Source organism: Rhinatrema bivittatum, unplaced genomic scaffold (genome assembly GCF_901001135.1).
Source record: "Rhinatrema bivittatum unplaced genomic scaffold, aRhiBiv1.1, whole genome shotgun sequence".
Lineage (NCBI taxonomy): Eukaryota > Metazoa > Chordata > Amphibia > Gymnophiona > Rhinatrematidae > Rhinatrema > Rhinatrema bivittatum.
The window spans coordinates 74,386-131,380 of NW_021820945.1; the positions used below are offsets into that span (position 1 = coordinate 74,386).

At 52.5% G+C, this 56,995-nt stretch overlaps 1 protein-coding gene and 1 long non-coding RNA gene across 2 annotated transcripts; one reads left to right on the forward strand and one right to left on the reverse strand.

Moving 5' to 3' along the window:
- Positions 1-21,931: 21,931 nt before the first annotated feature.
- Positions 21,932-26,590, forward strand: LOC115082317 (CCN family member 1-like). Its single transcript, XM_029586551.1, has 5 exons — positions 21,932-22,133; positions 22,935-23,154; positions 24,542-24,841; positions 25,025-25,233; positions 25,986-26,590. The coding sequence occupies exons 1-5, from the start codon at positions 22,080-22,082 to the stop codon at positions 26,274-26,276; spliced, it is 1,074 nt and encodes a 357-aa protein (XP_029442411.1). The 5' UTR covers positions 21,932-22,079; the 3' UTR covers positions 26,277-26,590.
- Positions 26,591-34,766: 8,176 nt separating this feature from the next.
- Positions 34,767-46,190, reverse strand: LOC115082318. The gene is made up of 3 exons (XR_003854133.1): positions 45,934-46,190; positions 43,712-43,851; positions 34,767-34,844 (listed from the first exon to the last, which is right to left on the reverse strand). It is a non-coding gene; the product is annotated as an uncharacterized LOC115082318 (long non-coding RNA).
- Positions 46,191-56,995: the final 10,805 nt, after the last annotated feature.

Sequence of the window (56,995 nt, forward strand, 5' to 3'; positions counted from 1 at the left end):
TGTGGGGGAGTGAGGGGTAAAGCCCTGGGATAAGCACAGAGGATCCTTAGCTGTGGGGGAGTGAGGGGTAAAGCCTGGGATAAGCACAGAGGATCCTTAACTGTGAGGGAGTGAGGGGGAAAGCCTGGGATAAGCACAGAGGATCCTTAGCTGTGGGGGAGTGAGGGGTAAAGCCTGGGATAAGCACAGAGGATCCTTAGCTGTGAGGGAGTGAGGGGTAAAGCCTGGGATAAGCACAGAGGATCCTTAGCTGTGGGGGAGTGAGAGGTAAAGCCTGGGATAAGCACAGAGGATCCTTAGCTGTGAGGGAGTGAGGGGTAAAGCCGGGATAAGCACAGAGGATCCTTAGCTGTGGGGGGAGTGAGGGGTAAAGCCCTGGGATAAGCACAGAGGATCCTTAGCTGTGGGGGAGTGAGGGTAAAGCCCTGGGATAAGCACAGAGGATCCTTAGCTGTGAGGGAGTGAGGGGTAAAGCCTGGGATAAGCACAGAGGATCCTTAGCTGTGAGGGAGTGAGAGGTAAAGCCTGGGATAAGCACAGAGGATCCTTAGCTGTGGGGGAGTGAGGGGTAAAGCCCGGGATAAGCACAGAGGATCCTTAACTGTGAGGGAGTGAGGGGTAAAGCCTGGGATAAGCACAGAGGATCCTTAGCTGTGGGGGAGTGAAGGGGTAAAGCCTGGGATAAGCACAGAGGATCCTTAGCTGTGAGGGAGTGAGAGGTAAAGCCTGGGATAAGCACAGAGGATCCTTAGCTGTGGGGGAGTGAGGGGTAAAGCCTGGGATAAGCACAGAGGATCCTTAGCTGTGAGGGAGTGAGGGGTAAAGCCTGGGATAAGCACAGAGGATCCTTAGCTGTGAGGGAGTGAGAGGTAAAGCCTGGGATAAGCACAGAGGATCCTTAGCTGTGAGGGAGTGAGAGGTAAAGCCTGGGATAAGCACAGAGGATCCTTAGCTGTGGGGGGAGTGAGGGGTAAAGTCTGGGATAAGCACAGAGGATCCTTAGCTGTGAGGGAGTGAGGGGTAAAGCCTGGGATAAGCACAGAGGATCCTTAGCTGTGAGGGAGTGAGGGGTAAAGCCTGGGATAAGCACAGAGGATCCTTAGCTGTGAGGGAGTGAGGAGGGTAAAGCCTGGGATAAGCACAGAGGATCCTTAGCTGTGAGGGAGTGAGGGGTAAAGCCTGGGATAAGCACAGAGGATCCTTAGCTGTGGGGGAGTGAGAGGTAAAGCCTGGGATAAGCACAGAGGATCTTTAGCTGTGGGGGGAGTGAGGGGTAAAGCCTGGGATAAGCACAGAGGATCCTTAGCTGTGAGGGAGTGAGAGGTAAAGCCTGGGATAAGCACAGAGGATCTTTAGCTGTGGGGGGGGAGTGAGGGGTAAAGCCTGGGATAAGCACAGAGGATCCTTAGCTGTGAGGGAGTGAGGGGTAAAGCCTGGGATAAGCACAGAGGATCCTTAGCTGTGAATTGAAATACAGGAAAGCGGTTGGGGGGCGGGAGTGCCAGAAAAGAAGAACCAGGGGATCTTTATCAAAATTAAAAAGCAGAACAAAATCCCGCCCGGAGCTTCCTCTTTCTGTGCTCCCCCACCTCCCTCTCTGATCCGTTTCCACAGAAAGGGCTTTTACCTCCTCTCATCCCCTGCTTCCCTAAGGATCCCCAAAAGCAGGACCGGGAGCTGGGAGCAAAAAATAGAGCCCCCCCCCCCCCCCCCAAGTCAAGCAAAGCTGCGCCCGCAGGCTCTAGCGCAGGATGTACTGCAGATCCCCCCCCCTTGCCAGGATCCCCGGGGGCTGCTGCTTCCTTCGCTTCCCTTCCCCGGGGCCGGAGAGAGGAAGCTGGAAATGGATGGGGGGGGGGGGGGGGCTTGCTGCTTTGTTATTTTTTTGGCTGAAGCGCGGAAGGGCTCCCCCCTCCCCTCCTCACCTGCAGAAAAAGTGCTGGCAGCGGGGCAGCTCCAGGGGCTCCGCGAAGGTCAGGGAGCAGAGGGGGCACCTCAGGCCGCTGGCCAGAGGCCCTGGCTCCTGTTCCGCCTCCATTGCAGTGGGGGGGGGGGTGGGGGGCGGTGGAGGAAGAGTCCCCCCCCGACGCCACCGTCGCTCCCTTCTGGGTTTCCTGCCTCTCGGATCCTCCGCGTCCTCGCTATTCCGCTTCCGGGTCCAGCTGCGCCAGCCTCTCACCAGCAGGGGGCACCCGCGACCTCTCCCTCTCCCGTCCGCTGCCGGGCCACGAGTCCTTTAATTCATTCCCCCTCCAAATCAAGCTCCAGGTCCTGACGGAGGTTTCAAGCGAAAAAACAAAACACAAAAAAACACAACATCAGCACCAGGGCCGGCTCCTATTTCCCTTCAGCGCAGGCTAATCCGGGCCTGGCTTTGCAGTTCCTGCTTTTCATTTCGTTTCTCGATGCAATGAGCCGGGGGCTCAAGGCGGGTTTAGGATGACAAAGGAAAAACCGGTTAATGCAGCAGAATCGGGCAGAAACCCACGTCAGTAAGGAGAACCCCTAGCCCGGACTCCTGAAGATTAATAAATCTGGAGTCCAGCCAGGCCCTATCGGGGGCCCCTAGATCATAGACCAGAACAGCTTTTGTGCCCAGGAAATGCCCCTGAGCCAAAAAAGAAAAGGCCGCTCCAGTCCTTGTACCTTAATAAATGAGGAGGGAAGCTCTTTACAGCCCGTCCCATGGAACTGGTTTCATTCCAACGCTTCCCAAAATGAGGTCTGCTTTCCAGTGTCGCCTACACCTAAGACAGACCATCCCCCCATGATCGGGCACCTGAAGGCAACCCGCCTGGTCCCAACCCGCTCGGCCTTCTGGCTGGCACAGCCTCCCGGGAAGCCCACGGAAGGAGCGCAGCCGTGGCAGCTTCAGCCACTTTAGTGAGATAAATCGATCCTTCCCTGGGGAAATAGCTTGGAAGAGTGCCCGCAGAATGGGAAAAGGAAAGAAAGACTTACACAGCCAAGAAGAGAAAGAAAGACAGTTTCCAGGTTCTGGTGCCGCTCCGGATCGTCTCGGGCTGGCATAGCTCTGGGTAGCTCACGGAAAGGGCACCGCTGTGGCAGCTTAAGGTGCTTTACCCAGACAAATTGATCCTTCCCTGGGGAAATAGCTTGGAAATTAAAGACTTACACAGCGAAGAAAGGAAAGAAAGACAGTTTCCAGGTTCTGTGCTGCTCCGAATCGTCTCTGGCTGGCATAGCTCCCTCCCCCCCCACCGGGGTAGCTCATGGAAAGGGCACCGCTGTGGCAGCTTAAGGTGCTTTACCCAGACAAATTGATCCTTCCCTGGGGAAATAGCTTGGAAATGAAAGACTTACACAGCGAAGAAGAGAAAGAAAGACTGGGTTTTTTTTGGGTTGTGGTGCCGCTCCGGATCGTCTCTGGCCTGGCAGCAGCTTCCCATAAACTCTGTGGCTCTGGCCACAGGTTTCTCTCTTGCCCCCAGGATAATCCGTAGTTTTCCCTTCGGGAAAGTCTTGGATTTTCCCTCTGATCTCTTTGGACTTTGCTCAGCATTTCTGGTTCTCTCTCTCTCTGTGTGGTGTGGGGCTTCTTGGGGTTTCCAGTTCTGTCTTTCTAATGTGTGCTTCCATGTTCTGTATGTGCCCTGGGCCTGTCTGTGCCTTTCTTCCTCTCTCTCTTTCTCTTCTGATTTGGATCCTGCCCACTGGAATTCCTAATTCAATAAAAACCTTTTGCCTTCCATGCTTTCCCCCTGTCCCCCTGTCTGTGGTCTGCTATTTTATTCAGACTAGAAATGTCCCATGAAAGGGGTCTGGAGGGGTCATTGGGGGAGGGGGAGATTTAAACCCGGGTAGGATTTTGAGGCCTGACACTTTCCGAGGATGCTAGGAGAGGTCAGAGTCGGGGGGGTTAAAGAGCTGGCAGTGCGTAGGGGAGATTTTTTTTTTTGGCTGTAATTGTGGGTCGGGTGGGGGAGGGGGGGGGTCGGTAGAGCATCCGCTTGCCCTGAAACCCTGGATCCTGGTCGCCCTGAAGTCTCTCTCTGAGTGGCAGATGGTGGTGGGGAGGGGGCGGCCAGGGAAAGCCATCGCCACAGAGAGGTGCAAAGAATCTGCAACCACAACAACGCAGCCAATTGTCCCCCCCCCCCCCCGCCAGCAGGAATTCTGATTTTAATTAACAAGAAAAAAGGGGGGGATTAAAACCAAGGAGGAGGAGGAGGAGGAGGAAGGGGCGGGGGGGGGGGGACCCACAGCACTCCACCCCCCCCCCCATTACACCCCTCTCAGTCTCCAGCCCCCCCTTCCCGATCTGCATTCCTCACCGCCCCAGAAAAAACTCTGCAGGAGAGCTGGGGCCCCCCTCAGACCCAGCCAAGCAGCTCCCCCCCCCCCCCCCCCCCCCGGGGACCCTGCCTCCAGTGAAACCAGGGCTGGGGGCGGCAAGGCCCTCCCCCTCCCCCAGTCTTGCTGGCATTTACCCACCATGAAATGCCCTCCCCATACAGGGAGGAGGATGGGGAGACCCGAATGTAGGGGGCTCCAGGCTCCCTTATGGTCACTGGAGGGGGGGGGGGCTTTATAAGAGCCTCAGGCCTTGCAGAAGGAGGCGGGGGGGGGGGGGGAGAAGAAGAGACACAGCTATTCCAGCCCAGATGTTACCACCTCTGGATTGCATCAAGGGCTTTCACTCCAGGATCCCTCGGAAGGGGGTGGGTGCAGGGGAAATACGTCAAGGAGAGGCTGCCCCCCTCCCCCATAACCCAAATTCTTTAACAACTTCATTCCCCCCCCCCCCCTCTGGTATTTTCAGCCCCTGCGCTCTCTCTGCGTTTCTCAGGAGTCTCCTCTGGTATTTCCAGCCCCTGCGCTCTCTCTGCATTTCTCAGGAGTCTCCTCTGGTATTTCCATTCCCTGCGCTCTCTGCATTTCTCAGGAGCCTCCTCTGGTATTTCCAGCCCCTGCGCTCTCTCTGCATTTCTCAGGAGTCTCCTCTGGTATTTTCAGCCCCTGCGCTCTCTGCATTTCTCAGGAGTCTCCTCTGGTATTTCCAGCCCCTGCGCTCTCTGCATTTCTCAGGAGCCTCCTCTGGTATTTTCAGCCCCTGTGCTCTCTGCATTTCTCAGGAGTCTCCTCTGGTATTTCCAGCCCCTGCGCTCTCTCTGCATTTCTCAGGAGTCTCCTCTGGTATTTTCAGCCCCTGCGCTCTCTGCATTTCTCAGGAGTCTCCTCTGGTATTTCCAGCCCCTGCGCTCTCTGCATTTCTCAGGAGCCTCCTCTGGTATTTTCAGCCCCTGCGCTCTCTGCATTTCTCAGGAGCCTCCTCTGGTATTTCCAGCCCCTGCGCTCTCTGCATTTCTCAGGAGCCTCCTCTGGTATTTTCAGCCCCTGCGCTCTCTGCATTTCTCAGGAGCCTCCTCTGGTATTTTCAGCCCCTGTGCTCTCTGCATTTCTCAGGAGTCTCCTCTGGTATTTTCAGCCCCTGCGCTCTCTGCATTTCTCAGGAGTCTCCTCTGGTATTTCCAGCCTCTGCGCTCTCTGCATTTCTCAGGAGCCTTCTCTGCTATTTTCAGCCCCTGCGCTCTCTGCATTTCTCAGGAGTCTCCTCTGGTATTTTCAGCCCCTGCGCTCTCTGCATTTCTCAGGAGTCTCCTCTGGTATTTTCAGCCCTGTGCTCTCTGCATTTCTCAGGAGTCTCCTCTGGTATTTCCAGCCCCTGCGCTCTCTGCATTTTGCAGGAGCCTCCTCTGGTATTTCCAGCCCCTGTGCTCTCTGCATTTCTCAGGAGCCTCCTCTGGTATTTCCAGCCCCTGCGCTCTCTGCATTTCTCAGGAGTCTCCTCTGGTATTTTCAGCCCCTGCGCTCTCTGCATTTCTCAGGAGTCTCCTCTGGTATTTTCAGCCCTGTGCTCTCTGCATTTCTCAGGAGTCTCCTCTGGTATTTCCAGCCCCTGCGCTCTCTGCATTTTGCAGGAGCCTCCTCTGGTATTTCCAGCCCCTGTGCTCTCTGCATTTCTCAGGAGTCTCCTCTGGTATTTTCAGCCCCTGCGCTCTCTGCATTTCTCAGGAGTCTCCTCTGGTATTTTCAGCCCTGTGCTCTCTGCATTTCTCAGGAGTCTCCTCTGGTATTTCCAGCCCCTGCGCTCTCTGCATTTTGCAGGAGCCTCCTCTGGTATTTCCAGCCCCTGTGCTCTCTGCATTTCTCAGGAGTCTCCTCTGGTATTTTCAGCCCCTGCGCTCTCTGCATTTCTCAGGAGTCTCCTCTGGTATTTTCAGCCCTGTGCTCTCTGCATTTCTCAGGAGTCTCCTCTGGTATTTCCAGCCCCTGCGCTCTCTGCATTTTGCAGGAGCCTCCTCTGGTATTTCCAGCCCCTGTGCTCTCTGCATTTCTCAGGAGTCTCCTCTGGTATTTTCAGCCCCTGCGCTCTCTGCATTTCTCAGGAGCCTCCTCTGGTATTTTCAGCCCTGTGCTCTCTGCATTTCTCAGGAGTCTCCTCTGGTATTTCCAGCCCCTGCGCTCTCTGCATTTTGCAGGAGCCTCCTCTGGTATTTCCAGCCCCTGTGCTCTCTGCATTTCTCAGGAGCCTCCTCTGGTATTTTCAGCCCCTGTGCTCTCTGCATTTCTCAGGAGCCTCCTCTGGTATTTCCAGCCCCTGCGCTCTCTGCATTTCTCAGGAGTCTCCTCTGGTATTTTCAGCCCTGTGCTCTCTGCATTTCTCAGGAGTCTCCTCTGGTATTTTCAGCCCCTGCGCTCTCTGCATTTCTCAGGAGTCTCCTCTGGTATTTTCAGCCCTGTGCTCTCTGCATTTCTCAGGAGTCTCCTCTGGTATTTCCAGCCCCTGCGCTCTCTGCATTTTGCAGGAGCCTCCACTGGTATTTCCAGCCCCTGTGCTCTCTGCATTTCTCAGGAGTCTCCTCTGGTATTTTCAGCCCCTGCGCTCTCTGCATTTCTCAGGAGTCTCCTCTGGTATTTTCAGCCCTGTGCTCTCTGCATTTCTCAGGAGTCTCCTCTGGTATTTCCAGCCCCTGCGCTCTCTGCATTTTGCAGGAGCCTCCTCTGGTATTTCCAGCCCCTGTGCTCTCTGCATTTCTCAGGAGTCTCCTCTGGTATTTTCAGCCCCTGCGCTCTCTGCATTTCTCAGGAGTCTCCTCTGGTATTTTCAGCCCTGTGCTCTCTGCATTTCTCAGGAGTCTCCTCTGGTATTTCCAGCCCCTGCGCTCTCTGCATTTTGCAGGAGCCTCCTCTGGTATTTCCAGCCCCTGTGCTCTCTGCATTTCTCAGGAGCCTCCTCTGGTATTTTCAGCCCCTGTGCTCTCTGCATTTCTCAGGAGCCTCCTCTGGTATTTCCAGCCCCTGCGCTCTCTGCATTTCTCAGGAGTCTCCTCTGGTATTTTCAGCCCTGTGCTCTCTGCATTTCTCAGGAGTCTCCTCTGGTATTTTCAGCCCCTGCGCTCTCTGCATTTCTCAGGAGTCTCCTCTGGTATTTTCAGCCCTGTGCTCTCTGCATTTCTCAGGAGTCTCCTCTGGTATTTTCAGCCCCTGCGCTCTCTGCATTTCTCAGGAGTCTCCTCTGGTATTTTCAGCCCTGTGCTCTCTGCATTTCTCAGGAGTCTCCTCTGGTATTTCCAGCCCCTGCGCTCTCTGCATTTTGCAGGAGCCTCCTCTGGTATTTCCAGCCCCTGTGCTCTCTGCATTTCTCAGGAGCCTCCTCTGGTATTTTCAGCCCCTGTGCTCTCTGCATTTCTCAGGAGCCTCCTCTGGTATTTCCAGCCCCTGCGCTCTCTGCATTTCTCAGGAGTCTCCTCTGGTATTTTCAGCCCCTGCGCTCTCTGCATTTCTCAGGAGTCTCCTCTGGTATTTTCAGCCCTGTGCTCTCTGCATTTCTCAGGAGTCTCCTCCGGTATTTCCAGCCCCTGCGCTCTCTGCATTTCTCAGGAGTCTCCTCTGGTATTTCCAGCCCCTGCGCTCTCTGCATTTCTCAGGAGTCTCCTCTGGTATTTCCAGCCCCGGCGCTCTCTGCATTTCTCAGGAGTCTCCTCTGGTATTTCCAGCCCCTGTGCTCTCTGCATTTCTCAGGAGTCTCCTCTGGTATTTTCAGCCCCTGCGCTCTCTGCATTTCTCAGGAGTCTCCTCTGGTATTTTCAGCCCTGTGCTCTCTGCATTTCTCAGGAGTCTCCTCTGGTATTTCCAGCCCCTGCGCTCTCTGCATTTTGCAGGAGCCTCCTCTGGTATTTCCAGCCCCTGTGCTCTCTGCATTTCTCAGGAGCCTCCTCTGGTATTTTCAGCCCCTGTGCTCTCTGCATTTCTCAGGAGCCTCCTCTGGTATTTCCAGCCCCTGCGCTCTCTGCATTTCTCAGGAGTCTCCTCTGGTATTTTCAGCCCTGTGCTCTCTGCATTTCTCAGGAGTCTCCTCTGGTATTTTCAGCCCCTGCGCTCTCTGCATTTCTCAGGAGTCTCCTCTGGTATTTTCAGCCCTGTGCTCTCTGCATTTCTCAGGAGTCTCCTCTGGTATTTTTCAGCCCCTGCGCTCTCTGCATTTCTCAGGAGTCTCCTCTGGTATTTTCAGCCCTGTGCTCTCTGCATTTCTCAGGAGTCTCCTCTGGTATTTCCAGCCCCTGCGCTCTCTGCATTTTGCAGGAGCCTCCTCTGGTATTTCCAGCCCCTGTGCTCTCTGCATTTCTCAGGAGCCTCCTCTGGTATTTTCAGCCCCTGTGCTCTCTGCATTTCTCAGGAGCCTCCTCTGGTATTTCCAGCCCCTGCGCTCTCTGCATTTCTCAGGAGTCTCCTCTGGTATTTTCAGCCCCTGCGCTCTCTGCATTTCTCAGGAGTCTCCTCTGGTATTTTCAGCCCTGTGCTCTCTGCATTTCTCAGGAGTCTCCTCCGGTATTTCCAGCCCCTGCGCTCTCTGCATTTCTCAGGAGTCTCCTCTGGTATTTCCAGCCCCGGCGCTCTCTGCATTTCTCAGGAGTCTCCTCTGGTATTTCCAGCCCCTGCGCTCTCTGAGTTTTGCAGGAGCCTCCTGGCCTATCACAGTTTCCCTCTGTCTGAATACGTAGTAAAAAGCCAGCAGTGCTCCAAGGGGACTTCCTTAAAACCTGCAGTAAAGATGTGAAAACCTAAAGGGAGGGGGGAGAGACTTTTCCTCCAGGGGCTGCCACCAGCATTCATGAAGGACTCGGCCTTCATGAAGCCACCTCCTGCTTTCCTACGCCTTCCATAACTCCCCCCCCCCCCCCCCCCCGGTCACCCACAGTTTTGTCTTCATGACCCTCGGTCAAGCAGGAACTACATTTCCCAGCATGCACTGCTGTGAAACCACTACTGAAACAGCCTGCCTGGAGTCTGGGATTGGCGTCGATAGGGGGGGGGGGGGGCCCTGGAGAGGAGATCCAGCTGGCAGCCCCCATCTTCTCCAGTGTTCAGGTGCAGCCGGTGCCCCTCCCCCCTCCAGGCCTGTGACCGAGCAGAGACCGGGGCAGCCTGACCCCCCCCCCCCCCCCCCCAGGGGAGAGAACAGGAACGTATTAGCCGAATTTTCCAGGGCTGACAAGATACTTTTACTGCGTTGCCTGTGTCGGCCCAGACAAAGCAATTTCCACGCAGCTGGCCCGGAGCCCGGAGCTCCGACACTGGGAAATGTTAAATGGATCAGAGCCGTCCCCCCCACCGCCCCCGTCCCAGTCACTGATTCCTTTCAAATGAGATCGTGATTTCTCGCCGTAGCGTCTCTGGCATCCTCAGAAAGAGGTCTGGCCGAAACCCAGCGGTCACCTCCATACCTACCACGTGTCAGAGATCCTGGGGGGGGGGCGCAGAGGAAGGAGGATGAAGGAAGCTAAAGGTCTATCCCAGCCCTCTCCCTTCTTCTTTTTAGACTACAGGCTTAGCAGTAACTCCAGCCTTGTCCTTAATAGACAGTAAGCGCCCCCCAGGAGCTCCAGCCCCGTCCTTATACAGCAAGAGCTCAATCCCCTGTCCTAATGCAGCAGGAGCTCCCAGGAGCTCAGTCTCTGTCCTTATTATACAGCAAGAGGCCTAGGAACTCCATATCCCTGTCCGTATTATACAGCAAGAGCCCTCAGGAGCTCAGTCACTGTCCTTATTATATAGCAAGAGCCTCCAAGAAGCTCTGTCCCTGGCCTTAATATACAGCAAGAGCCCCCAGGGGCCCAGTCCCTGGCCTTATTATACAGCAAGAGCCCTCAGGAGCTCTATCCCTGTCTTTATAAAGCAGGAACTCCTGGGGAGCTCAGTCCCTGTATTTATTATACGTCAGGAGTCCAGTTACTGTCCTTATCATGCAGCAGAAGGGCCCAGAGGCTCAGTCCATGTCCTTATTATACAGCAGGAGCTTTCTTGTTCTGGTTTTTATCCAGTTAAACGCATGGGGCGGTGCGGAGCTCGCGTTACCTTACAAAGTCCCAGCACGCAACGGGGATAAAAGCCGGGCCTGGATCAGGCAAGTTCCCTCACGGTAAGCCGGGTAGGCAACAGCTCATCCCCGGGACCGGGCCTTGCCCTGATCACCCCCACTATGAAGTCCAGCTGGGCTGAAATTAAGCTGGCGCCCGAACTGGGAATAGCCCTCCCCCCCCCCCCCCCCCCATCATAAAGCCATCCTTATCTCCTCCCTATGTCATACTAACTTCTTTTATCCTCCTCCCCAGTTTGCGAGGACCCCTGGACACCCTGGTCTGGGGTGGTCTGGCTGACGTTGGGGTTGTTTATAGCTATTACCTCATCCTTTGATTACATAGACAGGAAACCATTTGCTTCCTCTCTGCCTCTCTCTCTCACTCTCGGCCTCCGCATTACATCACCGCCCCCCCCGGCAGGATTCGGGGAGAGGATGCCTCAGCCCAGGAAGGCGTCATGAAGAAGGGGGGGGAGGTCACGACCGGTCGTTCTCCTCTTGACACCAGCGGTCTTCTATCCCACCGCTGCCACCATCAACCGAGCGACCGCGCGCAGCGTCCAGAGCCGTGCGCCGAAGTAAGAAGGGGGGGGGGGGGGAGGGAAGCAATGAAGAGGCCTGTATTGGCTTATCCGCTCCAGGCCAGAGGCTTGAGGTAGGACGCCGCTGCCGTCGCCGCGCGATGTGACAAAGCCAGGCGACGCGCCACGGGGGAAGCGCCTGCGGACAGGCCCGCAGAATCTCTGCTCTCGCCCCCTTCTTCCAGAGAGGTTATAGGGCAGGTCACCGCGCAGCTGGGACAAAGACACGGATGGGAGACCTTAGGTTCGCCACACTCAATGCGAGGAGTCGCGTCAGGTGGCACAAAATAACCCCTCGAAGGCCACTCTGAAAATACTTCTGATATTTTAACATCTATCATGTCCCCTCTCACCCCACCCTCCCACTCCCGAATCTCTAACCAGGGCCGGCTTAACCCTTAGGCAAACTAAGTGGCCACCTCGGGTGGCAGCTTCCGTGGGGGGGGGGGGAGCAGACGCTGGGGGCAGCAGTTGCAGGACACGGCAAGCAATGCACTGTTCTTTTTGCTAGATGGGCTCCCAGCGTCTTTTTTTTTTTTTTTTGGCAGGGTTTTGCGTGGTTTCTGAAAGTCCCTCATAACGAGGAGAGTTTGTACCGCTGTCACTCAGGAGACACCCGGATTGGACTTTTTTTTTGCTGTTACGGTGAGTTAGGAGGGAGAAGCCTCCCAGTGCAGCCCGGCCGGTCATTTCGGCGAACGTGATATGAATCTCTTTTAATTTTTAGACCTGTGCGACCATAAAAACCGCAGATGATGCATTCATCAGGCACTGCGACACGGTTTCTGAAACAGATTTACTATTGAAGAGTCTGATGCCTAATTAAGTGTTTTTACAGGATCATTCTGGCGGGGGGGGGGGGGAGCACAGAAACCTACAACATGCGGCAGACAAAGTCCCTGGAGCTCAGCTTTACGGCCCTGTCCTCTCCCTGACTGTTGAGTTTAATTGTCAGAATCTCAGGAGAGGGTGGGACTTAGGTCCTGAAAGTTAATTAGGGGGAGGGGGGGGGGGATGCAAGCCTGGGCGCCTAATCCCATTGCACCTGCCTCGTCTCTAAATTCATCATCAAAACTAGTACATGTAGGGACTGGACAGTCTCCTGCGTGAAAGGAATCGAGAGACCGAACTTCATGGGGGTGGTACACTCAATGCAGGATATTTGTACAGAGAGAGAGAGAGAGAGATTGTGTGTGTGTGTGTGAGAGAGAGAGAGAGTGAGTGTGTGTGTGTGAGAGAGAGAGAGAGAGAGTGTGAGTGTGTATGTGTGAGAGATAGAGAGAGAGTGTGTGAGAGAGAGATAGAGAGAGAGAGTGTGAGAGAGACAGAGAGAGAGAGAGTGTGAGAGAGAGAGAGAGTGAGAGAAAGAGATAGAGAGATATGGTGGAAGAATATCACTAGTCCTCAATCCCCTGTGTCTCCCATATCTATCTTCCTGTGTCTCATCTGAGATAATTCACTGTGATCTCATCCCTCATGTCCAATCCATACTGAACTCCTACACACTGTCTGCTCCTCTCAGCACAGTCTGCCAAAGCTCGCTCTCCCTCACACACACACACACACACACACACACACACACACACACACACACACACGAAAGCCAACCCCTCATGAAGAGGAAGCTATCTCAGAATGACTCCTTCCCTGTTGACCTCCATTGCCCCACCACTCCCCACCCCCCTTTACCCCACCCAGGATGTTTGAAGGCCTGGCCATCTTGCGCCCTTTCCTCCCAGGTCGTCCGGCACCAGTCTGCACCGGGATGTGTCTATTCAGGGATGAAGGGGCTGGCTTTGTGGAGGGGGGGGTCCCTGTTGATCATGAAGCAGGAATAAATGGTTTTTTTCCCCCACGTTGGGCTCCAGCTGTAGGAATGAATGGAGAATGCATTGCTTGTGAGAGGGGGGGGGGGGGGGGAACGGAGGTCACGGCGCTCCTGGTCTGCTGGGCAGGAGAAGGGAGAGCCTCCAGGGCCCAGCTGGGTTTCCTGCTGCGGTCGGAGGTGTTTGGGGAAGCCGTGCCCCCCCTGGGAGGGGAGGGCCGGGCATAGCAAGCATTCCTCACCCTCAATGCCTCCTTTTCAGCTCTTTCCACGCTGCCCACCCCCTCCCCCGACAGAGCTTTATTTATTCGGGTTCTAAGGGAGAGGTCCATTCATTTCCCCACCTCAAGTCCAGGCCGTGTTCTGGGGTGGGGATGGGAGTTTATTTTTAAGGTAGATATTTCCCTGGCGAGGGTCGTCCCTCTGGACCTGGGTGGCTGGAAGGGCAGGAGCAAAAGATATTGAAGAGACAGACAGACAGACAGAAAGTGAGTGTGAGTGTGTGAGTTAATGCTGGCTTTGACCAGCAGTCAATAAACGGCTGCTCCACAAATTGTTATACAAACATATATGACAGTATCGCCATTAATGCCTCGCTGACATTAATGAATAAACAGAAAAACTTTACTACACGTTATCAACGTACCATAAACATCTCGAGAATAATTAAAAAAACAAACCACAAAACCTACATACGAATTGTGTTACCCAGCAGTGATCATACGTATTGCGTCGTCACACTAGCACATACTCCGTGTGCACACAAAGAGCTGCGCACGCTGCTCGCTCACTCAAAAGCTGCCTTATCATCTGAAATGACACCTGGAGAACCCAATACACCATAACCACACAAGTACGCAACACAGTATACACGGGATGGCTTTAAGCACATTCCAGAACTTGTTTTATGCCACAGTAAGCAAGTCCGGTCTGAATACGGTCCACGCCCTCTAATCAAGTCCTATACCGTAACACGCAATAAAGCTTTCTTTCTACATTCAATAACATTTCTGAAACATTAACGCTGATATTCGCAGATACATATAAATCATTGATGGTGAAGGATACAAAAAAACTGGGGCAGAGATCACACAGGATTATTGGACGGAGTCAATACAGGCCGCAGAAACATCTGTGCAGTCTCCAAGAGGGGAGAGAGCAATGCCCTGGCAGTCTGGACAGCGCTGCTGTGTAACAGTTACAAAGTATCCATTCCTTTCTGCACTGGGGATACATTGTATCCTCTCTCAGTGCTGGGGCCTTTCATGTGGCTTCTGCTTGTTACAAAGTAACGTTTTGAAGTCTAGCCTTATTGAAATTGTTTCATTGAAAGCAATTTGTATACACCTTGGCAATACCCGCAGGCTGCGAATGCACAACACTGAAGAGATTTTAGGAGTGGTGGGAGTAAGGAATGATTGATTAGAGCATGCAATCAATATCAACTTCTGTCCTTGTGTCATTTTATCTTTTGATAGTTTGTAATAAAGCTTGCAAGAAAAAGTATTTTTCACATTAACTAAGACAGTGAGAAAAAAAGATGCAAAGGGATACAGAGCCTGTCACCTCTAGTACTGGAGGGATCAGGGGATGGGAGCAGGGACACAGAGCCCGACACCTCTAGGACTGGAGGGCTCAGGGGATGGGAGCAGGGATACAGAGCCTGTCACCTCTAGGACTGGAGGGATCAGGGGATGGGTGCAGGGATACGGAGCCTGTCACCTCTAGGACTGGAGGGATCAGGGGATGGGAGCAGGGATACGGAGCCTGTCACCTCTAGGACTGGAGGGATCAGGGGATGGGAGCAGGGATACAGAGCCTGTCACCTCTAGGACTGGAAGGATCAGGGGATGGGTGCAGGGATACAGAGCCCGTCACCTCTAGGACTGGAAGGATCAGGGGATGGGTGCAGGGATACAGAGCCCGTCACCTCTAGGACTGGAGGGATCAGGGGATGGGAGCAGGGATACGGAGCCCGTCACCTCTAGGACTGGAGGGATCAGGGGATGGGAGCAGGGCTACAGAGCCTGTCACCTCTAGGACTGGAGGGATCAGGGGATGGGAGCAGGGATACAGAGCCCGTCACCTCTAGGACTGGAGGGATCAGGGGATGGGAGCAGGGATACAGAGCCTATCACCTCTAGGACTGGAGGGATCAGGGGATGGGAGCAGGGATACAGAGCCTGTCACCTCTAGGACTGGAGGGATCGGGGGATGGGTGCAGGGATACAGAGCCTGTCACCTCTAGGACTGGAGGGATCAGGGGATGGGAGCAGGGATACAGAGCCCGTCACCTCTAGGACTGGAGGGATCAGGGGATGGGGGCAGGGATACAGAGCCTGTCACCTCTAGGACTGGAGGGATCAGGGGACGGGCACAGGGATACAGAGCCTGTCACCTCTAGGACTGGAGGGCTCAGGGGACGGGAGCAGGGATACAGAGCCTGTCACCTCTAGGACTGGAGGGCTCAGGGGACGGAAGCAGGGATACAGAGCCTGTCACCTCTAGGACAGGAGGGCTCAGGGGACGGGAGCAGGGATACAGAGCCTGTCACCTCTAGGACAGGAGGGATCAGGGGATGGGAGCAGGGACACAGAGCCTGTCACCTCTAGGACTGGAGGGCTCAGGGGATGGGCACAGGGATACAGAGCCCGTCACCTCTAGGACTGGAGGGATCAGGGGATGGGAGCAGGGATACAGAGCCTGTCACCTCTAGGACTGGAGGGATCAGGGGACGGGAGCAGTGATACAGAGCCTGTCACCTCTAGGACTGGAGGGATCAGGGGATGGGAGCAGGGATACAGAGCCTGTCACCTCTAGGACAGGAGGGATCAGGGGATGGGAGCAGGGATACAGAGCCTGTCACCTCTAGTACTGGAGGGATCAGGGGACGGGAGCAGTGATACAGAGCCCGTCACCTCTAGGACTGGAGGGATCAGGGAATGGGTGCAGGGATACAGAGCCTGTCACCTCTAGGACAGGAGGGATCAGGGGATGGGAGCAGGGATACAGAGCCTGTCACCTCTAGGACAGGAGGGATCAGGGGATGGGAGCAGGGACACAGAGCCTGTCACCTCTAGGACTGGAGGGCTCAGGGGATGGGCACAGGGATACAGAGCCTGTCACCTCTAGGACTGGAGGGATCAGGGGATGGGAGCAGGGATACAGAGCCTGTCACCTCTAGGACTGGAGGGCTCAGGGGATGGGAGCAGGGATACAGAGCCCGTCACCTCTAGGACTGGAGGGATCAGGGGACGGGAGCAGGGATACAGAGCCCGTCACCTCTAGGACTGGAGGGATCAGGGGATGGGAGCAGGGATACAGAGCCTGTCACCTCTAGGACTGGAGGGATCAGGGGACGGGAGCAGTGATACAGAGCCCGTCACCTCTAGGACTGGAGGGATCAGGGGACGGGAGCAGTGATACAGAGCCCGTCACCTCTAGGACTGGAGGGATCAGGGAATGGGTGCAGGGATACAGAGCCTGTCACCTCTAGGACAGGAGGGATCAGGGGATGGGAGCAGGGATACAGAGCCTGTCACCTCTAGGACTGGAGGGATCAGGGGATGGGAGCAGGGATACAGAGCCTGTCACCTCTAGGACTGGAGGGATCAGGGGATGGATGCAGGGATACAGAGCCCGTCACCTCTAGGACTGGAGGGATCAGGATATGGTATGGTGTGCTGTCTGCCCCTTGTAAGCACTGCATGGAGTTCTGGTTCCTTTTTACTGGGAAGTATTGTATCAGTTACAGAATTCAAATGCCGATCTGAATGGGAGCTCTAGGCTTTTCCAGCCCAGGCCGTGGCATGGAGGGCTCTGAGGGATAGGTATGGTCCCTCCACCTGCCTCACCCCACCCACACATGCACACACACCCACCCACATGCAGGCGACATGCGCACACGTGTGTATACAGACACGCTGCAAGCTCTCCATGTTTACACAGCATGGCGAAGGCATGGGGTCGCAGGTCACTGGCTGGACAGACCGGCATTACCACAGCTGCGAGGAATGCAATTTTATGTCATTGTTTAGGCGAGAGCGCTGAGCTCACTGTCCCTGCAGCCTGCACCCTGACTCCAATCACGCTGCTCTTCCTGCCTCGGCTGCCCCTTTCCAGCAGTCTCTCTGAAGGGCACTGTCTGTGGCAGGAAGTAAGGAGACCAGATGGCTCCAGAGCTTGAAAGGCAGGCTGAGACTGTCCAGGATCCTCCTGCAGCGCAGCCATGGACATGTAGGGTCAGGGACTTAAATGTTACTACCTCTCCTTACACAGCATCAGAGACATCTCTCCCGCTGCCTAACAACATTTTATATACCCCAAAGAAACATCCTTCCCAGTGCCTGCTAACTCCTATTACACACCATAAGAGACATCCCTCCAGCACTAATACTATTATACACCATAAGAGACATCCCTCCAGCACACACCATGGTGTATAATACTATTATACTATATACACCATTATACACCATAGGAGACATCCCTCCCAGCACTAATACTATTGTACACCATAAGCGACATCCCTCCCAGCACTAATACTTTTACACACCATAAGAGACATCCCTCCGAGCACTAATACTATTATACACCATAAGAGACATCCCTCCCAGCACTAATACTTTTACACACCATAAGAGACATCCCTCCCAGCATTAATACTATTATACACCATAAGAGACATCCCTCCCAGCACTAATACTTTTACACACCATAAGCGACATCCCTCCCAGCACTAATACTTTTACACACCATAAGAGACATCCCTCCCAGCACTAATACTTTTACACACCATAAGAGACATCCCTCCCAGCACTAATACTATTATACACCATAAGAGACATCCCTCCCAGCACTAATACTATTATACACCATAAGAGACATCCCTCCAGCACTAATACTATTATACACCATAAGAGACATCCCTCCCAGCACTAATACTATTATACACCATAAGAGACATCCCTCCCAGCACTAATACTATTACACACCATAAGAGACATCCCTCCCAGCACTAATACTATTACACACCATAAGAGACATCCCTCCCAGCACTAATACTTTTACACACCATAAGAGACATCCCTCCCAGCACTAATACTTTTACACACCATAAGAGACATCCCTCCAGCACACACCATGGTGTATAATACTATTATACTATATACACCATTATACACCATAGGAGACATCCCTCCCAGCACTAATACTATTGTACACCATAAGAGACATCCCTCCAGCACTAATACTATTACACACCATAAGAGACATCCCTCCAGCACTAATACTATTACACACCATAAGAGACATCCCTCCAGCACTAATACTATTACACACCATAAGAGACATCCCTCCCAGCACTAATACTATTACACACCATAAGAGACATCCCTCCAGCACTAATACTATTACACACCATAAGAGACATCACGCCAGCACTAATACTATTATACACCATAAGAGACATCCCTCCCAGCACTAATACTATTATACACCATAAGAGACATCCCTCCCAGCAATAATACTATTACACACCATAAGAGACATCCCTCCCAGCACTAATACGATTACACACCATAAGAGACATCCCTCCAGCACTAATACTATTACACACCATAAGAGACATCACGCCAGCACTAATACTATTATACACCATAAGAGACATCCCTCCCAGCACTAATACTATTACACACCATAAGAGACATCCCTCCAGCACTAATACTATTACACACCATAAGAGACATCCCTCCCAGCACTAATACTATTACACACCATAAGAGACATCCCTCCAGCACTAATACTATTACACACCATAAGAGACATCACGCCAGCACTAATACTATTATACACCATAAGAGACATCCCTCCCAGCACTAATACTATTATACACCATAAGAGACATCCCTCCCAGCAATAATACTATTACACACCATAAGAGACATCCCTCCCAGCACTAATACTATTACACACCATAAGAGACATCACGCCAGCACTAATACTATTATACACCATAAGAGACATCCCTCCCAGCACTAATACTATTACACACCATAAGAGACATCCCTCCAGCACTAATACTATTACACACCATAAGAGACATCACGCCAGCACTAATACTATTATACACCATAAGAGACATCCCTCCCAGCACTAATACTATTATACACCATAAGAGACATCCCTCCCAGCAATAATACTATTACACACCATAAGAGACATCCCTCCCAGCACTAATACTATTACACACCATAAGAGACATCACGCCAGCACTAATACTATTATACACCATAAGAGACATCCCTCCCAGCAACTATTAACTCCTATTACACACCATAAGATACACCTCCCAGCTCCTATTATTTTATTATACACCATAAGAGACATCACGCCAGCACTAATACTATTATACACCATAAGAGACATCCCTCCCAGCACTAATACTATTATACACCATAAGAGACATCCCTCCCAGCAATAATACTATTACACACCATAAGAGACATCCCTCCCAGCACTAATACTATTACACACCATAAGAGACATCACGCCAGCACTAATACTATTATACACCATAAGAGACATCCCTCCCAGCACTAATACTATTACACACCATAAGAGACATCCCTCCAGCACTAATACTATTACACACCATAAGAGACATCACGCCAGCACTAATACTATTATACACCATAAGAGACATCCCTCCCAGCACTAATACTATTATACACCATAAGAGACATCCCTCCCAGCAATAATACTATTACACACCATAAGAGACATCCCTCCCAGCACTAATACTATTACACACCATAAGAGACATCACGCCAGCACTAATACTATTATACACCATAAGAGACATCCCTCCCAGCAACTATTAACTCCTATTACACACCATAAGACACACCTCCCAGCTCCTATTATTTTATTATACACCATAAGAGACATCCCTCCCAGCTCCTATTTTATTATACACCAAAAGAGACATCCCTCCCAGGTCCTATTATACACCGTAAGAGACATCCCTCCCAGCTCCTATTATTCTATTATACACCATAAGAAACATCACGCCAGCACTAATACTATTATACACTATAAGAGACATCCCTTCCTGCACCTATTAACTCCTATTACACACCATAAGAGACATCCCACCCAGCAACTATTAACTCCTATTACACACCATAAGACACACCTCCCAGCTCCTATTATTTTATTATACACCATAAGAAACATCCCTCCCAGCTCCTACTATTCTATTATACACCATAAGAGACACCTCCCAGCTCCTATTTTATTATACACCATAAGAGACATCCCTCCCAGCAACCATCAACTCCTATTACACACCATAAGAGATATCCCTCCCGGCACCCATTAACTTCTATTATACATCATAAGAGACATCCCTCCCGGCACCCATTAACTTCTATTATACACCATAAGAGACATCCCTCCCGGCACCCATTAACTTCTATTATACACCATAAGAGACATCCCTCCCGGCACCCATTAACTTCTATTATACACACCATAAGAGACATTCCTCCTAGCACCTATTAACTTCTATTATACACCATAAGAGACATCACTCCAGCACTAACTCTATTATACACTATAAGAGACATCCTTCCACCCATTAACTTCTATTATACACCATAAGAGACATGCCTCCCAGCACCTATTAACATATTATACACCATAAGAGACATCCCTCCCGGCAGGTATTAACTTCTATTGTACACCATAAGAGACATCCCTCCCAGCACCTATTATACTCTGTAAGAGGCTGGAGGGATACTATGAGGGAGAACCCCCTTCTCACATCTTCTGCTCCCATTGGGAGGGAGAGCAGGGGTTAGGGGACAGTGTTCCCAGAGATGCGTCTTGTTCTCCGCCTCCTGCTTCTGTCCTGACATGTCTTCCTGTGTCTCTCTCCTCTCTCTGCTGCAAACCTGATTAAACATCCTGGCACCCAATTTTTGGTTTAGCAGATTTGGGTTTTTTTTTTTAAACTATTTCACTTGGTTTGGACATCTGTTGCAGAGGTAAATAGCCCTTTAAGGATTATCTGTGACATCACAGTACGGTCAATGGAACCGTGATGTCACCCAAGCACTGTGAGTTCACAGTCCTTTACAGCTGCTCTGTGACATCACAATGGAATGGAACCCTGATGTCACCCAAGCAGTGTGGGGCAGAGCTCCACAGACACCAGGAGCTGATTCGCACCTGAGAGAGAGAGAGAGAGAGAGATGGACAGAAAGAGAGGGCGGGAGAGAGAGGCACAGAGGCAGCAGATAATGAGATCCAGATGTCAGAATAAGCCTGGTTTATGATTTATCCTGGGGAGGGAGAAGGCTGAAGGTGGTCTGAGCTGTGCATAAAGAGGTGCCAGGCTGCGGCCGGGTCAGACCAATGGTCCATTCAGCCCAGATCCTGTCCGCCACCGTGCCCCCACACAGGATCCTCAGCTTTGGTGAAGCAATGGGAAAATCCAGTGATCAAGCAGAGAGTTTGCAGCATTTCAGCCATCAGCCAATGCCAAAAACAGCTGCTGGAAAGACGGAAGGTGTCCCGTGAAACTGCCACCTGTGACCCTCTGACCAGGGACAGCCACCACAGCGAGGGGATGAGGGGGAAAAACGTCTCGTTTCCTTTTCCCAGGGAGAGATGGGAGAGGATACCCTGCCACCATCTCCCCCCTCCCCAACTGCACCACCACCCATCAGAGATCCGAAGCTGCCGGTATCAAAAGCTTTGTGCCCCAGACACTAGTGGCAGTGGTGGTGGGGGGGGGGGGGGGGGGTCGTCGCTTGTTTATTTGGATCCGCATTCCCACTGGCTAAAGCGAGGGCCGATCACCCCCCCCCCCCGGGGGCGGGAAAGCATTTATCTGCCCCCTGGAGCCCCCGGAATGTAGTAATTGCCCTCATTTTGTGAATGACTCCATTCACGGGAAAGGGGGGGGTGGGGAGAAGACTCAGCTCCGCCCCCCCTTGGAATGCTGGACCGCTGCCCGCCGCGTCACTGGCCCACCAGCGTTCCCTTTTGGAACCTTGCCTGGGAAAGTGGGCGGGGCCGGGCCGAAGCCGCTATAAGTGGGGAGGTGGGCAGCGCCGGGAAGCAGTTCCCCGTGTGTGTGCGCGCCATGTGAAAGAGAGAGAGAGGGGGAGCCTGTGGCCGGATCGGAGACCTGATTTTCCTTTCGGGAGGGAGTTGCTGTTATTAATTATTCTTTTTGGAGTGGTCGGTCTCGTTCGCCTGTTTCCGTGAGCCTGCAAAAGCCATGCAAGGGGCAGCTCTGACCTGCTTCATGGTACTGGCAGCGCCTTTAACTCTGGTAAGTGCACCTCCTACCTTCCATCCCTCCCTTTGAAGGGGTTTATTTTTGTCCCTCTTCTTAAAATTTATTTAAAAAATTTTTTTATATACTGCACAACGGGGTAGGGATCTATCCGTGTAGGTGGTTCACAAAATAAAACATACATAAGTTAATCATACACAAATAAAACATACATAAATTAATCATACACAAATAAAACATAAATAAATTAATCATACACAAATAAAACATACCTAAATTAATCATACACAAATAAAACATACATAAATTAATCATACACAAATAAAACATACCTAAATTAATACAATTACAGGGGAAACTCATTATTTGTTGATAACAAAAGTAGTGTATTATGCGAAAGTCTTATTATAAATTACATGCACGTGTAAAGAGAGAGGTTTTTTTTTAAATTCTGCCCGGTTTGACGTCAATCGGACCTTTAAGGTGGCTTTAAGGAGAAAAGAAACGCGTCTTGTGTTAATGAAGGAGTAAGGTGATTCTCCCGCTGGGCTTTGGTGCCAGGGACCTGTCACTGCTCCTGGCCGCCTCTGTCATGTCACCAGAGCAGGGGAGAGGGCTGGGCTTTCAGTCAGGACTCTTTTTCCAAAATATTATTTGCCCCGTCTTAGCAACGCCGTTTGGAAACAGCGAAGGGCTTGAATGCAGCTCCATGTTTATCTGTTTATAGCCGGCTTGCTTCCTGCTGGGGGGTGAACGAGGGGGCAATTTCTGTGCTGGGAAGATCCCATGTGTCCCCCCCGTCTCTGAGCTTCCCCCTTTTTCTGTTTCCCTGCACAGGTTTCCTGCCACTGCCCCCTGCTGTGTACCTGCCCCTCCTCCTCCGGCCTGAGCCGCTGTGCCCCCGGGGTCAGCAGGGTGCCGGACAGCTGCGGGTGCTGCAAAGTGTGTGCCCAGCAGCTGAACCAGGACTGTGGCAAGCTGTGGCCCTGTGACCCCCACAAGGGCCTGGAATGCAACTATGGGGCAGACCCCCTGGCCGTCAAGGGGATCTGTCGAGGTAAGTTGGGGGGGGTCGGACGAGGGGGGTGGGAGAAGCTGGCTGCTTGGGGGGGGGTAGTGTGCACCCCCCCCATACAGCTGCTCAGTTGCTGTCTGCGCAATGCAAGGGGTCCGGCACGGGGGGGGGGGGCTGATACGAGCGGCCAAGGTCATAAATCCAGCAGCTGTGCTGGGGGCCCCCCCCCCCCCGCAGCCAGTTCTTTTTCAGGGGGGATCCACCAGGAATCTACAGGGGGGGGGGGGGGTCGGGACTAGTTTTCACCTCCTGGGTCCTGGAGGTGCCCGCTCCCAGGAATCTGCAGCCTGTTAAAGTCAATACAGAAGCCCATTCCTATGATCCCGTTTCGGCCTGCTCTGCTTCACCCCCCTTCTTCCGCTCCTCTGACCCCCCCCCCCCCACAAGGTGCATTTCATCCCCTAAGGCTGTTAGATGGGGGGGGGGGGGAGTGAGTTCACCACTGAGGAATGTTAAGGGATGTTTGATAACCAGATATCCGGATAAAAGGGGGGACGACGATGGTGCTGCTGCACTGTTTGTCATCAGAAACCTATTCTTGAGAGCGCCACAAGCAGGAAGAGTTGGAAGGGAAACCCCAGGAGAAGTTTTAGCCTTGGGAAGGCTTACGCTGTTCACCCTTTTTATATATTTTAATGTAAACAGCATAGGTAGGTGCATATTATTATTAAGTAACTGGATTATTTGTAAGTTAAAAAAAAGGAGAACCCGAAATAAAGTCAGAGGGGAAAAGCTAGGAAAGAAACAAAAAACCAAACCCCTCTCCCTACTGGCCAGGCAGCCCCTTCTCCATCTGCACTGCCAATTAAAACAAAAATCTCTTTTTTGTTTTGTAAGATATCCCAGGAGGTGCTGCTGGTGCTTGTTTTGCTGTAATCCTCGCCCAGGGGGTGTAACAGTCAGAGCCAGACCTCCCCTTCTGTAACTGGATCTACCCCCTGCCCCCTTTTCCAGAAGTTATTTAAAGCTGGGTCTCTCTGTAAATAGAGCCCCCCCTCCCCCCCCCCAGCCGGAGGAGGTGGCAGATTTTACACCTTGCTCTGTTTTGGGAGGATCACGCCACGAGGAGAAGCTTCCCTTTCAGCTTGACAATGGGTCCTGGCTTTGTTTAAATGGTGGTCGATGATTTTTGTTTTGTTTTGGGAGGGGGTCATTAACGAGGATCTGATCCCCCCCCCCCCAAGTTGATCAGGGATCTTTTTTATCGCTCAGTGTTCGGGTCTGGTTTATTCGGGGGCTCCTTGCTTATCCGGTTGCCTCCAAGGGGGGGGGCTCGGTTATAACTGGGGGTGGTGGGGGGGGGCCTGGCCGGTTTATAACCCGGGGGTCCTGTACACCCCTGCGCCTTTCTCTCTCTCTCTCTCCGCAGCCAGGCGGGAGGGACGCAGCTGCGAGTACGGCGGCCGCCTGTACCAGAACGGCGAGAGCTTCCGGCCCGGCCGCGAGCACCGGTGCACCTGCATCGACGGCGCCGTGGGCTGCGCGCCCCTCTTACCCCGGCGGCTGCCCCCGGCCGGCCGCAAGTGCCCCCGCCCGGCGAAGGCGCCCGGCCGCTGCTGCCAGAAGGTCGTCTGCCCGAAAGGGGCGAACAGGTCCGGCGGGGCGGCCCTCGACAAGGCCAACGACTTCGTCCACGTGGGCAAGGAGCGGCACTGGAAGGACCTGCCGGGTGAGTGCCCCCCCCCCCTAAGCCTCTTTCCTCACAGGGAAGTGCTTTGGTGGCTCACAGGTCGTGGTGAAGGAGCCACGTGAGCTGACACCAGTGGCACTGCAGAAAACAGGTTTACACTAGAGCGCCACCTGCTGGGAGTGCGGTAACAGCGCCTTTATTTTTTTTTTTTACCCTGCGCAGTTTGGAGTCCCCTCTTCGGGGGCCACGTCCTGGCCGAGGAGGAGGAGAAGTGCCTGCCCCAGACCACGGAGTGGTCCCCCTGCTCCAGGACCTGCGGGATGGGGGAGTCCACCCGCGTCTCCAACCAGAACCCGCAGTGCGGGACGAGGAAGGAGAGCCGGCTGTGCCAGGTGCGGCCCTGCGACCGGCCGGACTTCACCAAGCTGAAGGTGAGGAGAGGGAGGGAGAGAGAAAGCAGCCCCCCCCCAGTGAGGGGGAGAGGAGGGAAGCGGGGAGGAGGGGGGCATTAACTTTGTAGGTGCCTGGTAGGGGAAGCCCATAGGGGGGTTTGTAGGACCAGGCAGAGCTTGGGCTTCACGGATACTCGATCCACAAGGTAGAGTCCGTAACCCTACGTGAGGCTTCAAAGGCCTAAACCCGTCTGAGAGAGAGGAGAGAGAGGAAAGTCCTGAGCCCAGCAAGGAGCATCCTTAGTGGTGGGGCAGCTGGGAGTTTATAGAAACATAGAAATGACGGCAGAAGACGACCAAACGGCCCATCCAGTCTGCCCAGCAAGCTTTTGCACTTTTTTTTCTCTCACATACTTATCTGTTTCTCTTGGCCCTTAGTAACCTTTTGGTTCTATTTCCCTTCCACCCCCACCATTAATGTAGAGAGCAGTGTTGGAGCTGCATCTAAGTGAAATATCTAGCTTAATTAGTTAGGGGTAGTAACCGCCGCAATAAGCAAGCTACACCCATGCTTATTTACCCAGACTATGTAATTCAGTCCTTGTTGGTTGTTGTCTGTATATAGATCCACTTTTCTTCATTCCCCCTGTTGAAAGTGAAGTATCAGTCTTTCCCCCCTGCCGTTGAAGCAGAGAGCTTATAGACAGGACCTCTCTCCAGGGAGAGCCCGAGGGACCCTCCTGCTGTCCATCCCCTCCCTTTTTACATTTTTTTTTTTTTTATTATTTCAGAAGGGGAAAAAGTGCCTGAGGACCTCCAAAGCCCGCGAGCTCGTCCGCTACCTCCACGCCGGCTGCGAGAGCGTCCAGCTCTACCGGCCCAGCTACTGCGGCGCCTGCCTGGACGGGCGCTGCTGCGCGCCGCTGCGCACCCGCACGGTCAGCGTGGCCTTCCGCTGCCGGGACGGCCGGGGCTTCTCCCGCCAGGTGGCGGCCGTCCGCTCCTGCCGCTGCGGCCCCGACTGCGGGCACCTGAACGAAGCGCAGCGGCCGGAGGGCGACATCCACGGGTTCACCGAGTGAGGAGGAGGGCTCATCCTGACCGGTGGGGATGGGATCGGCACGTCCAGTCTTAAGGGGGGGGGGAGGGAGCCCACTGGGGGCCGTCTTTGATCCCAAACGAGCAGCCGGGGGCCGCTGTAAAAGATGGGATGCAGCCTTTCGTGGCGAGAAAAGGTGGATTTTTTAAATTATTAATTATTATTTTTTCGTAAGAAGTGCCCTGCTGGTTCAGAGCGATGGTCTGCAGGAGATCTCCGTCTGCCCTCCGGAAATGTGAAATTCTGCCAGAGTCGCTTCTGAGCTTTGCTGAAAAGCAGGAGCGGAGGGAGGTGGCAGGGCCGCTGGCTGTGGGGGGGGGGGGGGGGGGTGGGCCCTGGGGGGGGTTTTCTGCCTTTATCCTTCCCCAGGAAGGAGGCAGATCTGGCGGGGGGGGGGGGGGGGGGGCGCAGCGACACCCCTGGAGCACGGAGAATGTTCCCCTGGGGTTGGGGCCGGCTGAAGGTTGGAGGGGGGGGGGGAGAGTTTTAAGTGTTATGCAGGCTGGTCTGCCCCCCCCCCCCCCCCAGACCTCCTCTTCTCTTCCTGGGGGAGCGAGTGCACTTTGAATCGGGGACACCGCAGGGACTTTTGCACACCTCGGCTTCACCTGTGTGGGTTTTTTTTTTTGCACGGAGCCTGTTTTTTTTTGTTTTTTTTTTTATCTGAGCTTCTGATCCGGAGCTGATTCGCCGTCTTCATTTGTAACAAATGTTCCTATTATAAAACTCTGCCTACATTGTCCCATTGGGTGGTTTTTGTTTTGTTTTTCGTACGTTTAACAAAACAATGTACGGTTATCCTCTGGGTTGTTTTTTTTTTTTAATGCCTTGGGATGCTGTCGATGCTGGCGGAGGCTTGGTTTCCGAGGATGGCCGGGGGTCAGACCCACTCCACCACCTTCCATGAAATGTTTTTTGGCTCCTAGAATTCAAGGTTATGTAACCGCTCACGGCAGAACCCTCTCTCACCAGTGAGACCTTGCCACCTGTCAGCAAACTTTATTACTGACAGTCAGTAAAAAAAAAAGTAAGTCTGTTGCTTCGGGGAGGGTGGCAGCACCTGCAGGACCACCCTTAGCCCACCCCTCAAATCTGCCTCTTCTCCCCTAATAAAAGGGGCCTCAGACCGTTCTCCCACCCACCCAGGGTTCTTCCCAGAAACCAAACCTCCGAACTTCTATCTCCCCTTTTTTTCTTAATTTTTTTTTTTTGTAAAAGTTTGGCATCTCCTGTCTGTATAGTTGTGGCGGGGATTTATAGAGTGTATTTATCGTAAAGGCAGCCTTTTTTAAAAAAAAAAAATCTATTTTGGATATGAGTAATATAGTGACGTCTGACACTTAATGACTTTTTTTTAAAAGAAAACTGGAATAAAATTTTATTTTATAGAAAACATGTTCTTTTTTTTTTTTTTTTTCCCCTCTCCATGGACGGCTGCTGGAATACGTTTTTCTCCTACGAGTTCCTTCCATCCTTTTATTTAATTTTTCCTACTGTACAGTCGAGCTTTCACGGCATAGCCACTCCAAAATATTCTGGGGCGAAGGGTAGGGGGGGGAAATGCAGACTAAAACCAGCCTCGGTGGCCCCAGCCGTGTCACTCTCCGTACAAAGAATTGCTCCAAAGAGGTTGCAGCTCGGGGAGGTTAAGCGACTTCCACCTCGGGGAGGTTAAGCGACTTCCACCTCGGGGAGGTTAAGCGACTTCCACCTCGGGGAGGTTAAGCGACTTCCACCTCGGGGAGGTTAAGTGACTTGCATTTTTTCAGGTGCCTAAGTCCAAAAGTAGATTTATTTTACAAAGACACATTGTGTTATTTCTCTACACCTTTTACACTACCTTATCCCTTCTCTGTGCTTTCCCGAGCAGCACAAGGGTAAGGTCGTCAACGGGCTCCAGATTTTTCAGCATAGGCTGATCCAGTCTTGGTTCTACCCCACTGCAGGCTGGGACTTATTCTCATTTCCCTATTGCATCCCCTAAGAAAATCAAGACTATAAAAGGTCCTGCGTGCCGGCGGGGAGTAAAACCAGAACCGGATCAACCTGTCCTGAAAATCTGGAGCCGACTGGCAACCCTAACCACTGGCAGTGGAGGTTAAGTGACATGCACAAGGTGACTCTGTCCTTGGGCTATTGGCTGTGTGTGAGTGTGAGTGTGTGTGAGTGAGTGTGAGTGTGAGTGTGTCTGTGTGTGTGTGTGTGTGAATGAGAAGCTTGCCCCTCTCTGCTCTCTCCAGGATCAAGCTGGAGGATCCGTCTCAGAAACCTGCAGGGCTAGAAGAGGAGCTAGACCTCCACCCTGTAAGTAGGATTGCTTTTTTTAAGAGAGGAATAGGAAAGGCTGCAATCCAGAGGGCAAAAGAGACACCCCCCCCCTGCATAGACAGGTTTGGACGCCAGCCAAGCACGAGGCAGCTCCGAGTGGGTCTCGCTGACATTTCCCAGGCAACGATGTGGGAGACAAACTCAAGTTTGAACATTTAAACAAAAGCCAAAAATCCATGTAAAGGGCTGACTCCCATGTGTTTGTGGTCTGGCTGACAACATGTCAGAGCATGTGTGGTATCGATACTATCACCTGCCTTCCTAGTACTGATTCTCTCCCCCCCCCCCCCACACCCAGCTCTACCAATGCACCTCACTCCTGCCCTGCAGCACCCCCTGCTATTCCAGTACTGAGACCCTCACACACAGCTCTACCAATGCACCTCACTCCTGCCCTGCAGCACCTCCTGCTATTCCAGTACTGAGACCCTCACACACAGCTCTACCAATGCACCTCACTCCTGCCCTGCAGCACCTCCTGCTATTCCAGTACTGAGACCCTCACACACAGCTCTGCCAATGCACCTCACTCCTACCCTGCAGCACCTCCTGCTATTCCAGTACTGAGACCCTCACATACAGCTCTGTCAATGCACCTCACTCCTGCCCTGCAGCACCCCCTGCTATTCCAGTACTGAGACCCTCACACACAGCTCTGTCAATGCACCTCACTCCTGCCCTGCAGCACCTCCTGCTATTCCAGTACTGAGACCCTCACACACAGCTCTGTCAATGCACCTCACTCCTGCCCTGCAGCACCCCCTGCTATTCCAGTACTGAGACCCTCACACACAGCTCTGCCAATGCACCTCACTCCTGCCCTGCAGCCCCTCCTGCTATTCCAGTACTGAGACCCTCACACACAGCTCTGCCAATGCACCTCACTCCTGCCCTGCAGCACCTCCTGCTATTCCAGTACTGAGACCCTCACACACAGCTCTGCCAATGCACCTCACTCCTGCCCTGCAGCACCCCCTGCTATTCCAGTACTGAGACCCTCACACACAGCTCTGCCAATGCACCTCACTCCTGCCCTGCAGCACCTCCTGCTATTCCAGTACTGAGACCCTCACATACACAGCTCTGCCAATGCACCTCACTCCTGCCCTGCAGCACCTCCTGCTATTCCAGTACTGAGACCCTCACACACAGCTCTGCCAATGCACCTCACTCCTGCCCTGCAGCACCTCCTGCTATTCCAGTACTGAGACCCTCACACACCCAGCTCTGCCAATGCACCTCACTCCTGCCCTGCAGCACCCCTGCTATTCCAGTACTGAGACCCTCACACACAGCTCTGCCAATGCACCTCACTCCTGCCCTGCAGCACCTCCTGCTATTCCAGTACTGAGACCCTCACACACCCAGCTCTGCCAATGCACCTCACTCCTGCCCTGCAGCACCTCCTGCTATTCCAGTACTGAGACCCTCACACACCCAGCTCTGCCAATGCACCTCACTCCTGCCCTGCAGTACCTCCTGCTATTCCAGTACTGAGACCCTGACACACAGCTCTGCCAATGCACCTCACTCCTGCCCTGCAGCACCTCCTGCTATTCCAGTACTGAGACCCTCACACACAGCTCTGCCAATGCACCTCACTCCTGCCCTGCAGCACCCCCTGCTATTCCAGTACTGAGACCCTCACACACAGCTCTGCCAATGCACCTCACTCCTACCCTGCAGCACCCCCTGCTATTCCAGTACTGAGACCCTCACACACAGCTCTGCCAATGCACCTCACTCCTGCCCTGCAGCACCTCCTGCTATTCCAGTACTGAGACCCTCACACACAGCTCTGCCAATGCACCTCACTCCTGCCCTGCAGCACCCCCTGCTATTCCAGTACTGAGACCCTCACACACAGCTCTACCAATGCACCTCACTCCTGCCCTGCAGCACCCCCTGCTATTCCAGTACTGAGACCCTCACACACAGCTCTGCCAATGCACCTCACTCCTGCCCTGCAGCACCTCCTGCTATTCCAGTACTGAGACCCTCACACACAGCTCTACCAATGCACCTCACTCCTGCCCTGCAGCACCCCCTGCTATTCCAGTACTGAGACCCTCACACACAACTCTGCCAATGCACCTCACTCCTGCCCTGCAGCACCTCCTGCTATTCCAGTACTGAGACCCTCACACACAGCTCTGCCAATGCACCTCACTCCTGCCCTGCAGCATCCCCTGCTATTCCAGTACTGAGACCCTCACACACAGCTCTACCAATGCACCTCACTCCTGCCCTGCAGCACCCCCTGCTATTCCAGTACTGAGACCCTCACACACAGCTCTGCCAATGCACCTCACTCCTGCCCTGCAGCACCTCCTGCTATTCCAGTACTGAGACCCTCACACACAGCTCTGCCAATGCACCTCACTCCTGCCCTGCAGCACCCCCTGCTATTCCAGTACTGAGACCCTCACACACAGCTCTGCCAATGCACCTCACTCCTGCCCTGCAGCACCCCCTGCTATTCCAATACTGAGACCCTCACACACAGCTCTGCCAATGCACCTCACTCCTGTCCTGCAGCACCTCCTGCTATTCCAGTACTGAGACCCTCACACACAGCTCTGCCAATGCTCCTCACTCCTGCCCTGCAGCACCTCCTGCTATTCCAGTACTGAGACCCTCACACACAGCTCTGCCAATGCTCCTCACTCCTGCCCTGCAGCACCTCCTGCTATTCCAGTACTGAGACCCTCACACACAGCTCTGCCAATGCACCTCACTCCTGCCCTGCAGCACCTCCTGCTATTCCAGTACTGAGACCCTCACACACAGCTCTGCCAATGCACCTCACTCCTGCCCTGCAGCACCCCCTGGTATTCCAGTACTGAGACCCTCACACACAGCTCTGCCAATGCAGCTCACTCCTGCCCTGCAGCACCCCCTGCTATTCCAGTACTGAGACCCTCACACACAGCTCTACCAATGCACCTCACTCCTACCCTGCAGCACCTCCTGCTATTCCAGTACTGAGACCCTCACACACAGCTCTACCAATGCACCTCACTCCTGCCCTGCAGCACCCCCTGGTATTCCAGTACTGAGACCCTCACACACAGCTCTGCCAATGCAGCTCACTCCTGCCCTGCAGCACCCCCTGCTATTCCAGTACTGAGACCCTCACACACAGCTCTACCAATGCACCTCACTCCTACCCTGCAGCACCTCCTGCTATTCCAGTACTGAGACCCTCACACACAGCTCTACCAATGCACCTCACTCCTGCCCTGCAGCACCCCCTGCTATTCCAGTACTGAGACCCTCACACACAGCTCTGCCAATGCACCTCACTCCTGCCCTGCAGCACCCCCTGCTATTCCAATACTGAGACCCTCACACACAGCTCTGCCAATGCACCTCACTCCTGCCCTGCAGCACCTCCTGCTATTCCAGTACTGAGACCCTCACACACAGCTCTGCCAATGCACCTCACTCCTGCCCTGCAGCACCTCCTGCTATTCCAGTACTGAGACCCTCACACACAGCTCTGCCAATGCACCTCACTCCTGCCCTGCAGCACCTCCTGCTATTCCAGTACTGAGACCCTCACACACAGCTCTGCCAATGCACCTCACTCCTGCCCTGCAGTACCTCCTGCTATTCCAGTACTGAGACCCTCACACACAGCTCTACCAGTGCACCTCACTCCTGCCCTGCAGCACCTCCTGCTATTCCAGTACTGAGACCCTCACACACAGCTCTGCCAATGCACCTCACTCCTGCCCTGCAGCACCTCCTGCTATTCCAGTACTGAGACCCTCACACACAGCTCTGCCAATGCACCTCACTCCTGCCCTGCAGCACCCCCTGCTATTCCAGTACTGAGACTCTCACACACAGCTCTGCCAATGCACCTCACTCCTGCCCTGCAGCACCTCCTGCTATTCCAGTACTGAGACCCTCACACACAGCTCTGCCAATGCACCTCACTCCTGCCCTGCAGCACCTCCTGCTATTCCAGTACTGAGACCCTCACACACAGCTCTGCCAATGCACCTCACTCCTGCCCTGCAGCACCTCCTGCTATTCCAGTACTGAGACCCTCACACACAGCTCTGCCAATGCACCTCACTCCTGCCCTGCAGCACCCCCTGCTATTCCAGTACTGAGACCCTCACACACAGCTCTGCCAATGCACCTCACTCCTGTCCTCCAGCACCCCCTGCTATTCCAGTACTGAGTCCCTCACACACAGCTCTACCAGTGCACCTCACTCCTGCCCTGCAGCACCCCCTGCTATTCCAGTACTGAGTCCCTCACACACAGCTCTGCCAATGCACCTCACTCCTGCCCTGCAGCACCTCCTGCTATTCCAGTACTGAGACCCTCACACACAGCTCTACCAGTGCACCTCACTCCTGCCCTGCAGCACCTCCTGCTATTCCAGTACTGAGACCCTCACACACAGCTCTGCCAATGCACCTCACTCCTGCCCTGCAGCACCCCCTGCTATTCCAGTACTGAGACCCTCACACACAGCTCTGCCAATGCACCTCACTCCTGCCCCGCAGCACCCTCTGCTATTCCAGTACTGAGACCCTCACACACAGCTCTGCCAATGCACCTCACTCCTGCCCCGCAGCACCTCCTGCTATTCCAGTACTGAGACCCTCACACACAGCTCTACCAATGCACCTCACTCCTGCCCTGCAGCACCTCCTGCTATTCTAGTACTGAGACCTTCACACACACAGCTCTGCCAATGCACCTCCCTCCTGCCCTGCAGCACCCCCTGCTATTCCAGTACTGAGACCCTCACACACAGCTCTGCCAATGCACCTCACTCCCTCCCTGCAGCACCCTCTGCTATTCCAGTACTGAGACCCTCACACACAGCTCTACCAATGCACCTCACTCCTGCCCTGCAGCACCTCCTGCTATTCTAGTACTGAGACCTTCACACACACAGCTCTGCCAATGCACCTCCCTCCTGCCCTGCAGCACCCCCTGCTATTCCAGTACTGAGACCCTCACACACAGCTCTGCCAATGCACCTCACTCCTGCCCTGCAGCACCTCCTGCTATTCCAGTACTGAGACCCTCACACACAGCTCTGCCAATGCACCTCACTCCTGCCCTGCAGCACCTCCTGCTATTCCAGTACTGAGACCCTCACACACAGCTCTGCCAATGCACCTCACTCCTGCCCTGCAGCACCTCCTGCTATTCCAGTACTGAGGCGGATGAGACTTATAGACCAATCCTATGATGAAGTTATTTGCCTCTTTAATGAGTGAAAGTAATTAACTAGAAATGCAAAACCCTGTTCTGGGCCCTCTCGCAGCAGACCCCCGTCCTCTGCTCCTCCTCCCCACCATCGGTTCTACTCCTTTTCTCCCAAATCTCATCCATCACCAGGTCAAATCTCTCCCTTGGTCTTATTAAAATCACTGGCAGCTGAGAATTTACTCCCCCATTTTCCAAAACATCAGCCCTGGCCCGGGAACTGAGCAGGGGGTTGGTAGGGGCAGTGACTCAGGGGCAGCAGGGGGTAGTGTATTTATGGGGGGGGGGGGGGAAGGAGGGGGGGCTGGAGAGCAGCCTGAGCTCCGTGAGAGGGGCCGGAAGGAATATTTGGGAGAAATGGATCCAGGAAAGGAGAGAGCGAACAAATGAAGCGGAGAATGAGCCAAGGTGGCCGCAAACTATAAGCAGAGGCCCTGTATGTGCTTCACAATCACTGCGCCTCCTCCATCCAGGACACCCGGTCCCATGGGGGCAGAGTCTCACAGCCCCCTGCACACCTGTCCCACAGGCCCCCCTGCACGAGGTCTCACAGCCCCCTGCACACCTGTCCCACAGGCCCCCCTGCACGAGGTCTCACAGCCCCCTGCACACCTGTCCCACAGGCCCCCCTGCACGAGGTCTCACAGCCCCCTGCACACCTGTCCCACAGGTCAAAATCTCCGGCTGCGTTGGCTTCTCCTGGCTTTCGGCGCATGGAGCGCTCCAGTGCTGGGATGCACAGACCCCAATGAACGTCGCTGTGCCCGTCCCGCCGGGGAGAGAGAGAGCAGGAGGGAAGGGAATCCGCAGGTTGCCAGCACCGCAAGCTGTGATAAACCTGGGCAAATCTTTCTCAATAAAACTTTAAATTACAAAAAGAAGATTTAAAAAAAAAAACAGTGCCCTGCCTGGTCAGACCGCGGGTCCATGGAGCGCCAGCATCCCCCCCTCCGTCTCCGACGCCGGCCAGGGAAGGCATTTCCTGTAAAACACAACACAGACCTTGCATGTAATTCACTGCACGGGAAGTCTGTTTCCCCCAGAGCTGGGGGTATCCTGAGATAAAGCACCAAATCACAGGGACCCCCCCCCCCCTCCGGCCTGACTGCTGCCGGCCCTGGGGAAGGGGAGTTTCAATCACCCCCCCCCCACCACCCAAGAAAAGCAGCAACCACCAGATCCTGCCAGGGCCATCCCATAACCCCTGCCCTGCCCCGGCTCCCTCCTGTGGTTCCCCCTCACTGCCTCCTCTGCGTGCTGTGCCCCATCTCCGCCAGCAGGTGGCACCAGAGGATTTTTTTATTTTGTTATACACAAGGGTCCCTTCCCCATGCTGCCCTGTTATCTGCCCCCCTGGCCTGGATTTTGGGGGGGGGGGGGTGGGGGGGGTCTGGGAGGTCTTTACCTGCCCTCACTGTGACAGCTGAGATTCCATCCCAGCCTGGAGCCGCCACCTTGCCCCTCCCCCCCCGGACTTCAGATTTCCCCCTAAGAACATCATCAGGAGGAGGAGGAGGAGAGTGGAGAGAATGGGACAGGACATACGGGAAGAGAAGCGGGGGAGGGAATGAGAGAGGGAGGGAGCTGGACGGGAGGGGGGGGGGAAGAGCGGGTGGGGAGGGCAGGGCCCCTTCTCCTGCTCAAGGAATCAACAGGTTCTGGCCTATGCAAACCCCCAAGCCCTGTGCACTTGGCAGAGTACCAAGTCTGAGTACTGAAAGCTGGCAAAGCACCTCCATCCCTCTGGCAACCAGGGCTGGCAAGGGGGGTGCAGGGTACTAATGAGAACATAAGAAACTGCCATGCTGGGTCAGACCAAGGGTCCATCAAGCCCAGCATCCTGCTTCCCAACAGAGGCCAAACCAGGCCACACAGAACCTGGCAATACCAAACACTAAGAAGATCCCATGCTACTGATGCAATTAATAGCAGTGGCTATTCCCTAAGTATAATTGATTCGTAGCCATTAATGGACTTCTCCTCCAAGAACTTATCCAAACCTTTTTTGAACCCAGCTACACTACTGCACTAACCACATCCTCTGGCAACAAATTCCAGAGTTTAATTGTGCGTTGAGTAAAAAAGAATTTTCTCCGATTAGTCTAAATGTGCTACTTGCTAAACTTCATGGAGTGCCCCCTAGTCTTTCTGTTATATGAAAGAGTAAATAACCGAGTCACATCTACTCGTTCAAGACCTCTCATGATTTTAAACATCTCTATCATATCCCCCCTCAGCCGTCTCTTCTCCAAGCTGAACAGCCCTAACCTCTTTAGTCTTTCCTCATAGGGGAGCTGTTCCATTCCCTTTATCATTTTGGTCGCCCTTCTCTGTACCTTCTCCATCGCAATTATATCTTTTTTGAGATGCGGCGACCAGAATTGTACACAGTATTCAAGGTGCGGTCTCACCATGGAGCTAAGAAGATCCCATGCTACTGATGCAATTAATAGCAGTGGCTATTCCCTCTGCCTGTATGAGAGAGGGCAGAGGGACAAGACGATGGACGCGCTCCTCACTTAGCTCCATGGCATTACTCTCATTGGCTGCAAGAGCTGGAAATACCAGAGGAGACTCCTGAGAAATGCAGAGAGCGCAGGGGCTGGAAATACCAGAGGAGACTCCTGAGAAATGCAGAGAGAGCGCAGGGGCTGAAAATACCAGAGGAGACTCCTGAGAAATGCAGAGAGAGCGCAGGGGCTGGAAATACCAGAGGAGACTCCTGAGAAACGCAGAGAGCGCAGGGGCTGAAAATACCAGAGGAGACTCCTGAGAAATGCAGAGAGCGCAGGGGCTGAAAATACCAGAGGAGACTCCTGAGAAATGCAGAGAGCACAGGGGCTGGAAATACCAGAGGAGACTCCTGAGAAATGCAGAGAGCACAGGGGCTGAAAATACCAGAGGAGACTCCTGAGAAATGCAGAGAGCGCAGGAGCTGGAAATACCAGAGGAGACTCCCGAGACATGCAGAGAGCGCAGGGGCTGGAAATACCAGAGGAGACTCCCGAGACATGCAGAGAGAGCGCAGGGGGCTGAAGAGTTTGTTCTAATCCCCTGCTCTGTCACTAAGGCCCTGTATGTGGACCTCAGCACGACTTCTCTTTATTTCCTGCTACTCCCAAAATTCCCTTCACCGGAGTTGAAGCCTTGAGAGTTAAGTAACAGATAATTGTTGGGATAATTTTACCTGGGCTGGCAAAGTAAAACAGAGAAGGAGTTAAACAGAAGGGAGCGACTCTGAGGAAGTAAGAAAGAAAGGGAAGCGCCTGTCCTGAGGGACAGGACCCTAGGTCCTGGCGCTGGTCCGCTCTGGTCTTGCAGAGAGAGAGAGAGAGGTTTTCCCTGCTCCCTTTTGGATTTCGCAGGGCACCGGACAGGAAACGCATTCCTGGCTTCTCCCTTCTCCAGTGCCGCCTGGCGTGCGGAGTCGCCCCCTTCTCGGGAGGAGGGAGAGGGTGGGGCTTCTCCCCCCTCACAGTTCAGTAAAAGATGATTCTCTTCCTCGCCAGAGGTTTCTTATCCCTCCCCCCCCCCCGACCTCGGCAGAGAAGCTGCCGCCCGCGGGAGCCTGCACCTCAGAGCAAACTTAAATCAGCCCTGGCAAGGAGAGGGTTAACCAGTCCCAAGCCTCCGGCCCGCCCCCCCCTTAAGAAGCCCCTGATGCATTAAGCAGCTGTTTCTGGGGGTCTGCAGGGGGTGGGGGGGGGGAGGGTGAGAAGCCTGTGACAATGGCTGGTCTGCCCCCCCCCCCCCTCCTGCCAGTGTGAATGGGAGACAGGGGGGGGGGGGGGGGGGAGAGAGAGGATGACCTCAGCTTTTTAAAAGCCCAGCCAGGCCCTGATTGGCTTGCGGAGGAAGGCGGAGGATGTGGGTGCTGCTCGCCTTCCCATGTTCCCAGCGCTGGCTCGCTCGGTGTCTGGGTGGCTCTCACGCGCCCGCGCACACGCACACGCACACACCCGCCCTGTGTGTGCAGGAGGAAGCGGCGGCAGCAGCAGCAGCAGAGACAAAGCCAGCTGCGCTGCCAGCGCCAGGTGCCGGGCCCCGGGAGCCCCAGCGGGCAGGCAGGCAGGCAGGTAGGACGCAGCTTCTCTTTACCTAGGAATGGAGGGTGGGGGGGGGGGAAAAAGGCTGAAGAGGATTTCGAGAGGTGATGGATCTTTTATACCCCCCCCCTCGCTCCTCCGCTGCCTGGGGGTGGAAGCTGGCTTTCTGCCCTGCCGCTGGCTGACCACAGCCTTTTTTTGGGTGGGTGATGGGTTCCTGGCAGGTGCAGCAGCCGAGCACCGTGCACTGATCACATTATGTGACAGGGACACAGATACACACATACAGGGAGGGAGGGAGAGACACAATCACATATACAGGGAGGGAGAGAGAGACAGACACACACAAGGAGAGGGAGAGACACAATCACATATACAGGGAGGGAGAGAGACAGACACACAAGGAGAGGGAGAGACACAATCACATATACAGAGAGAGAGAGAGACAGACACACACAAGGAGAGGGAGAGACACAATCACATATACAGAGAGAGAGAGAGACAGACACACACAAGGAGAGGGAGAGACACAATCACATACAGAGAGTGATACACACACAAGGAGAGGGAGAGACAGACAAACAGATACACATACAAAAAGTGATTATACACACACACGAGGCGAGGGAGTCACACAGACAGATGCACATATACAGTGATTGAGAAACACATGCACATATACAGGGAGAGAGAGAGACACACACACACATACAGAGAGTGATACACACACATGAGGTGAGGGAGTCACACAGACAGATGCACATATACAGTGATTGAGAAACACATGCACATATACAGGGAGAGAGAGAGAGACACACACACACATACAGAGAGTGATACACACACATGAGGTGAGGGAGTCACACAGACAGATGCACATATACAGTGATTGAGAAACACATGCACATATACAGGGAGAGAGAGAGACACACACACACATACAGAGAGTGATACACACACATGAGGTGAGGGAGTCACACAGACAGATGCACACACATGCACATATACAGGGAGAGAGACACACACAGACATACAGAAAGTGATATACCCATGAGATGAGGAAGTCAGACAGACAGATGTGCATATATAGTGATTGAGAAACACAATCACATATACAGGGAGACACACACACACATACAGAGAGTGATACACACACAAGGAGAGGGAGACACACACAAACAGATACACATAGAGACACACACACACACACACACACATACAGAAAGTGATACACACACAAATACAATGAGTGAAAAATACAGATACACACATACAGGGGGAGAGAGACAGACACACATATAAAAAGCAATACACACAGATACACATAAAGGGTAAGGGGGAGAGAGAGACACACAGAGATGCAAGGAGAGAAGCACAGACAGATTGCAAGAGATACACACACACACACACACAGAGAGACAGATTGATAAAGCCCCGGAGAGAGCGACACTCTCACGTGCGCGCACACACACACACACACAGAAAGAGAAGTGCAGAGAAACTCCCAGATAAACACAAACACACACATACACAGATCCAAAGAGATGCACACAGACTGATAAAGCCCCAGGCACAGCCCCGGAGAGAGAGCGACACTCTCGCGCCCACACACACTCACACACACACAGACAGACAGATCCAAAAGATGCACACAGACTGATAAAGCCCCAGGCACAGCCCCGGAGAGAGAGCGACACTCTCGCGCCCACACACACACACACAGACAGACAGATCCAAAGAGATACACACAGATTGATAAAGCCCCAGAGAGAGCGACACTCTCTCGCCCACACACACACACACACACACACACAGACAGACAGATCCAAAGAGATACACACAGATTGATAAAGCCCCAGAGAGAGCGACACTCTCTCGCCCACACACACACACACACTCACACATAGTGTGAGGACAGGTGTCCCGCTCAGCACCCCCTGGGGGGGGCTCCGCCGGCATGGGTTCCCCCTCCTAGGCTTTGCCGCCGCTCCCCCCCCCCCCCCCCCTTCGCTGGGCTGTTTTCCAAGTTCCTATCCTGGCCAGGAGCCGAGGCGGGCAGTTCCCTGGGCAGCTCCCGGGTTTCTATGGCTACCATCGGGGGTCCATTCTGCCTGCCCCTGAAAGAAAGAGGGCCTTGGAGAAGTCTCTCCCTCTCCTTACATCAGCTTTGTTGTTTTCCAGGGGCTTGGCGGAGGGGGAAGAGAGGGAAGATGGGGAGAGCAGAAGGGGACGGGCCTTAACCCTTTGGTTATCATTTCAAATCTGCCTGGAACTACAGCTCCCAAGCAGGCTCAGCACTTGGCCCAGATGGACCTGGAGAGGCTCATCCAGGGCCGGGCCTCTGCACCCCATTGCATTCTGGGAGACGTAGTCCCTATAATATATATATATATATATATATATTTTTTTTTTTAAAAGGGGAAATCGGAACTACAGGTCCATGCATGCACTGCAAGGGTGGGGGGAAGAGAAGGAAAGGAAAAAGCAGGGCTGGATCAGCCTCTCCAGGGGCGGGGGGGGGGGGGGGAGGCCCGATCCAGCCTCCCATCCCTGGGTTTTCTTCCAGCTGCTGCCAGCTCCAGCTGTGGCCGGGCTGATGAAAGATTGCAGAATCCATCCCGCAGGGGGGAGGGGAAGGGAGGGGGAATCGAGGAAACACCCCCCCCCCCCCCCCAGTGAGAGGCGCTCGCTCCACCTGCGGGAGCCCCCCTGGCGGCCCTGACTCGCTCCCTTCCTGGGGGGGGGGGGCCTTCCCAGCTAAGCCTCACCTGCTGCCTGCGCCGGTGAACGGTGCCCGCAGGTGGAGGGGGAGGAGGGGAGCAGGGCAGTCTCCTGTCATTCCTGGGGCGAGGGCTGATCCCCAGGAGCAGAATCTCTGGGGGGGGGGGGGGGGGGGGGGGGGGGGGGGGGGGCTCTCAGCATGCAGCAGCCCCTGCCAGGTGAAACCAAAAAAAAAAAAAAAAAGAGGCCACAAACCTTTAACTAGACCAGCGCCCACCCTCCGGCCCCCACCTGCATTTCTGTATCTCTCCTTTTTTTCAATTTGGTTTTGGAGAGGAGGGGGATTTAAGAAGGGCCTCTCTTACTCAGCTCTTCCCCTCCCACTGTTATGAAGAGGTGTAAATGATGTGTGGGGGGGGGGGGCAGGGATGCTGTTATGCTAATTGCCATCATAGCCCCCTATACAATTACAAAGCATGAATACAGCACGGACAGCTGAAGGGCAGAGCTTCATCAGAGCCCCATGCAGGCGTCACACTGATACACGTAAAGCATGAATACAGCACAGACAGCTGAAGAGCAGATCTTCATCAGAGCCCCGTGCAGGCGTCACACTGATACACGTAAAGCATGAATACAGCACAGACAGCTGAAGAGCAGATCTTCATCAGAGCCCCATGCAGGCATCACACTGATACAGGTAAAGCATGAATACAGCACAGACAGCTGAAGGGCAGATCTTCATCAGAGCCCCATGCAGGCATCACACTGATACAGGTAAAGCATGAATACAGCACAGACAGCTGAAGGGCAGATCTTCATCAGAGCCCCATGCAGGCGTCACACTGATACACATAAAGCATGAATACAGCACAGACAGCTGAAGAGCAGATCTTCATCAGAGCCCCATGCAGGCATCACACTGATACAGGTAAAGCATGAATACAGCACAGACAGCTGAAGGGCAGATCTTCATCAGAGCCCCATGCAGGCGTCACACTGATACACGTAAAGCATGAATACAGCACGGACAGCTGAAGAGCAGATCCTCATCATAGCCCCATGCAGGCGTCACACCGATAGATATAAAGCGTGAATACAGCACGGACAGGCTGATGGGTGCATGCAGGTACTGTATAGGGTTTCCTTCTCTCCCGCTTTGTGTATTGTGTTCCAGTCTTTCCCTCCCTGTCTGTGTGCAAGCCTGGCCCTTCCTCCTCCCTCCCACCCCCCCTTTGCATGCATTTAATGTGTGTCACTCCCTCCCTCCCCGCTGGGTCTGGAACTGGATCTCCTAGCTTGGAAAGGAGGGTGCCAGCAGGGGCTGGGTGTGCCCCTGAACCTGCTGCTGCTGCTGCTGGCTCTGCCCAGGCTGTCTCTCCCTTCAGCGAGATTCCACCCCCCTCCCACCTCCATCCCTCTCTCTCTCCCCCCCCCCCCCCCCCCCTCTTCCAACCTTGCCAGGAAGCTTGGCCTCTGATTCTCTCCTGAGCCTTTTTTTTTTCTCTCTCTCTTTTCTCTGGTCTCTTCTAAATCCTGAGCGAGAACGTCCCCCTCCACCTCTTTCCGTCCGGCTCCCGTCAGGGAGCCCTCGTGCATGGCCTTCGTCCTCAGCATGTACCCCCCCTGTTGGATGACGCCCTGCCTTCGTCCGTACCCCTTTTCTAGAAAGTAGGAAAGGCCCCTGCAGGCATTGACCAAACTATGGCTGCGGGATGTACAAGGCCTGTGTGCTTCCAGGCTGGGCTTTGCGGCTACCATATTGTCCCCATACATGGTGTGGGGCTTGGGCATTCCTCTAGCGTTAACACGATCCCACCGCTGCCCCTGATTTTGTGCCTTGTCGTTACCCTCCCTGCTCCCACCACACGCCACACTCTGACCATTACCTTATGTCAGAGGAGTGAAGCTTTGAGTGGGGGTGGGGGTGTATGGGGACTTACAGGCTGACATGAGTGACAAAACCTACTGACTTGGGCACTGATCCCACCGCTGCCACCAATCTGTCTCCAGTTTATCTCTTTGTGCCCATGTTTATTTAGAATGTAAGCTCTTCCAGGAAGGAACCTTTCCAACCAAGTGATTTCAACTCTAGGGTGCTCCCTGTGCAAATAATTCATACCATCCCCAGGCACAGGGGGACGTCTCTTAACCTTTCCTTTAATTCCAAACTTTTCAAAATGGAGGAAATCCCTGGCATGGGGAAGGAGGCAGAGTGCCAGCAGGTCAGCTCGGAACTTGAATAAAGATCCACTCTTCAGCTGTCTGTGCTGTATTCATGCTTTACGTGTATCGGTGCGACGCCTGCACGGGGCTCTGATGAAGATCTGCTCTTCAGCCGTCTGTGCTGTATTCATGCTTTACGTGTATCAGTGTGACGCCTGCATGGGGCTCCGATGAAGATCCGCTCTTCAGCTGTCTGTGCTGTATTCACGCTTTATGTGTATCAGTGTGACGCCTGCATGGGGCTCTGATGAAGATCCGCTCTTCAGCTGTCTGTGCTGTATTCATGCTTTATGTGTATCAGTGTGACACTTGCATGGGGCTCTGATGAAGATCTGCTCTTCACCTGTCTGTGGTGTATTCATGCTTTACGTGTATCAGTGTGACGCCTGCACGGGGCTCTGATGAAGATCCGCTCTTCACCTGTCTGTGCTGTATTCATGCTTTACGTGTATCAGTGTGACGCCTGCACGGGGCTCTGATGAAGATCTGCTCTTCAGCTGTCTGTGCTGTATTCATGCTTTATGTGAGTCAGTGCTACGCCTGCATGGGGCTCTGATGAAGATCCGCTCTTCAGCTGTCTGTGCTGTATTCATGCTTTACGTGTATCAGTGTGACGCCTGCATGGGGCTCTGATGAAGATCTGCTCTTCAGCTGTCTGTGCTGTATTCATGCTTTACGTGTATCAGTGTGACGCCTGCATGGGGCTCCGATGAAGATCTGCTCTTCAGCTGTCTGTGCTGTATTCATGCTTTATGTGTATCGGTGTGGTGCCTGTGTAGGAGTCAGATATAAATCCACTCTTCAGCTGTCAGAGAGAGAGGGAGAGAGAGAGAGGGATGGGGACAGCATGCAGTACCTGCGCCATATCCCAAGCGTTGGCCCCAGGGTTTGCGGGCAGGTGGACCTTTCCAGCTGTTTTGCGAGTCGGCGTCCCTGTATACGTGCTTGGTCTGGCCTTGGCTTTCCCAGCTGTTAACGCGAGTCCCCCCTCGGGCGCTGAAAAAAAAAAATAAAAAATCATCATCTGTACCTCGTGTGTGTGTGCGCAGCCGTTCCACGCTCCCCCTCCCCCCCCAGGCACTGCACGGTGAGACTGAACATTAATGAAGGTATTCGCTATCGCCGCCCCAGCGCACCAGGTTTATCTCGCTCTCTTTGTGCCGATTTTAACTCCCCCAGGCAGTAAAAGCCAATGCCTCGGGAGTTAAAAACAAAAAACGTTTCAGTGCGCGCGCTGAGAAACTTCGGCGCGCGGTTTTAACATCGTCCACCCCCCCCCCCCCCCCATCTCCTCAGCTGAACCGGTGGGATGATGCAAGCTTGTGAAAGAGGCAGCCCGAGCTTTGAAGTGCATTTTCCCAGTGCAGCATCCATCCCCGTCAATCCCAGGGGGGATCACGTGCCAGGGTGACTCAGCCAGGCAGGGACGCTCTCTCTCTCTAGGTTCACACCGTGCTGGCAGACAGCATTCCCAGGAAGTATTTTCATGTTTTATTTTATTTTATTTTAAGAAGACAGCAGGCTCTGCTCAGAGCCTGGGCTTCGCACTTTTGCATCTTAGCAAAAAATAAATAAATAAATAAGTAGAGGGCAAAATATTCCCAGAAAAACATCTGGCGGGATCTGAGCTACCCTTGGGACTCAGGGTGCTAGAATCAGTGTTGCCAGGCAGCGCCCTGCTTTCACCCCGCCCCCTCCCAGTGCATGCTGGGATTTGTAGTTCCCAGTTCCTTAGCAGAGCCTTTAAGGGGTTTTGGTGGTGCTCAGGACTGGTCGTGGGGCGTTGGGAGCGAGGGGAATGTAAAAAAATAAATAAAATAAATCAATGGCTCAGATGCGGCCCCCCCCCCCAGGCTCCCGGAGATGGAGGTGGGAGGCAGCACTGGGCAGGATGGAGGGGGGGGGGGTCTGCGGTGACGCAGCTCATCCAGCACCAGGGTTCTTGGGGGGGGGGGCGGGATGGGGGTTATTATAACTTATTGCAAGTGCACTTCCCGCTTTTTCTTAAGAATTCAACAGGAGAATCAGAGCCTACATGTCCCAGCATGCACTGGGAGTAAAACCAGGGCTGAGGGGGGGGGTGGTATCAACCCATCCTGAACCCATGGAGCTGGGGGGGGGGGGGTGAGAGTGAGACTAGGAGCTGGCACCACCTCCCCACCCCTCCCCCTTTCTCTTCCTCTCAATCTAGTTTAAGTATCCCCGTAAGGTTTGGGGTTCCCCCCCCCCCCCCTTAGAATAGAAGCTGCGATCCTTCTGCTCAGGCCACGCTCCCTTTTCCTCTCCCCCCCCCTCCCTCGCTCCCCGGGCCTGCGAGCGTGGCAGGTCGGCCGTGGTGCGGCGAGGACACGTGCTTCTCTGTGAGGCGGCTGGCGGAGCACGGATTCTCCCAGCCCAGCCCTGCTCCCCGCCCCCCCCCCCCCCCCCATTCCTTTCCCTCCCACGTGTCCTCCTCCTCCTCCGCCCTGCGCTGGGATACTCCAGGTTTTATTTTCATGCTCTGCAGGAGTCGTCTCCTGGGAGAGAGAGAGAGAGAGAGGTCACCCCTGAAAGGGGAGGAGTGGGGGACCGGAAGGCTCATAAGAACATAAGACATTGCCATGCTGGGTCAGGCCAAGGGTCCATCAAGCCCAGCATCCTGTTTCCAACAGTGGCCAATCCAGGCCATAAGAACCTGGCAAGTACCCAAACACTAAGAAGATCCCATGCTACTGATGCAATTAATAGCAGTGGCTATTCCCTAAGTAAACTTGATTAATAGCCGTTAATCCAAACCTTATCCAAATCTTTTTTAAACCCAGCTACACTAACTGCTCTAACCACATCCTCTGGCAACAAATTCCAGAGCTTTATTGTGCGTTGAGTGAAAAATAATTTTCTCAGATTTGTTTTAAATGTGCTACTTGCTAACTTCATGGAGTGCCCCCTAGTCCTTCTATTATCCGAAACTGTAAATAACCGATTCACATCTTCCCGTTCTAGACCTCTCATGATTTTATAAAGCTCTATCATATCCCCCACCCCCAGCAGGACATCTCTATTTATCCTTAACCAGGCATCACCGTGGGTGTCCCTCACCTCACTGCAAGTCTCCGCTTTCGCCAGCAATGGAGCAAGACGGATGCTTCTTTACCGCTCGCCTCTCCCTCTTCACAGGGCGTCCTCGCCTCTAGTGTTTCGCAAGGTGAACCAGTGCAGCCGGGCCGTCCCACGCTGGTCCCAAAAGCGACCGGTGCACGCTATATATACAGCAGCACAGCTGGAAAAAAAAGAGGGACCAGGGGTCTCCTGTGATCTCTTACTTCTTAAGGAGGAAAAGACAGACCACGCAGCGGATAAGGACCTGTTTGCCCCCACGCACGCCTGGCTTCTTGCTTTTTTTTTTTCCCTTGTCGCGTATCGCGGCGTTGCAGAGAGAGGGCGCTTAACCAGACACATTCCCCGCGGTTTCAATTTAGAAACGGGAGCCAGAAGTGGCTTTCGGATGCCCCGGATCCTCCCTCTCTCCTCTCTGCAACGCCGCTTTCTCCTCGCCCCGGCTGCCGCGCTTGCCTTGCGGCCCCCTCCCACCCCCCCCCCCCCACCAGTGCCTGCGATCCATGCATCTGGGAGGGTGGGGGGGGGGGGGATATAAGGGGGCCGGATCATCTGCCCGGGTCAGTTGGGCCCCCGCAGCTGGTGCTTTCCCAGCAGGACCGGGGCCCTCCCCCGAGGGCCGCGTCCAGTTACGTTAATCCTGCGGATCTCTGCCGGCGTACCAGCAGCTCAGAGTTTCTCGGGGAGGGGGGGGTTGGACTCAGAACCAGAAGACGGGCCATTCTTGAATCTCGCGCGCTGTAATGCTTGGGGGAAGGAAGCAGGGGGGAAAAAAACCCAGGAATATTTCTGGTTACATAAAGGATCTGCCTCCTAATTTGGAAGCTGGGAGAGCTGAGCCTGCGCTGGGAGGGGGGGGGGGGGGGTCCCCGGGCTGCTCTGCCTGAGGACCCGAGAGTCTCCCACGCTGCCTGACGTAATGAACCTGCCTGCCGTGTAAAACTTTTATGCGCGGAGCGGGGTTTTTCGCTTCCGAGATCTCAGGCCTGGCCTCTGCGCCCAGCCAGATGTTGCACACGTCCTCCCACGTCCAGCTGTGGGAAAACGGGGAGGAGCTGAGAGAAAGCAGCTAGGAACTGCCTCCCCGCTGCATTTTTTTTATTTTTTTTTTTGGGGCGGAAACAGCTGCTGGGATTTGCGTAACTTAATTCAATTATTATTTTTTTTAACATCGCCTTTTCGGGCGGGGAGGGGTTGAATTCAGCCCGCCCAGAGCGGCGAAACAAAACAAGAGAAGTCCATTAAAATAGAACAGACGTTACATAACGGCGCGTGCAGTAAACCATGGCCAGCAGCTTACGTGAACAAAAAAAAAAGTCACAGGCACCATCACCTTATCACGCAGCCTGCTGCCTCCCAACGGGACCGGGCCTCTAACCCTAAGCCACCTCTCCCATGGTCAGAAGCAAATGCCCGGTTCGGGTAACAGGCAGACCCCTCTGCACCCCCCCCCCCCCCCCCAGGGGTGGCCAGCTGCGGCTCCGGCCACAGCTTTTCAGGACGCGGTGCCGCAAGGAAGTACGCACGCCTGGGGATAGATCTGTGTGCAACGCCTCCCGGCGGCGGGCAAATCCCTCTCACGCACATTCTTCTTTGCAACGCGTACGGAAAAACCAGGCCTCGTCCGCGGCTCTCGGAGACCGACCGCGGCCACACACACACCCCCCCCCCCCCCTCCGCCTTATCCTAAAAAGCCTGAGAGCCCACCTTATTATTTAGAAAAACGAAATCCACCCTCCCCCCCCTTGCCCACGTGATCGGGACAGTCGAGGCGCCGGCTGGTATATTACACGGAAACACAGAACATGACGGCAGATAAAGCTAAGCTTCCTCTCCCTCACAGATCGTCCCCCCCTGTATCTATCCCCTGCCTTCTGGAATTCAGATCCTGTCCTCGTCTCCATCACCTCCACTGGGAGGCCGTTCCCTGCATCCACCTCCCTCTCTGTAAAGAAATATTTACTGAGTCTACCCCCTGTCACCCTCATCCCATGACCCCTCCTCGTTCTAGAGCCTCCTTTCCATTGATGGAGGCTCAGCTCCTGTGCATGGAAACCTCTGAGATATCTGAACGTCTCTATCCTATCTCCCCTCTCTTCCAGGGTGCATCATGTTTAGATCTTTAACTCTCTCCCCATGTGCTTTAGGATGAAGACCACTGACCATGTTAGCAGCCTCCTTTCCATTGATAGAGGCTCAGCTCCTGTGCATGGAAACCTCTGAGATATCTGAATGTCTCTATCCTATCTCCCCTCTCCTCCAGGGTGCATCATGTTTAGATCTTTAAGTCTCTCCCCATGTGCTTTAGGATGAAGACCACTGACCATGTTAGCAGCCTCCTTTCCATTGATAGAGGCTCAGCTCCTGTGCGTGCAAACCTCTGAGATATCTGAATGTCTCTATCCTATCTCCCCTCTCCTCCAGGGTGCATCATGTTTAGATCTTTAACTCTCTCCCCATGTGCTTTAGGATGAAGACCACTGACCATGTTAGCAGCCTCCTTTCCATTGATAGAGGCTCAGCTCCTGTGCATGGAAACCTCTGAGATATCTGAATGTCTCTATCCTATCTCCCCTCTCCTCCAGGGTGCATCATGTTTAGATCTTTAACTCTATCCCCATGTGCTTTAGGATGGAGACCACTGACCATGTTAGCAGCCTCCTTTCCATTGATAGAGGCTCAGCTCCTGTGCATGGAAACCTCTGAGATATCTGAATGTCTCTATCCTATCTCCCCTCTCCTCCAGGGTGCATCATGTTTAGATCTTTAACTCTATCCCCATGTGCTTTAGGATGGAGACCACTGACCATGTTAGCAGCCTCCTTTCCATTGATAGAGGCTCAGCTCCTGTGCATGGAAACCTCTGAGATATCTGAATGTCTCTATCCTATCTCCCCTCTCCTCCAGGGTGCATCATGTTTAGATCTCTAACTCTATCCCCATGTGCTTTAGGATGAAGACCACTGACCATGTTAGCAGCTTCCTTTCCATTGATAGAGGCTCAGCTCCTGTGCATGGAAACCTCTGAGATATCTGAATGTCTCTATCCTATCTCCCCTCTCCTCCAGGGTGCATCATGTTTAGATCTTTAACTCTATCCCCATGTGCTTTAGGATGGAGACCACTGACCATGTTAGCAGCCTCCTTTCCATTGATAGAGGCTCAGCTCCTGTGCATGGAAACCTCTGAGATATCTGAATGTCTCTATCCTATCTCCCCTATCTCCCCTCTCCTCCAGGGTGACCCGCATATCTAAAGTTCCCAGGTAAATTTCCAGGAGGGGATTTTTTGTCCTTGTTAGTTTTAATTCTTGGGTGTGATGTTTCTGCTGTTTTGAACTATTTTATTGGTGTTTGGTAGTTTTTGGGTTTTTTTAATATTTTTTATTTTACTTTTTTTTTTATTGGTATGATTGATCTTTGATATTTGTTGATTGTGTCTGATGTTCAACGAAGGACGGTGATTTTGTTTCTTTCCATTGTCACACTGCAAACAGAGTCTGGCTTGCTGTGATTTCCAGTTCAGTTTTTATCTGCTTGTTTTTATTTATACTTTATGGTCTCTTTATTCTGTATTTGGTGAGGTATTTTGCTAGCAAGTAGTTTGTGTGCAGGGATGTGTTCTGTTTTCCTAATAGGAGGTGTATTGGTGTTTTAGGGCCTGATCTAATATTTGCAGTGTTGCCTTTTCATGGGTAGGGTTATTAATGTTTGAGTCTGGCAGTTAGTGTGCTATGGTGTGGGAGGTTTGCTAGTACATATTTTGCATGGTTTTGTATTATTACACAACATAAGAAATTGCCACACTGGGTCAGACCAAGGGTCCATCAAGCCCAGCATCCTGTTTCCAACAGTGGCCAATCCAGGCCATAAGAACCTGGCAATTACCCAGTCAATATTGGGGTAATTGAAATCTAAAGAGAGAAGAAGCAAACCCTTGCACATCCGCAAGTAACAGTGAACACTGGTGCAAGCTGAAACTTATCACCACCAAGAGTTTCAAATGATGACTTTTTTATTATTCCAAACGCATAAGATGTGACAGAAAACTTAAAGTGGCAACTCCGTGTGTCATAACAACAGTTTTCAATAGTCCCCCGACACGGTCCCGTGTTTCGCTAGGCTGCATCGGGAGGGACCCAAAGATATGGTTTTATCTGGAAATACAAGGCATATATACATAAGTGAATGGATAGATGGAGAAAAAAGGCTACATACATTCTAAGCAGACTTTGGCATACAATTCACATACCTGTAACAGCGTTACCCGGAGCGCGAGCACCCTCACAGGTGACAGGCATTTACAGGAAGAAAAAGGCGCGAACGCGGGTAATCTCGCGAGAGCTGTCAAAAATCCAGTCAGCTGACAGTCGACAGATACATTCACTCAGTCAAAGAAGAACCATTCAGTGTCCTTATTCAGACCTTTAGGGGAAACAGTGTCCAAGGTAAAAATCCATCTCTGTTCCCTCCTACCGAGTATCTCGGGGGAAATCACCGCCCCGAGATGGGCGATGGACCACCTCTATTACCGTGAAGGAGAGATCAGAGATGGCATGGCCGTGGTGGGACCAGTGAGACAGCAGGGGCTCGTCCATCCTCGAGGAGTGAATATTAGAACAATGTTCTACTATTCTAGTTCTAAGCATCCTAGTGGTTTTGCCTACATACAATAATGGACAGGGACACCTGACAACGTAAACTACTCCTTTTGTCATACAGTTGGAATCTGAGCGGAGTTTAGAGGCCCGGCCCGAAATGGGATGTGTAAACCCAGAGGAAACAGTAGTGTGGCTACACATCTTGCAGTGTCCACACGGTCGGTGAGTTGCACTCGTGCTAGAGGTACTGTCAGTGGTTGGCAATGCGGTGCGTACTAAACGGGTCACGTAAGTTTTGACCGCGCCGAAAAGTGAAACGCAAGGGGCTGTGAAAAGGTTCTGTGAGTGCCAGTGCTGACCAATGGCGCCGGATCATATCGGCAATGGTTCTGCCCACAATCGAAAAGGGTAAGATGCAGTTATTAGCTCCATCATCTGAGTTAGTGGGTGGACAAAATAACCAGTCCCTATGGGTGTACAAAGCCCTCTTAAAAGCTTTTTTTAACCACCCGGGGTGGGTAACCGCGTTGCAGGAACCGGCTCGTCATATTCTGTGCTTGTGACAAAAATTCTATACGGGTAGAGCATAGGCGACGCAGCCTTAGAAATTGCCCCGTAGGTATATTATCCCGTAAGGCCCTGGGGATGACAACTCTGATACGCTAGTATGGTGTTACCATCAGTTTCCTTGCGAAACAACGTGGTCTCAAACTTGTCCCCCCGAGACTGAGATCAAAATATCCAGAAATGAAATTTCATAGGGGTGAATACAGAAGTTAAACTGTATGTGGCTGTTCAACGAATTGACCCAATCAACGAACATATAAAATTGCACAGCCGTCCCTAGCCAAATCATAAAATCATCATCGATGCAACGGCGCCACAAAAATATAAACCCGAACCAATCAGAGGGATAGATAAATTCTTTTTCAAATTGATCCATAAATAAACAGGCGAGGCTGGGAGCCATCGTTGCCCCCATAGCCGTGCCTTTTATCTGTTGGTAGAAAGTGTCTTGAAATTGAAAGAAATTTTTGGTGAGGGCCAGTTGCGACAGGCGCAATAAAAAAAAAGATGTGGACACCCGGTGCGGCAGGGGACGTGTGTCTAAGATATTAGCGATTACACGAAGGGCCTCAGTCTGAGGGATGTTAGAATATAGCGAAACTACATCTAACGTCGCAAAAAAAGAAGTGATCACAAGGAGCAAGCATTAAAATTAAATGAGCGGAGTCCCGGACATATGACCGAATCTTCGGGACAAATGGTTTTAAAGAAACATCTACAAATTGGGATAACGGTTCTAAAAGAGAACCTATCCCAGATACAATGGGATGACCGGGGGGATGTATTAGAGTTTTATGTATCTTGGGTAAGGTATAGAATAACGGCATTATAGGATTGGGGGAAACCAGGAATTTAGCCTCTTTGTTAGTTATCATATGTCGGTCTAATGCCTCGTGAGCTACGTCTTTAATTTCCGTCATCAAGGACGCCGTGGGATCAGTTACTAAAGGACTGTAGAAGGTGGAATCATGCACCAGTGGAATTGATGCTCTAGCAAAGGACAGGTCGATTATTATAAAACCAGCGGACAAGGGGGGAGGGATTGTGGTGCAGAACCGGACAGATTATGAGGAGGAGGCCCTAAGACAGCTGCATGATTCCACCTTCTACAGTCCTTTAGTAACTGATCCCACGGCGTCCTTGATGACGGAAATTAAAGACGTAGCTCACGAGGCATTAGACCGACACATGATAACTAACAAAGAGGCTAAATTCCTGGTTTCCCCCAATCCTATAATGCCGTTATTCTATACCTTACCCAAGATACATAAAACTCTAATACATCCCCCCGGCCGTCCCATTGTATCTGGGATAGGTTCTCTTTTAGAACCGTTATCCCAATTTGTAGATGTTTCTTTAAAACCATTTGTCCCGAAGATTCGGTCACATGTCCGGGACCCGGCTCATTTAATTTCAATCTTATCTGAGTTGCTTGCTCCTTGTGATCACTTCTTTTTTTGCGACGTTAGATGCAGTTTCGCTATATTCTAATGTCCCTCAGACTGAGGCCCTTCGTGTAATCGCTAATATCTTAGACACACGTCCCCTGCCGCACCGGGTGTCCACATCTTTTTTTTATTGCGCCTGTCGGAACTGGCCCTCACCAAAATTTTCTTTCAATTTCAAGACACTTTCTACCAACAGATAAAAGGGCACGGCTATGGGGGCAACGATGGCTCCCAGCCTCGCCTGTTTATTTATGGATCAATTTGAAAAAGAATTTATCTATCCCTCTGATTGGTTTGGGTTTATATTTTTGTGGCGCTGATGCATCGATGATGTTTTTATGATTTGGCTAGGGACGGATATGCAATTTTATATGTTCGTTGATTGGGTCAATTCGTTGAACAGCCATATACAGTTTAACTTCTGTATTCACCCCTATGAAATTTCATTTCTGGATATTTTGATCTCAGTCTCGGGGGACAAGTTTGAGACCACGTTGTTTCGCAAAGAAACTGATGGTAACACCATACTAGCGTATCAGAGTTGTCATCCCCAGGGCCTTACGGGATAATATACCTACGGGGCAATTTCTAAGGCTGCGTCGCCTATGCTCTACCCGTATAGAATTTTTGTCACAAGCACAGAATACGACGACCCGGTTCCTGCAACGCGGTTACCCACCCCAGGTGGTTAAAAAAAAGCTTTTAAGAGGGCTTTGTACACCCATAGGGACTGGTTATTTTGTCCACCCACTAACTCAGATGATGGAGCTAATAACTGCATCTTGCCCTTTTCGATTGTGGGCAGAACCATTGCCAATATGATCCGGCGTCATTGGTCAGCACTAGCACTCACAGAACTTTTTCACAGCCCCTTGCGTTTCACTTTTCGGCGCGGTCAAAACTTACGTGACCGTTTAGTACGCACCGCATTGCCAACCACTGACAGTACCTCTAGCACGAGTGCAACTCACCGACCGTGTGGACACTGCACTATGTGTAGCCACACTACTGTTTCCTCTGGGTTTACACATCCCATTTCGGGCCGGGCCTCTAAACTCCGCTCAGATTCCAACTGTAGGACAAAAAGGAGTAGTTTACGTTGTCAGCTGTCCCTGTCCGTTACTGTATGTAGGCAAAACCACTAGGATGCTTAGAACTAGAATAATAGAACATTGTTCTAATATTCACTCCTCGAGGATGGACGAGCCCCTGCTGTCTCACTGGTCCCACCACGGCCATGCCATCTCTGATCTCTCCTTCACGTCCATCGCCCATCTCGGGGTGGTGATTTCCCCGAGATACTCGGTAGGAGGGAACAGAGATGGATTTTTACCTTGGACACTGTTTCCCCTAAAGGTCTGAATAAGGACATTGAATGGTTCTTCTTTGACTGAGTGAATGTATCTGTCGACTGTCAGCTGACTGGATTTTTGACAGCTCTCGCGAGACTTCCCCGCGTTCGCGCCTTTTTACTCCCTGTAATGCCTGTCGCCTGTGAGGGCGCTCGCGCTCCGGGTAACGCTGTTACAGGTATGTGAATTGTATGCCAAAGTCTGCTTAGAATGTATGTAGCCTTTTTCTCCATCTATCCATTCACTTATGTATATATGCCTTGTATTTCCAGATAAAACCATATCTTGGGTCCCTCCCGATGCAGCCTAGCGAAACACGGGACCATGTCGGGGGGACTATTGAAAACTGTTGTTATGACACACGGAGTTGCCACTTTAAGTTTTCTGTCACAATCTTATGCGTTTGGAATAATAAAAAAGTACATCATTTGAAACTCTTGGTGGTGATAAGTTTCAGCTTGCACCAGTGTTCACTGGTAATTCAAATCTCCCATTATTACTGCACTGCCAAATTGGTTTGCTTCCCAGATTTCTCTTAGCATTTCATCATCTGTCTGACCATTTTGTCCAGGTGGATGGTAGTATACTCCTATCACTATACTCTTACTCAACACACATAGGATTTCTACCCATATAGATTCTACTGAGCATTTACTCTCTTGTATGATCTTTATCCTGTTGGACTCTATACCCTCCCGGACATAAAGTGCCACACCCCCACCAAGTTGATCCTCCCTATCATTGTGATATAATTTGTACCCTGGTATAGCACTGTCCCATTGGTTATCCTCCTTCCACCGAGTCTCTGTGATGCCAGTTATGTCAATCTCATCAATTTGCTGCTAAACACTCTAACTCTCCCATCTTACTTCTTAGACTTCTGGCATTGGCATACAGAGATTTCATGGTGTGTTTTTTGTTTGTATTAACAACCTGCTTTTCAGTTGTTAGGGATAATTCGGAAATCATTAGCTTTGGTGATTTTTTACATATAGGCACATGGACTATGTTTGCATTTATTGGAATCTCTCTGTTGGGATGCCCTAACTCTCCTGTGTCATTAGTATCCTTCAAGGATACATTTCTCCCAACCATTGCACTGCTGAGCGACTGTCGGCTTTCCCCCCTTTGTTCTAGTTTAAAAGCTGCTCTATATCCTTTTGAAAGTTAGCGCCAGCAGTCTGTTCCACCCTGGTTATGGTGGAGCCCATCCTTTCGGAAACGTCTCCCCGTTCCCCCAAAGGTTTCCCCAGTTCCTAACAAAACTGAATCCCTCTTCCTTGCACCATCGTCTCATCCACGCATTGAGACTCCGGAGCTCTGCCTGCCTCTGGTGACCTGCGCGTGGAACAGGGAGCATTTCAGAGAAAGCCACCCCGGAGGTTCTGGATTTCAGCTTCCTACCTAAGAGCCTAAATTTGGCTTCCAGAACCTCTCTCTCCCACGTTTTCCCATGTCGTCTGTGCCCACATGTACCACGACAGCCGGCTCCTTCCCAGCACTGTCTAATAATCCTATCTAGGTGACGCGTGAGGTCCGCCACCTTCGCACCAGGCAGGAGGGTTACCAGGCGGTCCTCACGCCCACCAGCCACCCTGCTTACCTACATTTCTAACAATTGAATCACCAACTATGATCCAGCAAAAACAGATTTCCTCATACTCCGTCCTAAAGTAAGCAATCCAAACATATTACATGTAACGACGCCAACAAATAAATACACCGTTGCACACAAAATCAAAGACTTGGGGTGTGACACTGAATTGCAAAAAGCGGATAAATAATCTTATTAAAGACGGATTTTTTTAAGCTACGTGTTTTAAAAAAAACAAACAAAAACAACCTAAAACCACTCCTGCACATCCATGATTTTATAACAGTTCTACAAGCACTTCTATTTTCAAAAACAGACCATTGTAATTGCCCTTCCCTTAGGTCCACCACAAAGAGACCTTCAACTCCTACGAAACTCTGCTGCCGGAATTCCAACAAAATACTAAATTATCAGAGCACACAACCCCGATTCTAAAAAGACCTACTACACTGGGCTCCCAATCGCATACCGATCCCAATACAAAACACTTATCATTAATCCATAAAAAACTCTAATGCAATTAATAAGACGGAACGGCACACGGGAGCACTTCATTTTCACACACCCCCCCCCCCCAAAAAAGCATCACAAGTTCTGCCGGTAACGGGACCTTCTCCACCTAAAAACACAGCGAGACAAAGAGCCGAATCAATCGCAGCTCCACACAGCTGTGGAACGCGCACTCCCTCGAGAACTGAGAATAGAACCCGATACCAGAACATTTAAAAAAAAAAGGAAATAAAACCTGGGTTTTCCCAACAAGCCTTCACCTAACTTCAGATGATGCACCTTACCACGCAAGCATTCTGCCAACAATCCCATCAGTCGTGTCACAGGATTTTTAAGGATTTTAGTTACTTTTACAGTATCTTGTAACTTTAATTTGTATTTTTATATTTTAACTATTTTAATGTTTGATGTGCTTAGTTTTTACTTGACTATTTATTTTATGTTTTATTGTAAACCGATGTGACACATTTTTAACGTCGGTATATATAAAAACAAATAAATAAAAAAAATATGATGGCCGGCCTAACCCTTCCGTCCTGGGCAGTAGCCCTGGGAGACTTGTCCTCAGTGCGAGAGGACAATACATCACCTGGAGAGCAGGTCCTTGCTGCAGGATCACTTCCTGCTACACCAGGGTGATGTTCTCCTACGGGAGACCTTTCCGATCCAAGGCAGCATTGCTGCTGCCAGACTGGATTTGGGACTTGGTACTGTCCCTGAAGGTCTCATCAATGTACTCTGTCTGCCTCAGCTCCTCCAAGTCTGCTACTCTAGCCTCCAGAGTGCAACATACAATCGTCACCAGTGGGTAAAAAATCATACACGTGACACTCAATGCAAACAATGGAAAGCCCCCCTCTGCTACTGGATGTTTTATTGAGTTCCTAGTTAAGTTTAGAATACTAAGGGAGTTGGAATTAGAGTACTTTAATTAGTAAATTCACCGTAAATTGTAATCAGCCTAGTGTCCTAC

Bases quoted from the DNA above. Each gene is read 5' to 3' on its own strand.
- LOC115082317 (XM_029586551.1), top strand. From the start codon at position 22,080: ATGCAAGGGGCAGCTCTGACCTGCTTCATGGTACTGGCAGCGCCTTTA. The intron at 22,134-22,934 runs GTAAGTGCACCT...TTCCCTGCACAG, and splicing joins TGGCAGCGCCTTTAACTCTG to GTTTCCTGCCACTGCCCCCT. The intron at 23,155-24,541 runs GTAAGTTGGGGG...CTCTCTCCGCAG, and splicing joins CGTCAAGGGGATCTGTCGAG to CCAGGCGGGAGGGACGCAGC.